Genomic DNA, 72,089 nt, shown 5'->3' on the forward strand with positions numbered 1-72,089 from the left:
GGGCCGCCTGCCCCTGCTCCTTCCCTCCTCGGTCTTTGCTGCGGCGTCAATGCCACCGTTCCCGTGGACAAGGATGTTTCTTCGGATATTTCTCACCGTCTTTTCCGACTTCACCCGCCTCAGGAGGAAACTCCACACAGGGATCATGTTTCCCCTGCAGATCTTCTGCAGGTTTTCCGGCGATGGGAGAGGCGCAAGGTACCGGTAACCCATCTCTTTCTGAAGCCACTCGAGGATTGCCTCCGGCGTCGGCGTGGGTCCAACGGAGCCCTGCATCTTGCCGGATCCGGGTCGAAAATACTCTCAGAGGACTAGATTCCGAGACTATTGATCATTGGATGCAGACAATTCTCGGCACAGACAACCGACGAGAAGCCCTAACCCTAATTGAATGAAGACGGGACCGACTCGCTCTCTCCCTTTCTCTTTGTCTGACAAACGAGATCAGCCAAAGGCGAAGCGTGGAGACGGACAGCAGTGGTTGAAACTGAGGCGCGGGAAATATACAAAGCTGTTACAGTGGAAAGCGTGCTGCTGCAGCTCGGCGGATTGAAGCGTAAGTCCAACGTGCTGACGCCAGCAAATGAGGAGGGGATTCGGGAATGCTCGAGTACGGGTGCAGGCGCGGTAAACGAAGTACCGGCCTTTTTAACCCCTGGCTAGTTTTTAGACATGCCACCTTTATTTTAGCTACAAATCAATATCAAACCCATTTTATTTTAGCAAATCATCATGCGTTCTTTATTTTTGTACATGCATATCAAACCCAGTTATTGTACATGGGCCATAGCCCAAACACAGTCTTAGGGATGTCAAGATTTACTTAATTACATTTGTTTTTTTTTATAGATTTGATTTCGAATAAAGAAAAGTCATATCCAAATTCAAATCCAAAATTCAATTTTACAATCTTAATTTGATTCGAATCTGATTTTTATATTTATATATAAATCTGAATCCGAATTGTATATTTGAAACCAATCATATGTCGTTTATTAAATCTGACTTGATTTCTTAATTGAATATTAATTTTTTTTTCATATCTGATTTTTTCAGATCAGTTCGATCATATATCTAATTCAAATCAAATATGTTGACATCCCTAATTATAATTATGTACCATAAGAGGGTAAGTCTTTATGTATAAGTTAAAGTAAGTGGAGATCTCAATAGCGATGTAGGTGTGGACCTTGGGAGTAAGAGAAATAAGGAGGGGAGAGGCTTGAACTCTCAAACAAGCAATAGTGGGATAACACTCTCACTCACCCGAAATTCAATTACTCGTTTCACTCTCCCTACTCCCTTATCTTCCCTTAAAGCACCCAACATGAAATAGCATTTTCCTTTAAGCAAACGATGTACAAAACATTATTTGGCTAAGTTAGTGAATTTCACACACAATGGTGAGTGTTTATATCACTTATACTTTGTAAAGTAGGCATTTGAAGGGTGCACAGTAAATAATATTTTATTAGAACATAGCATAATCGGACAGATGTTGATTAGCCACAAGTATGTCCAGCGAAAGACAACATTTATAGGTCAATGCATGTATAATCTTTTGTCATATTGTACTAGAGTATGTAAAATGTTGTCATTATTAGCATGTACAAAATATCAAAAGCTGTCATTTTGGTTCAAATGATTTGCATTATGCTATTATCATTGCAACATGTCGCATGATGATGCATCATTGAATCGTCTTTCGTAGTTCTCTACCTACGACTGTGTTGTGGTAGGTGTGAAGGAGCTACGGTGCAAAATAGCAAAGTGCAAAATGTATGCAAATTGCTGATAAAACAACAAGCTTATGGGTTTTTTCACGTTTTGAAGCAAATATTGAGAATATTTGAATCCAAACCAATCTAAGACTCTTCAATTTTGAATCTTGGCCCATATTTGACCATGGATCACACCCCAAACTCTTTTATCCATCCCCTAACTAGTGGAATTTGCAAAGATGCCTCAAAATGGAGTTAGAGTCCTTAAAATGAGAATTTTTTATCATAAATACCAATGCATAGAAGATGGACGAAATTAGAACAAACAAAATATCAAAGGCAGAATAAATGCAAAGAAACTTGGATCATAAAAGTTTCAAATGACATACTATTTAGCAACAACCACATAAAAAAGAAGATGGTAGTTCACAATTAAATGCACTAAATAGCAACCATATACAATCCATTCAAATGCACCGAATAGCAACAAACCCCTCAAACTTGAGATTCATATAAATGTTTGTTGATGTACATGATAAATGTCTAATCATTACAACCACATCAAATTACTTGTGAAAGTTAATAACAACAACAATTTTTTGTCAGCATCCTAAGCATCAATTGACGTACTTTTTAGCAACAACCTCATTACTTACCAATGCATAGAAGATAGATGAAATTAGAACAAACAAAATATCAAAGGCAAGATAAATGCAAACAAACTTTGATCATAAAAGTTTCAAATGACGTACTGTTTAACAACAACCACATCAATTACTTGTGCATAGAAGATCGATGCATCAAGGCCTCAAGTAATGTGCTCACTAGCAACAACCACATTAATTACTTTTGCATAGAAGATGGATGCATTGGAACAAACAAAATATCAAAGACAAAAAAAATGCAGAGAAAGTTAATTTATCAACATCCTTCAACTTTGGATAGTTTCTCTTATCATGACTTGTTCCTCCACAACAATAAAAGAGCATTTGTTTGACCATATCATTATCAATTGAAGTATTTCTGCATAACTATTACATTAGCAAAAATTTCACTAGTTTGCTAAGACAACAATACAAACATAATACATTTTTACCCTTATTTAATTTTTTGAGGACATGTGCGAGAATCATGTCCATGTTTCTTAGAAGTTGCAATATCCTTTGCAGTTTATTGTTGCGGTAACGTTGTGTAGTCCCCTTAGCATGAACTGGTCCACAATTTGTGAAATCGATTGTCATTTATCACACTATTATTGTCAATTTGCATGGTTTGAGAATTTGCAGCACACATTTGTTCATTGATTGGGATCCTCTTTTTCTTTAGTTCTTGAATGTTTTCTAGTAGCTTATCGATGACATTAACTACATTTTCATAACATGTATTGTCTGACAATGTTTTGTTAATGCACTTGTTAGCCTTCAGTTGAAGCAGATTCTTCTTCACCAGCAAAAATGATTTTGCATCTGGCAACAAATGAGAAGGTGATTCCTTTCTTTCAACACATTTCTTAGTATGTCTAGTCCAACTTTGAAGTACATTAGTATAAGGCAAATCCTTTATGTGTTTTGCATTTAGTACCATAAGCATATGATAGCAGACAATACCAATCTTTTCCATTGCTTACATTGACAACTAGACAAGCATTGATTGCTCGAATCCTATGACACTACATAATGTTCACATGTTTCATTTGCGCTTCCATCTTCTACTAATTGCTTCATATGATATTCTCTCACTCCATTTTCATGTTCAGTCACTTTATATGAGCAACCCATGCATTCCAAATGCTTTAGTTTCACATATTTCTTATATATACTAAGAGTAAATGTATCTCAAAAATATGATTCACATATATGGTTCCCACTGATATGTGTATTGATATGTTTTACTTCATTGTTCATCTTGAAATCCAATATCTTTTTATTGTATCATTGAGCATTGATTGTCTCTTCATATTTTACAACAAAGTCACTCAAAGATATGTTTTCATTGACCTAATTTTTAAAATAGTGATTTATGCTTTGATTTCATTGGATCATTAACATACCTGCTATGAATGTGTCATTGAACTATGGTTGAGCCCATGTTGTTCTTTCCTTCCATAAATTTTTAGCTCATTCAATATTTTGCAATTGTCGATACTTCAAATACATTTCTTCCTATCTACTTTCGAAGACTTCAATTGTTTTTGACTTGTAAAACCACGCATCCCGCATATGTTTAAATTTATGATTAATTTTATATTGCCCAATATATGTTGGTACTTTCATATATATAGGCCAATTGCAACACTTGTGGATTATATTCAGAAAATTTTCTTTTATTGTTGCCCTCATTGTTAAGTCTTGATCGTTAAAAAATGGCATTAGAACTTGTCCACCCATACAATATAGCCATTGTTTAAAGAGCCATTTAAAGGACTCATTCTTTTAATGAATCAACAATGCACAATAAAAAATAGTACACTGACCATGATGATTTACATCGGTAAAATGTGCAAGTAGCATGTGATCTTTATTTTTCTTATACACTATATCAAACATCACCATATCTCCAAAATGGTAGTAACATTCACTTGTTGTAGCATCAGCCCAAAAATCATTTCCTATCTATCTACTATCATCGTATTGAACATTGTAAAAAAAAAATATCTTGATTCTCATTGCTATTCTTCTTGAAGTAATCAGCCATTGTCTGAGTATCTTTTCCATTCAAGGAATTTGATAGTTTTTGTACATGCTTATACAATTGATCCTTACTAGATGGCACATTTTCTAATCCACTAACCTCACATGCAAAAACATCCATAACCTTCTATGGTTTCACTCCAGATTATATCATAGTTGTCACTACATTCTTTTGAGGAGCATGCATCTTCTTACATGACTTGTGAAAATTAACTTTTGGTTGAGAGTGCAAGTAATGGTTGTGTGTATATTCAAATATTATGCACACACCCCATTTTCATAGTTGAGTCGAATTTGATTGACATCCATGTCTTCCATCCACTTCTAGTGCTTGCCTACTCCTTTTTCTCATATTATTTTTGTTTCTTGAACCTATTTTTGTTGCAAACAAATTGTTTGTGATATAGAACTCTACTGTTTTTTCTTGAGGCACATGCACGTATCAAAACCACCAAGAGTTGCATATGTATGATAAATGAGTATGCTTTGTCATCACTTTCATACTCCATTCCTTTTCCTGACACATAATTTGGGTGAACATTAGGGATTATTTGAGTAACATTAGTAGAATGCTTAATATTCACCATGCTACTTGTTTCAATAACGCCCATATCTATTGCTTCATGTCCTTCATCCTCATTAAGTTTTCTTGCTCAATCACATCACTATCATCCAAAATAGTCATTGTTCTTTCTCATTCAGCTAAGGCACATTGTAGTTGGTACTTGCATATGTACCCAACTTTCTTAAAATTTTAGAACCCAGATGGCTGCAACTACCTAACATAGTGGGCAACTTTCCTACAAAAACAACGACATGCAATAACATTTCACAAACATTTAACTGAATACAAGGATGTAAAGCATTCTAAATTCAGGTTTACATTAACCCTAACTATTTGTTGGATACATAAGTTCATACAATATTTATTTGAAGCATCATTATGTTCAGCAGATGACTGGAAAAAACTAAGAAAAAACAAGTTGAAAAATATCTATGAGCATGTCAAAGGATTCAAATAATAAGTCTACCAAAATGGGATCATGCAAATCTAATCCGATAGCTAAAAGCATGCCCGACTAATAGTTCGAGTGAGATAGAGTATTATGACCCAACCTTGAAAAAATAATCCAAAATGTCTCTTCCCTCCCTTTCCCTCCTTTTAGGTTCATAGGTTGCATCAGTATCAACAATAACCGATAACATCGGTGTAACATAGCTATCACCTCCTCTTTTTTTTTTTTTTTTCTTTTTTCTTCACAGTGAGTGGTTTTTTCCACAGCCTTGAAGAGAGGCAATTGCTTCCCCCATGCCCCTCACCCTTGAGGTCTATAGAGTATGCTTTGGGTTCTCTTATGGTCCAGAGAAAATAATACACTGGGTTGTGATAATGACCACAAAATTTGTAACTCAGATTTCTTCAAAGTGGATCGCCTTAGTGCTACACAACCCCTTGGGGTTCCTACTTAGATATCATGGCACACGATTAGGTGTTGTTTGATTGTTCATGGATCTCAAATTTGAGGGGATCTAAAATCCATGATAGCTAAAATCTACAATTTTATCCAACCATGAATTACATCTACCCCCAACATGGAACTTAAATCCACACTATAGTATAAAAAATATGGATTTGAGATTAGATGGGGGTGAGGTCGAACCTCAGATCGTGAATCTCAGATCCACAGTGATCATCTGAACGCGACCTTAGAAATATAGGATTAACAGTTGCTTGCAGATCTCGTCGCCGAGTCTTGCAGCTAAGGGCCTGGTTTTATTACGCTTTGGTTCGGTCCCTGCGGGGCCCAGTTTAAGGGCCAGTCATTCAACGTATAAATATCATTCGGTATTAGGGTTTTCGACGGCAGAAGGCACGAGCGGCTTGTGAGGAAGAGTTGCGAACAGCAGCCGCTACAGCCACCATGGTGGAGAAGGGAGGGAAGGGAAGAAGGGAGGAGGTTGTCACCAGAGAGTACACTATTAACCTCCACAAGCGCCTCCATGGATGGTATGCCCCCTTCTCTCTCTCTATCTCTCATTTTTATACGTTATGTCCACCAGCGGTTCATTTGTCTATGACGATTCATTTTCATTTATGTTGATTATTCGATCACGCTTTTAGCATATATTTGCGCCTGCGGTGCGTCGAACTCAATGTTCTTTCTTTAGCTGTGGTTTCGGTTGAGATTCTTGTCAGTTTCCATTTTTTTTGATGACCATGATGTTCTGACTGTTTGGTAATCTGGTACCTGATCTCTTTGGCACGCGTTCTGTTGTTTTCGGCGTACTGGAAGCCATGAAGCATGGATTGGTCTGGCTAGAGAGAAGCTGAGTTGTTTTATTTTTATTTTCGTATTCTTGGAGGGGAGATGTTTGAGTTGGGTTATGTACTTTTTCTGTTTTTAACATAAAGCATCTGATGAACGAAAATGGCAGTAGGGTTCTTAACTTAAACTTTAGAAATCTTGAAGGCGTACTTGTTAGTTCTGATTTGGGTGAACCGACGGATCTTGTAAACGGCACGGTGGCTCAAACATTTTTGTGTGGCCCATCTATCTGCTAAGTACTGCTTTTAGATTAGGGAAACCTGAGAAATTTAAAACCTAACGGAAGGCTCTGGCCTGAAATGTATCCTAGTATTGCAGGTTATTTTTTTGCAGATACATACTGAACATCCATTTCGTATATGTGTTTCTTTTGTTTTGTTTTTTAAAAAGAGTAATCTTGTTTCCTGTGTATTTTCTTATTGTCATAGGTTCACATACGTTTGTAAGCCTTTCAGATATGCATCTCCCCAGTGAAGACTCAGGACGGTGCATTGAATCTGTTGACTGCTTTGAGTTAAATTTGGTTTGCATCTGGTAAAAATTGAATGGTACATTGGAATGAATTTACTTATCCATCATCCTCCTTCAAGCCCTGGCTCAATGCAGTTGCTATGTCAACTGAGGAGCCTTCTAACCATATTTTGATAATGTGTTCGTTAGTTGAACAGATGGAATCTGAACACAGTTTTAGAATAAAACCATCCAAAAAAGGGTCAGCATGCGGGGACATGATTCAGAATTAACATCTAATAATCATATAAGCTAGAGGCCATCTATCTGTCTAATTAAGAATGGATACACAAGGCCAACAATATATATGTACCCTGTCTACTAAGTTGAGGCAAACGATTGGTGACTGGTCAGAACTGTATTCCCAACTGACCCTTTCACTATACTATCCTTACAATTACTACTCAGATTTGTGTTGTCTCAGATTTTGTTCATTTAATCCTTTGTTTTTTTTGGCTTATTCAGTTTCGCTCTGTGTTATTCTTTATAAATTGTTTTTGCTGTGCTTTTACCATACGTCTTATTTCTGTGTGATTTTCCTGTGTATTAACCATGTAAATAAATTTGTGGAAAATAACTGCAAACAAATGTATAGACTTTGCTGGTGTATGGGTTATGAAAAAAATGTTCTATTTTAGTATGTTATCAATATTTATGCGTGAACTTATATATATAGACATATATAAAATAAAAAAATTTATTGTTATGTTCTAATTTGCTTGGCTTTGTGTTTCATTATTTCCACCGAGTTTTTGTCTGCTCACTGTTTTTCTGCTTGTTTCTATTTTCATTTCTTTCTGCATTTACTGTATCTTATACAAAGGAATATGGCCTTTCAAGATTGGTTTAATGACCCCTTGTTTGTTAACAGCACCTTTAAGAAGATGGCTCCAAAAGCTATCAAAGAGATCAGGAAATTTGCACAGAAGGCGATGGGGACAACAGATGTGAGAGTAGACGTGAAACTTAATAAACACATTTGGAGTCGAGGGATCCGAAGTGTGCCTAGACGTGTCCGGGTGCGGATATCACGGAAGAGGAATGATGAGGAAGATGCTAAAGAAGAGCTTTACTCACTGGTCACAGTGGCGGAGATCCCTCCCGAAGGATTGAAGGGCTTGGGGACCAAGGTTGTTGAAGAAAGCGACGATTGAACTGCTCTGTTTCTTATGCAGAACATGTTTTTTGAGACTTTACTGAAAGAAGCGGCACTGAAAAATTCTCAGCGAACTTTATGGTAGATATTTTGAGTTTTTACTCCTATTCTGTTTGATGATTAGACCTCTTCCTGCCACATTTCAGAGTTTATTGCATCCAAGGAATGTCTCTTCTCTCCCATCCTTCTCCCATTGTTTGGATCTTTTATATGCAAGACTTCTGGCCGGTTAATTTGTGAGATGCTTTGCTTTTTTTTTTTGGCTAAAGCCTAAGAACCTTTTGGGCGTTCAGTTGATTAAACCGGAACGGCCCTCGGCATTTTTTTTCACGTTTTCGTCTAAGCGCTGGGTGCTCCATTCTCAAGCCTGCAAGAGGGTGGCCTCCTAACCATGTGGTTGGAATTCGTTCATTGACAAAATCTACCTATGGTCAAAGTCCGTAGTTTTTCACTCAAATCTTGAGGATTTGAGTTTAGAATTCGCGTATTTTCCTTCAAATCAAGAAAGCGGTACATGTATGAAATAATAGCATGCTTTAATACGGTGCAATGTGAATGTTTTTTCCTATGAATCCCGTTTGGATGACATACTAAAAACAATTGGTTCTGAGCAAAACATGGTTTCGTGAAAATCTGGTTTTGAAGCCTGATCTGTCCGCTTGGCTTACAAGAAAAGAATCAGGTTTTTATGACTGTAATAAAATTGTTCCACTAGTCATTACAAACAAATATAACCTCTGAATTACCTAGCACCAGTAGGGCATGAATAGTCACATCTAGAGACCATCTGCAATTAACTTCATGCTACCTATGTTTCCCAATGCATGAAAATAAGATGTTCATATTTGTAAAAAAAAGAAAAAGAAGAGAGAAGACATCTGTCACCCTTTCTATAAAGCCGAAATGTCTCAAACCCAATGCTCAATCATATACATGCATATACTTGTTGGTTGTGATCTAAATGTGCTTGCTGGTTACGATCTTTTTGATTTACTTGTAATGATAATAAACTAGCTTGTTAACAATCTTATATGTCAATGGATCCATGCATGCAAACTTACAAGCTGAATGATCCAAAACCATGAACATGAGGTCGTTAGTGATACAGTTCATTAGGTGAAATTTTTTTCCCTTTTATAGGAAAGCATGGGCCTACTGATATTTTTTGTTTAAAAACAAAAGGAATAACATGTAATCTATAATATGATTTCCCTTATATGGACTTGCCTATACGAACTTCCGAACTTTCCTTCCTTGATTGGCACTTCCTTTATGATGTGCACATTTTTCTACAACGCATAAGCACATGTGACTAAAAAATGAAGAAGTGTATACATGATTAAATTATTATCGCAAAAACTCACCTATAGATAGTAGTTAAAAGTCCATAAAACATTACATTCACTAACAATGTAATATTAAGCCCACATCTAGTCCATACATATGAAATCCACAGCAAGTCCATACGTATTAAGTTTATATGAATTTCATGCATTTGAACTCCACATGAAGTCTACATCAAGTCCAATAGATGAAATCCATCATTGGAGTATTGCATGAGAACTTACAAAAATAGCAATCTATAAATAATCAGCTCGAACTTGGCTCGTGCTCGATCCAAACTTAGTCTGGTTTAAGATACTCAAATTGAGTTGGCTCAGCTCAGCTTGAACTCGACTCGTGAACAAAACACTAGTTCATCTGCCCCAAGGATCGACCATATTCATTGATGATCTAATGCTTGGGGCAGATTGAAAGAAGAGTTTAAGTTAAGACAGCTGAATAATCTATCCAGCCATCGACCGCATGATATTGTTATTTGTCTCATTCACAATCGGTGCGTATCGGCCCCTCACCGGTCCGACGCAGAATGAACGATTTGAATTTTATCCGAGGCAGCAAGAGCCGATACGAGCTATAACGTGGCGCAACCGCCGATGTACATTTGAATAAAAAAATAATTTGTCGATTTTTTTTTTTCAATAAATCGAAAAAAGCCGATACGCACCTGGTTCGATCATCGGCGAGAAGTGGAAAGTTGGAAGTCGTTATTTACAACATTGTTCAGAAAAGGGCAAAAAAGTTTGGAAGATAAAAGGAGGGACAACTCAAGGGGCCAGGTCGAGGGGGCAGCTCCGGGCAGGAGAGGGCCACCGACTTAGCACTCCAAAGCCTCTCCCCCGTTGGGCATCCCCAAAAACGGAGGCTTAAGTGCCACCGTCCTCTCCCCTCCGTTCTCTCCCTCTCTCCCTGTCACGCGAGGGGTAACTAGGGTTAGGGTCTTCCGGCGTCGGAGCGGAGACGCTGCCGATGGGAATGGTCGGCTGAGAGGGAGGCGATCGGCCGATCTTACCCCGATCTTTAGCGGCTTATTGGGAAGCGGATATCTTCTTTTTCTTTCCTTTTCATTATTTCCGTCGATCAGGTAGTTTTTTTCTCTCTCTCTATCTCTTGATGCTTTTGTCGGGGTTGAGGTCATGGCGACTTGTGAGTTAGCGTTGCATAAGTTTCGCTCAAGAAGGGATCTTTTCATTGTGAGGGTTAGAATTAGGGTTGGGGTTTATTTCAAAGAAGTGGCCGTTGTTAGTGTCGGTTTTTAGATGACTAGAAGCTTCTTACATGCCTATCCTCCTAAATTCGGTTATGAGCCTTTCTATATTTTGACATGGATCCTTTTGTGTCAGAGACTGTGTTAGCTGGTGTTGGAATGAAACTTTCAGTTGGCTGTCTATAGTTTTTTGGAGTTTACAATGGTTGGAGATTAATTCCATAAGACTTTTGTCTTTTTTTCCTTTTTACAATTTTGTAGCGGGGGTCGATCAGGTATGAAAATGCAATTGTTCATTTTGTTTCTTGTTTATGTTTATTGTTTACTTGCAATGGTTCAGCCCGTACTTTTGTCTTTATTTCCTCTTTTGAAATTATACTTTTTTCCTTTTGTGTCCGACTTTTTATGTCGTGGAATCGGTGGTTTGTTGGGTCATATTCTCGTTGTCTTGAGTATGCTTAGCGATTTTTCTTTTGGAACGTAGATTTCGTTCAGAGAGTTGTGAACCCTTTGATGGTGAACGTTTTTGGATTCCCTTTTTTGTTTGTCTTCTCATTTCAATTTCTAATGTCCGTTTCTTGGACTTATGACCACGCATTTTAGTCAGAGTGAGAATACTTCTACATACTTTATTTACTCGTTTGTGTGTACATTTAGTAGAAAACTTGTATTCGTTGATTTGGTTTTGAGGGCGAATATCAGTCTCTCCTTGTGCTCCCAGATACGCAGAACAGCTAATTGAAAATTAGATTTGCAAAAAGTGTGTTGGAATTTTTTTTTTTTTTGGTTGGGTGGGGGGTTACTTTTGTATTGGTTTATGTCTTTTCTCATGAGTGTATTACACAGGGCAACTCGAGTATGGAGCATGATGAGACTGGTTGCCAACCTCCCGAAGGCCCTATTCTTTGCATAAACAACTGTGGTTTCTTTGGAAGTGCAGCTACAATGAACATGTGCTCAAAATGCCACAAAGATTTGATATTGAAGCAGCAGCAAGCGAAGTTGGCTGCATCGTCTGTTGAAGGTATTGTCAACGGTAATAGCAGCAATGCTGGAAACGGAAAGGATCCTGAAATTGCTGACGCCTCAACTTTAACCACTGGTTCACTGGATCTAAAGTTTGTCTCATTTCAGCCACTGGAGGTTGGTGCTTCATCTGACGATAGTGTTGACAAGCCAAAGGAGGGTCCAAACCGTTGCAACTCTTGCAAAAAAAGGGTTGGGTTGACTGGTTTTAGATGCAAGTGTGGGGAACTGTTTTGTGCAGTTCATCGCCACTTTGAAAAGCACAACTGCAAATTTGATTACAAAGCTCATGCACGTGATGCTCTCGCCAAAGCCAATCCAGTTATTAAGGCTGAAAAGCTGGATAAAATATGAGGCCATCACTGCCCAGAGGACTTGAAGGACAGAAGGTTAAGGAACTCAGATGTCATGCTTCTTCTCTAGCTCAGTCTTGCTTCTTTTAGAGCAGGGTCTGTCATCTCTTTACTTTTTGTGCTTGATTGTGCTTTATTTATATAAGCGGTTAAGAGTTGCAAAACTTATATGTTTGTATTCATGAACTCTATGTTCCTAGCTGTATGCTGGACTTTCATGGGTATTTCATGCAAGCTTTGCCATCTTTTTTGTTTTGTATCCAGTTGAAGGCAGACGGTGTCTCAGATCATGTGATTGGTGTATAGTTTTTTTTATTGGTGCTTATTTTATATTAATATTTGCTGTCTTTTGCAAGGACATTATGATAGGCAGGTGCTGCCTGCTGTTTTTCTCTGTTTTTAATGGTACATTGGATGTGATAATGGACACATCCTAAATGATTAATACGGTCTTCTGATGTTAACACACTCATGGGAGGTTGAAGACATGCTTATAGTCTGGTTAACTGAAAACATAAGGGATGAATATATTTAGAACTTAATATTGTTTCATGGTTATGTTAAAGCATCATAACATGGGAGGGCTAGTGTCCACATGGAAGGTTTCAAACTTGCACATTGGATTATGCTTGTTGAAATGCAATTAGTTTATACAGGGAAAAGTGATCTGACTGATGGCAGGAGCTCATTTTCAGTTAAGCAGCTAGAAGTGATTCTCATAGGTTAGTTGCATCATCTTCTAGTTTGTATTCTCAAGGCAAACTACTATGCTGTTACTGAAAGGCCTTTCTTGCAGCTTATCTTATGTTTTTCCTTGTGATATTGTGATTAGTCTAGTTTTGCCCAACATACTGCTCATTTACTTGTTTTTCAACTGTTTTTAAAGACTGCCTGATTATGGTGAAATGACTTTGTTGGACCTAGTTCCAGCAATATTATATTATGAAACCTAATCAGTAATGCCTAGATAATAGGGAATGTCAGTAGGAGCTGGTGCAGCTTAAGAGACTGAGATCCACGGTGATCTGATCTCATCCCCTTTTTTTGGGGGTGGGGGTGGGGGGTGGGGGGAGGATTGATGCTGAAATCCACAGTTTGTTTGATTTCGGATCCCCTTGAATCTGAGATCCAAGAGAAATCAAATGCAACCTGACTTATTAAGTCTCGTAGACTCAACAAAAATAGGTGCCACACATGAGTCTCGGCTTGGCTCTGGCTTGCTCAATGTAAATCCTCTGTTGTCAACCTCGCTGAGCTGTTTTCATCTAGAGATTTAGGGGGCACCCAACTCAAGCTCATGAGAAGAGTGTGGTCAAAGGAAAAAAAAATTATTATGACCTTTTTGAAATTATTTTTGAATGGTAACTACCTTTTGGTTTCTTTTTACATTTTTTAATAACTATTTGTTTTTTTTATGAATGTATTTGCAAGAAATCGGTAGGGAACTCAGAATTTGCTATTTTTAATTATTTTTTGAGTTTCTTCTAATTTAGCTTGTTGATTCCTGAAACTTTGTGCGCAACTAATAATGAGTACACATTGAATTATGCCTAAAAAGGAGAACAAGTATAAGACAAAAACAAAATAAAAGGTAACATGTAAAACACTAATTGGCATAAAAAGTTGAAATCACATCTGACCAACAAACATATGCCAAGTAATTATGTGCGCACCAAAATCACATTTCACAAGTATGACTACCATAAGTACCAAACATTGCATAAACCTTGCACTTGTATTGTATCAAAATTATCATTATACAAGGCATAGACAAGTTTCGAACTTCAGAAGTTTCAAGGTTGTTTAATTTAAGAGCACAAACTACAATTTTCTTTCTTAAAGAGAAAAAAGAGAAATGAATCTACTTCCTGTGAAGTAGAATCAGGCTACTCATTCACCCTATTGCACAGGTGTTGCCTTTCTTCTGCTTTCGATCATGATCTTTTTTATCGTCTGAGAATGTCGTTCTCAATCCCAATTCCAGAAGTACCTTCGATGGAGATCTAAGCCTTCACAAGCTTCTCATCCATTACCAATTTATCCGAATAAATGAGTGTTCACTTAAGCAGCTGTAACATATGGATTGTGCCAATTGTAATTCTATTTTTTATCAATTATAATAAAAGAAGATGTATTTTGTCTTTTTATCTTTCTTAGCTATCCTTATGGTTTCTTTGGCATTTTCAGGTGCTTCATGCAAGTTGCATATAATAGCTCCGCTTTATCAATTGTCTTCTCATTTTCCAAAAATCTTCATTTTGAATAAGAATTAGTCAGTTTCTTTGGATCAACCTTCTCAACTTTTTCCACAAGTTCCCATTTATTTGAAGGAAGTATAAACTGATGACACTCCTCTTGCTTCAAAATGGAATTGAAAGTTAAAGCAAACGAAATTGAAGCCATATCTTGTCAAATCAGGACTGCTCAACCAGTTTCCATTAGTGTGAATTTTCTTAATATTTAAATTCTGTTGCTTGTTGTACATGAATATCACATTTTCTTTGTTTTGTTTATTACATATTATATGTCCAAATTATATTCAAGTACTAAATCAAAACAATAAGGAGCATATGAGGTAATATATACATTTTGATGACCTTGTATCCAAATTGTCTTTTGGCCTTCTTTAATTGCTTCCATTGCCTATATTAATTTGGACATAAACTTTTGGGTTCTGTTTCTTCTATTGCAGAAGAAAAACTTCAACTGTGAAATCTGTATTTTGATGCCCTTTTCTATATGTTTTCTTTTGAAAAAAAGTGCCTTTGGAGATCTTACTGATAAGTTGATCCATCTTTGGAACTAGCGTTCATGATTGTGTATCAAAGTGTGAGATCATGTGGATTTTATTTCGTTTACACATTCTCAAACCTTTGTTTTGTGCTTTCCAATAGCTTTGTTTTTGATGTCATTGTTCTGAGGCATATATCTTGGTGTACGATTTGACACAATAATAACAATTCTTTTGTGTTCTTGAAATGGAAGGGAATCAATGGCAAATTTTTTTTGTTGCTACAAGACTAAAAAGGAAGCCATCAATGCGCGTGTTTTTTTCTTGCTTTATAAGTACTTTTGGAAATGTTTTTTCTTGTCCCTTGTATGCTGGAATTGTTTGCTTCAGCAGTTACCTGAACACAAAGATGTAGCACTTAACTCTGACCTGACTGGGGTGCTAAAATAATTCTGAATTTTGCCGTTCTTGGAAGATCGTTAAAGCGAGTAATTGCTCCTTAATAAGGTTTATTTCAATATTTACCAACCAATTTCCTTTTCTTTATTTGCAATTGCATGAGCCGGAATGGATGCTTCTAAATCTAGGGGACTGCTGTTTCAGGAGCAAGATAAAAGGACTTTTTTCTCTTCTTTCTTCCTCTCTCGTCTTTCATCTCTTTCTTTCTTCATTTTTTTTCTTTTTCCTTGTGCTACTATCTCTCTCTTTTAAGCCTGGGCATCAAGCGGGCCCAACATTAAAACTCTGGCTCGGGCCTAGCTTGAATCGAAAAACCCAAGCTCGAGCCCGAGCCCGGTTTGATTACATTTTAAAAAATATTTTATATATAAAATAATACATAAAAATAATTAATAATATTATATATATATAATAAATTAATTAAAAAATCATTATTGGGTTCGATTTGGCATAACAAGTCGGCTTGGGTGTCGTTTTTTCAGGCTCAAGTCGGGCAGGTACTTGTTGGTGTCTTGGCCCTTGGCCCCTCAAGCTTACTTTTTTTTTTTTTGGTTTTTTCTCTTTCCTTCTCTCCCTTTATATTCATCTCCTTCCTTCCGCTTTCCTCCTTTTCTTGTTCGTCCACCCTCTATTCTTTTTCCTTTTTGCGTCTCTCATTGTGCCCTTGCTGCCTCCTCCTTTTTCTGCCTTCGTTCTCTGTTTTCTTCTGCCTAGTGGCTGATGATTTCCCATTTGACTTCTTCCCTTTTCTACCTTGTTCCCTGTTTTCTTCTTACACAAGTTCCTATTTATCAAATTCTAGACAGGTCAAATTTCTATTTTTATGAATATATGAACCAGATTCTTGCGAGAATTAAAGTTGTGACCTTTGAACTTATTTTTGGAGATGTTTTCCAAAATATTGGGAGAATTTCTCTTTTCTGTTTCAACTTTTCTTCTTCTTGGTATTGTTCAGAGAGTCTCGAGACATGTACCAGTCCTTTACATGCCGTAAAACATACACAATAAAAGCATTATCACGAACTGTGCTAAGATTTCTACTATTTGACTTTGTGAATGTGGTTTTTACACCCAAAATATAATGATTCTTTAGTAAAGCAATTTGAAAAAAATGTGTAGTTTAGATTTTGAAATCAACATATGATTTTTGGTTTTGGAAACAGGATGGATCGGTGGCTAGGGTTTTTCCATGAAAAATTTGAAAAAATTAAGAGAGAGAGGATGACAGCAAACCTTGGCCTTGTTGAGTTTTGTGTCACAATGTTGGATGATTTGGATCTAAGTCAGAGCTAGAAATCTGGAACCAAAACGTAATAGCTTTTTGAATTGGAATTGAGATCCTAGATTTTGGGTTGGATTTTTATGATCTGATTTTAGCTTTTAATTTTGAGCAGCTTCAACTAGTTTTCTTTATTCAATTTCAGATCCGGAACACTGTAACATTTGAATCTTCTCTTTTCTTGTATCTCACCCTTAATATTGTATAAAAAAGCCTCCAAATATGCTTGATTTTGTCTTGAAACATGCATGGATGAATTGTGTATAAACGTAAAGCTTTGTGTATATCTATAGCACAAATGCAGGAATGAAACGGTTTACTATACGCCCAATTCGTGATTATCAAATACCTCCATGTTAATATGTTGTTAGCCTTTGAGCAAAGTTGAACATAAATCACAATACAGAAGAAAAAACTAGAAATATGAAAAAACAAATTAATTCACTTTCATAGGAATCTTGGCTAATTTAGCATATGCAAGAACCTATTCAAACCTTGGGTTATCCTAGGTATTCCTAAGGGCCTGTTTGATGGGCAGAATATTTTCTGTAGCACTGGAAATAAATTTCAATTTTTTAAAAAAAAAATTTCTTACCCATCAAACTTGGAATGAAAAAAAGTCATCGTTGGGTTGGTTTGCAGATTTTTTTTTTTTGAAATTTCATCCCGTCTCTTTGGATGGAAAAATTTTTCCAGAACAAAAAATGTAACCGTTGGGTTCTCAAAGCAGTGCTCAATCCAACAATTTTGTTTTTTCACCTTTCATTCTTATCAAACTGAGAAATTTATCTTTTAAAATATAAACCCAAATACCACAAACACAAAGGGGTTTTGAAAATCTGGATTTTGTTTTCATTTCTTCAATCCCTGAAATAAGTTTATGGAAATTTCTTTCCAACTCCATATTTCCAATGCATCAAACGGTTCTTGAAGTTTTGTTAACCATGTCATATAGGTATGGGGTGCAGGTCAGAAGAAAAGAAGAGAAAGAGAGAGGGAGAAAAGAATGAGTGAAAAATAGGAGGCAAACAAAAAGAGAGGGAGAAAAGAATGAGTGAAAAATAGGAGGCAAACAAAAAGAGGAAAAGGAAAAAAGAAAAAAAAAGAAGAAAAAAAAAAGGTGAACTTCACCCCGTGTTGCTTCAATGCGGGTGCTGGGTGCATTTTTTTAAAGCACCATGTGACTGCTTTGTTGGTTTTTTCAAGAATAGTAGCAACAAATAACTTCTCTCATATGGTTTATTCTGTTTCTAAACAAATAAAAAACACAGGAATGAAAAAATTGTTTCTAAGAAAAAATCACAGGAATGAAAAAGTAGGACTCCATGTTGCCATCTGGCTTTATGCATCCATGGGGCATGCTTAGACTCAGTTGGTAGCCTCCACAACATAAATCTTGAAGTTGCTAATGGTCACAATAAAGAAACTGTCATATGAAGTTGCTAATGGTCACAATAAAGAAACTGTCATATGAAAATCTATCACACTGGTACTGTTTAAATAGAGTAGTACTAGTAAAGTACTGTTTAAATGGAGTAGTACTCAGTATGGTATTGGTACGGGTACATGTATGGCCTTGGCTACCCGTGCAATATGATCAAAAGCGGTACCTACCTGGTATGGTCGACATATTCATGACCGTACTCATCCTTTTTTGGACTCGCTCTTCTTTTCTAAATTTAGGGCTTTTATTTTTTATTTACCTTTACTACATATGCCTAGCTTGATCAGTAAAGCTAATATATTTTGGATTTTTAATATGTTTGTTATTTTAATACTTTGTTGGTTAGTTTATTTATAATCTATGAATTTTAGATCATGAATGTGTTGTTTTGTTTGTTTGAATTCTTATTTTTTGTTTATATATATATATTGAACAAATTACATCAAATTCTATGCATATGCTCTTTTGATCATTTGTACCTTAAAAAAGTAAATTTCATTCCTTAACATATTTTTTTGGGGAGACCTATTGGATTCCTTGAGTTGTTTACCTTACCCCGTGCGGTGACATGCCAACCAATCACTCCCAAACCAGGTGTTTCTTTTGGACATGCTTGAATCAGGAAGTCCTATAAATTACGAATAGTCTGAGAACTTTTTTTATGCTATGTGGAATGTGAATACTTCTTAAGTTTTGTATTTCTTAAGGTGACTGGTCACTAGGTTGGTAGATTATATTTTAGTTAGCCTTAATGCACCAGATTGGTAGCATACTTACTCCAATCAAATAAGCAAGTATTGACTGTGTATGACATATAATATGTTTTAGCTACTTAAATGTTCAGTGAATTTTAGTAGGCTGGATCTGGGTCGGCCTGATGTCCAAAACTCAAGCTTGGGCCAGGGGCCCATGCCTGACTCAAGCTTGGGCCAGGGCCCCATGCCCGAAACCCAACAATATTTTTTAAATATAAAATATTTTTTTGAATATAAAATCTATTTTTAATAATATAAAAAATAATATTTAAAATCTATTGTGCTAAACCGGGTACCCGTCGGGCTGTTTCGGGACCAATACCTGGTACCTGAGCTTGGGCTTGACCTGATTAAATTAAAAAAAAAAAATTTAATATAAAATAAAAATTTTAGAATATAAAATATATTTTAATAATGAAATATACATTAATATTAAATAAAAATAATAAGAAATTAAAAAAATTAATCGGGCTGGGTACTGGGTACCCGACGGGTACCCAGGCCCGTTGCCTAGGCTTAGATTTGATGTGCCCTCGTGTGCATTTCCAGCCTTAAGTCTCTCATTTTGGAGAAAGGTTATTGGAAGAAAGAAAGGAGAATTGAGGTATGGAGCTATCTTAAGAGGACAAAGCCTCTCCCTCCTTTCTCCAACTTGGGATCAAGAGTCGCTTTGGGATATGGGTGGAAAGCAGGAAGACCGTCAACTTGAGTATAGCACATCCACCATTTGCAGTAAAGAAAAATAGCACCCACGGCCAAGCTAGGTGGCATCTTTTTTTGTTTGGGTAGAGTAGGCCATGAATATGATTCCTTTTATCGTGTTTCGCTTGTATATGTTGTCTATTGCTGTTAGTAATGTAATGATGTTAAGATGATTTATTTCAGCATGCAGGGGCTGAAGATAAATGGTGAAAATTAGGACTGATCTAACCTCAATGAAGGAATATTGTGGCCAAGGTTTTATTTTAAAGTTTTGCATATTGAGATAATAATTTATGAACACATTCACTGATAATTCTTCTGAATTCCTAGAATGTGTGAAGAATATGAGAATTAGCATACAAGATGCGTCCTGATAAAGCCTTCAATTGGAAATCGATGTCTGAAGTCAGTTTTAATTCATTTCACTTAGCTTCAAGCTTAGGGATGACACTTACATCACAAGTGCATGTGCTTTTCATTAAAATTGCGGTTTAATACATGAGTTGTGCTTCTGCCCAATTTTTTTAAAAGAAAAATAGGTATGAAATAGAAGCTGAAAACGTGGGCCATGTATGTGCTTATGATTATTATTCTTGATTCATGGAAAAGCTCCATATTGTAATTGGCGTGTAGATGAACTAAGATTTGATGTATGAGATTCTTGCTTTAGCAGAGAAAATTGATCTTGCGAACCAAAAGGGTCTGGTTTTGATAAGGGCTTTATGAAATTGACTTGGATTAATTGTAAATATTTTGATAAAAATCATAAAACTATTTAAGTGCATTGACATGTAAATTAAGGTGTTAAATTCTGATTTTTGGAATGGTTGATTACCCGATTTACTATAAATTGGCATGAACCTAAGTGTATTCTTGAACGTTTTATGAAGGAGGGGTGATACCTGAGAAGCCGAAGCCTCCCCCTACCCCTTGCTCCCCGGGGCTCAGGGCCAGCTTCAGAACCTGGATGGCAACATCACTACAGTTTTTGTTTTAAAGAAATAGCACTCACGGGAATCAAACTGATGACTTGCCATTTACACATTGCCAGCTCGACCAACTATGCTACGTTTCTTGGGGCAACGCTTGTCAAATGTAAAACAGAAGTGATTAGTTAAAGTGAATTAATTCCATATGGTATATAATTGCTTTTTGGAAGATAATTTCCCTTATGTGTCTTCTTTATGCTTACCCAAGAACTTGGGCATCCATAGAAGGAAGAAGTCGAAGTTCTTATAAAGTTGAGAGCAACCAGGATGTTTTTGGTGAACAAAAAATGCTTCCACCTCGAAGGATCATATGATTGATCTCATTCTAGGATCCAAGCTAGCTAGAGTAAGGCCTTATAGGTATGCCTTACACATACTCAAATTGTGGTATCCATTTGCATTTCATCAAAGTCTATCTCAATTCTATGAGAAAAACAATGGCAGTAGTGGTGGATAGACTTATCAAGTATGTGCCCTTCATATCACTGTTCAGGTCAGTTGTTGAAGTCTTCCAAGGTAATGTTAGGAACAATCATGGAACACTTAAAAGCATCATTTATGGTAAAGATGTTATATTCAAAGTAGATCACTGTTTACCTAATTCCTACATAAGGATGTCAACGGATCGGATTTAGATATATATTCTTAATCGTATCTGATTTTTCAGATATTCGCATATTCGGATTCAAATTCAAATAAAAAAAAGTCATATCCGAATCTGAATCCAAAATTCAATTTTACATCACTTGATTAAGGCTCGACAAACTCATAAACTCGTTTGAATATATCGACTTGATTAAGGCTCGATAAACTCTATTAAGGCTCGAGCTCGACTCGACAATTACGTGTTAAACTCAAACTCAACTCGATTATTTGAACAAGTTAACTCATGAACTCGAGCTTGACTGGTTAAGGAAATGAATTTGCTCGAACTCGTTCATGAGCCGAGCTTTAATGAGTCGTAGCTCGACTCGTTGTTCACCCTAATCACAAACACATCAAACATAATAGCAAAGAACATCTGTCGAACATCAAGTCGTTCCACTCTAAAGATATGATTTCTTGTTAGCCAAATCACCCTCCAAGTAATAAATAACCATGTAGCTCTTCAACGATCAACGTCCTTGTTTGTCCCTTATCATGAGTTCTTTGTGGCCAAGAATGACAGCCCTGATAAGCAACTATCACCATTCGTAGATGTCACCTGGTGTCAAAAATTCATGACTGGACAGAAGTAGACCTGGGCATCAGGCCGGTCCTGATCAGTTTAAAGGAGACTCGATCCAACTTGATAACTTTTAAATATTATTTATCATTATCAATAATATATATTATTATTAAAAATATATTTTATATTCAAAAAATTATTTTATATTCAAAAAAATTATTTTATATTTTAAAAAATATTTTTTTTTGTTGTTACCGAGCTCGAATTTGGTTTCAGGCATCGGGCCCGGGTCTAGGCTCTGGTTTCAAACATCGAGCCAGTCCAGAGCCAGCTCTTACCAGACCGGCCCGATGCCCAGGTCTAGACACAAGAGAGAGAGAGGCTTTGTTTAAATTCAGAGAGCTTTTGTTTGGTAGCACAAAACCTTGAGGCCAGTAGAGCACACCTCCCACAAGGCCTATGCCTGTTAGACCTATGCAAGAGGTTGATCGTGAACTTCTTTTCCAAATGAAAACTAAAAAACTATGAAAGCGGCAAAGGAACCCACAAGAATTGAACTAGTGACTAGCCTTATATTAGCTGTTGATGCAACCATTTATCATGGCAAACCCCATGAGGCCTATGCAAAAAGTTGTTAAGACCCTCGTTTTGTTAAGCTAAGTCACACAGGCATATGTAATTTGGCCAAGTACCTTGCCGGCAGAAGGTACAATGGCATGGGTATGTAGATACAACTGTATTTTAAAACTTAAAAAATTATATTTTCAAAGTTAATTTTTATTTAATTTTTATTTTTTATTGTTTTGTTTTTATTTCTCTCCCACCAAGATTTTATATTTTCCTCTCATTTTGTGGATTATATCATGTATATATTTACATATACACTCTACAACACGCTAATATCCAAATTTTTTAAAATCCCGGTACCCATACTTGTTTCGTACTACCTTATCAGTACCCAAGTGACTTAGCTTAAAAGCCTATTGCTATTTCTAACAAGGCCGATGGTCCCTATGAAACTACTCATTTGCCTTCTAATATTTTCTCTATTTACTATTAGTCTTGACACGCTATAGCCCATGTGGCCTCTGGGCCTGAAGGGCCAAAGCTAGGACTCCGATCACTTACCAGAAAACTGAACTTAGGGCTAGTGTACACCAAAAAATAACCGATGCATCCATATTAAAAAGGCATAAGTTAAAAAAATATTATAGATATGATCAAATTTTCATTTCATTTTGTCTTTATCTATGGAAGACTCAATGGCATTTCTTGTTTTCTTGTAGGACTAATCATATCATAATATATAAAACACTAAAATCTATAAAATTAGAAAAAACTTGCAATTCAAATATAAGAATTAAATTTTATGAACTTTTTAGAAGTAAAGTTTTTAGCAGACACAAAACAAAGGCAATATACACCCTCATTTTTAAAAAGGCTAAATGGGAAAACTTTTTCATGTAATATATATATGTATATATATTCACAAGCCCCGGAGATCGATTTTTAGGCTTTTCCTGTTTGCGCTTCAAAAAACTCTACCGACGCCCTCCCTCCCGTCCCGTACCATCCCCTCTTCTCTCACGCACACACTCTCTCTCCTCTCTCCCTAAAATTCCTAATTACATTTGAAACCGATTACCAGTAGCGGGGAAGAGAGGGGGGGTGCTGATGCCGCTCGAGCCCACATCAAATTCACCCATTTAAACTCCAAACGACGCCCCCAGTATGGCATTCCATGTCGCTTGCCCTATTACATGGTCTCTCTATCGCTCTCTCCCTCTCCCTCTCTCTGTTTCTGTGTTTCTTGTGGCGTTTGTTGACGGTGGATCTGCTCCCTGCTTGTTCTCTTTCTTCTTTCGTGGTGTCCTTGCAGTCAGCGCATCTGTTTCTGCACGCTTGGCTTCCCGGAGCCCCTTCGCACTGAAGATGGGAGGAGGGATTTCCTGGAAGATGTCTGCAGGCTTGAGGAGCTGCTCCCGGATCCGTGGTTCCTTCGCGCCGGATGTCGGCGGACCGTCCAGGTTGCTGTTCCCAGGGTCAACGTCGGGGCTGGGCGGTCGATCGAACATGGGATTGGCGAGAACGGGTCACTTGTCGCTGCTGGTTCTGCCAACGGGGAGGAGGCGCTGTCGCTGCAGATGAAGCGGGTTGCTATGCAGAAGAAGGCGGTTGAGGCATCGTTGGCTGCTGAAGATTACGCGCGGCGGCTCGAGGCTGGGGAAGTTCCTGTGAGTGGGCGGATTTGGGTTTTCTTGGGATTCTTGTTGCCGTTTTCTATGGGTTCGAATTATTTTGCCATGAGATTGTGTTGTTTTGTTGATCTCCTGCCCGTTGCTGCCCTAATTAGGATAGACTATTTGGGCATTGCTAGCCGATTTTTCTTCGCAATGTTGCTAAGTTTTACTGGAACTCATCTGGGCTGTTATTTCACGCGCTCCAGGAATGATCTTGGTCGACTTCTTTGTGATTAGCGTTAACTCCGGTGGTTCGAGGTTTATCTGGGTTTACGTTTTTCATGTTCAGGATACATACATACATCGAAATTCAAAACCTATATGGATTGGTACAGTTTTGTTGTTGTTAATTAGGTTGGTGCTATTCCTTCCACGGGTTTCTTGCATTCTTACTGGACTACCGGTAACTTCTGTTTCTCTACATTCGTTGCTTAGGACTCAATTCTTGTTGAATGTACACAATAACTCAGTTTCGGTCTTCGATTTCCCATATGCCATAGGGAAAATGAGAACGTCTTTCCTCCGTCTACGGGTAGGGCTATTTATTAAGAGATAGGTGGCCCTCCGGCTCCTCTGTTTTGAATATGCATGTGATTGGATATTGAAGTCACTGCTGAACAATTTTGGGGTTCCAAATACGGGTCATGCTTGTGACCATGATGAGGTAAACAGGTTCGCGTTTGAATGGTAAACAGGTAACACCTATAATTGTTTTGACCTATGTATGTACTTAATGCATTACTAATTTACTACCATGTCAAAAAATTATTACGGACATGTCACCTATGGATGTTTGTCTGCGCTTGCATACCAGGAAATAGCTCTTCCGGAAATCATATAATTGCCAAGTTCCACGGTATTCTTTTTTAGCCATCCAAGCATTCTAAGCAAATCACAAATCCAGATGCCATGCTACTCAACCTGAATTAGAAGTTAAATCCTTTGTCTGACGTTCAGTCTGAATTTCAATATCATTGTAAAAAAAACAGTGGCAGGCCAGGATAAAGGATCTTTAAGAATTGGTCTACTCGTAACATGATTACCCATTAACACAGAGATAGCTGGCTGGTGCGTGAACTAATTTAAGACTCTTTATCTGTCTTTAGTCCAGTTATCCCCTTTCTAAGCTTTGGAGCATGTTGGTAAGCATTTGAATGGAAGATAGATGTGGCAAATATTATTGGATGCAAAACTTTTTCTTGCTTGGTAAATGTTAATATGCAATGCAGGTTTCACAAGTCAAATTAGGGTGTTGACCAATGTTGAGGAGATTAAATGCTGCAATCTTTAAAACAATTTCTTGCATGGATGCAAGCTTGCTGTCCTGCTGGCCTTATTGTTATTATGATTTGGCATTTCAACATGCACTTTACTTCCGTTACATATATGGAGAAAAATTGGAGTAACTTAGTGGCGAAAACCTTCGTTGTATACTTACACCATTTTCATGGGTTAATGCTTCTAACAATGTAGTTGTGGAACTCTGGAATCCATTTTGAGTAGGATATTATCATTTATTAATTTCCAGAATATCTTAGGATTTTACTTTATTGTTAATTTTTCATTTGTAGGCATCTCAGGTATTACAGCTACGTGCCTTTCATACTAGATTCAAGTTATGCAGTGCTAGCTTGGAAATTCTTTCATGCCTTTTTTGCCTAAACATGCAAAAAATGACAATGTATCCCACTTTTATCTAATTTCGTGGATGTTTTTTTGTCTGATATTTTCTTTCAATTTGGACTATTTTTCAAAGAATTTCCAATTGCTTAAAGCCATTCAATTTTTTGAGTTCTCTATGAAAATGAAATCATCATGTTTACAATTTCTGCAATGATGCATAATTTGTTATCTAATCTTCATGATTCTTGATTTTCTCATGTGGTGTGTCTTTGACAATTGTAGGATGCTTCTGGAGAAGCTTCTAAGGAAGTAATGTGTAGATTGTGCTATTCTGGTGAAAACGAAGGAAGTGATAGGGCTGCTAGAATGCTCTCATGCAGAAATTGCAGTAAAAAATACCACAGGACTTGCTTGAAAAGCTGGGCACAACATAGAGGTAATTTCTGTTTGTAAGGTGTTTAATAAAATGAAAGTGTAATTTCGGTTTTACAAGATAATGATTTATGCTCAATTTGTCACAGACTTGTTTGACTGGAGTTCTTGGATTTGTCCATTTTGTCGCAGTTGTGAGGTCAGTTCTATTGTCACATTCTTTTTCTTTATTGTATCTTCACAATTCACATTCATATTTTAGGGAATTCTTTAAGTGATGCTTTTATTGTTAACTACGGTCATTATTGGCGACTATGGCACAGACTTGATATAGTCACCCATTATTTGCCGTGAAACAATAAATATCATATAGTTCTTCAAAATTTCTAGGTCCTCACCATTGCCATCAATGCTTCAAATGCACATTGTTCTTTCAAACTATCTGAATGGTTACACTTCTTGAGTTGAAACCAGTTTAGATCCTACTGTTGAGAACTTCCCGTAGTTGGCTTGAGTCCTCTTTAGAGAGAGGGAATAATAAAAAGAGTAGAAAGCTCACAGGATGTGAGGTTGGTTCAGTTGGATGGTAGATTCCTGACATTGGCTAAATAAGTATGGATTTGGTTCTTGTCTTTCAAAGAAAGGATTTATTTCCTGGTGTTTCTGATGGTTGCTGATCCCGTCATTTGAATTGGAAGGTCGCATATTATTTTCATAAAAAGAACACTGAAAGACACCTTAAATTTGGGCTGTAAAACATAGATGTCTATATATCTAACTCTTTGTTTTTATGTCAATTTGCATATTGATAACCCTGCCCTTTTTCATTCTAACAATGTAGTATTCTTTCGTTGTTATAGTAAGGGAAATGTTCTCCTTTGTTCTTATTCTTTTGAAGTTGTATATTTTCTTTCACATTTTGTGGCTTTGCTGTAAGTGGGACATGCTTTTCTTTGTCTTGGCAACTTCTCTTGACCTGGCAGTTGCATAATAGCTACTAAATGGCATGTATGCATGTCATTGTAGTATATTTCTAAGGTCTGCATTTGTGTTAGGTATTCACTATTATGAAGCTTTCAGCAAGGAATTGACACTCTATGGCTTGGTGTATCTTCAAATTTTTTCATACTTGTTTCCCTGGCACTTAACCCATAAAATAATAATTCTTCTTCTTCCCTGCAGGCATGTAGAAAAATTGGAGATCCTAAGAAGTTTATGTTCTGTAAGAGGTGTGACCGTGCTTACCATTCATACTGTCAGCATCCCCCACATAAAGTGAGCCCATGTTTGAATATCTTTTATCTGAAGCTTTATGAAATATATTGTGCATATTATGAGCATAAGTCTGCTCTCTCTTTGTATTTCTTCTACTACAGAATGTTTCTTCTGGTCCTTATTTGTGTCCAAACCATACGAGATGCCATAGCTGTGGATCTACAGTACCTGGGAATGGTCCCAGTACAAGGTAAAATTCATCTGGCTTCTGCTAAACCTCTTCTCCTTTTTTGTTTCCAATTTGTTATCAGTAGTAAGAACAAAAGAAAATACCAACTTTGCTAAATTTCATTTTCGTTATTACTTTGTTGCGTAGCCACAAAAAACACATTCTTTTTAAGCATGTTAAAAACGAAAAAAATAAGTTAGCCAACGCCAAAACAAAAAAAAAACACATTTTTTTTCCTGTTTTTAAGAACAAAAGAAAATACCAACTTTGCTAAATTTCATTTTCTTTATTACTTTGTTGCATAGCCACAAAAAACACATTCTTTTTAAGCATGTTAAAAACGAGAAAAATAAGTTAACCAATGCCAAAACGAAAACACACACGAAAAAGCACATTTTTTCCTTTTTTTTTCATTTTAGGCATTTTTCACGTTTTGTTAATGAGAAACTGCTTATTTCTATTTTATAATTTTTATTTGTTGCTTATCTACTTATTTTTTGATGTTATCTTATTAGTTTCTCATTTACTTTATTTTCATCTAATTTTTAAGATTTTTTCAAGCTTGCCGTGTTATACCTGTGAAAAACCTCATCATTTAAAACACAAAAACGTGATTTGTGACCATGCTTTATTGCAATGTGCTCCTAACAGTCCATGGTTCTATTTGTCCTGGAATTATGGGCCATTGTAAACAGTCAATAGTGTGTACATGAACAGTAAGTCATTATATAATTTGCCTTAGTTGAGTAGGCACAAGAACCTTTGTTTGGAATCAATACTAACTGCTTATTCTGTCAATGTATCTCTGCTGAACATATGATAATAACAGAATCCTTTTTTTAGGGAACTAGTAACATACTCTTCATGATTCATGAATGATGATTATGATTACTAATGGCTGATGAGAATGTCGTGTGTGTCATATTTCAATCAATCAATCTTGATGTACTTTTAATGAAAAAGCTTCTGAACAAATCCAATTTATTGTAATCAATTAGTTAATGTGTCGGTTAACCGCATTCTGAAACACTAAAAATATCATTGTCTCATAAAATTATCTGTCAAGCAATGTGAAAGATTCAACAGTAGATGGGAAAGTCCAATATCTCCTTTTGTCAAGCAGTATATGGATTATTTTCCAGTATAGCTTTAAAAGCATGTAGGCTATTACTCTAGTCAAATTCCAATTAAACTAAGATCTATGCTAACTAAAGTACAGATCGTTTGTTGATTTTTAATGACTTGTCTGGGATAAAATATGGCTTTCAAATTAGTTCAAAATTAGTTGATGTTGCCAAGAGTGGTGATGCCATAAACAAGGAAATATAGAATGACATGGGCCAATAGAGATTTTGCACATTTCTGTTAGTCCATGAAAAATATCAAACTGTATTTCATAATATTTACATGGGAATTCTCTTTTCTGTTCTTAAGCAAGCTTGACAGGGCCCCAGTGTTCCTTGATTTATGTTTCATCATATACCTTTGTTTTATGTCTGAAAATCATTGTCTCATTCTTTCTTCTCTTTGCCTATTCAGTATAACTTGTCATCTTCTTGTGCTGAAGTGGAATCTTACACTATATGAATTAATTTTATTAGGTTTTGCAGAAGCAACTGAACAGACCTGTCAACATTCTGTTTAGGCATGAGTGAGGAGTCAACTCTAGCTAATACCCTAATATAAAAAACATGAAATAAAAGAAAGAAGAAGTGCATAATGATCTACTGGCAAGACAACAAAAGTGAAGGACTTCATCCTCAAATAAGTAGCGTTTTAACTTATAATATGTTACGATCCTCTAGATCATGGTTAGGAACCCCTAACCTTATGCCAACAACTTAAAACGGAGAAGGTCAAGGTTGATTCAAGCTGCACTGTGGACTGTGAAGGCTTAAGCTTGACTAACCTCAATTTGATTGTCATCATTGATATTTGGATTACAACTCATATAACACTGCTCTCTTACGACAGTAGGATGTTAGTTGTTTGGCTGTTCAGGTTTGATAAGGTCATGCCTCTAGTTGGCTGTCGGGGAGTCCACTGCCAAATGATAAGATTACGACTCTTATACTTCCAGTTCATTAGTGTATCTCGATCTTTCATAGGGACTCATATCTTTCATAGAGACTCACCAAAACAGATGCCATACGTGAAATGTCTAGGGTGCAGGTGGCCAAATTTGAAGGTCAAATGAGTCAGACGGTCAGAGCCAGTGACTAATTTCATCCTTCTTTACGTGCATAAAGAGTTCAATTCAATGGAAAGACCAATGCAGTGAACATGCCTCTGTTTCTCACTGGTGTATGTTTCTTCAGTTTCTGGACTCTGTGAAATTTGGCAGAGTCTCTTTCCATCCAACTTCCAAATTTTTTTAATCAAGAAAATTAAACCCAAAATGCAGTGGACCTCTCTCTCCTTCTGGAATGTAGACATGGAACAACCTGGTCTGCATTCCTTCCTGTTTTCTTTGTCTGCTCTCTTCTCTCTCTCTCTCTCCACAAGTGGAATACTTAGCCTAAGATAGGCTTGTTTTTTCTCATTTTATATTTATATTTAATTACTATCTGGATATTTATTAGTTATATTAATAAAAAACCAAAAAGTGTATGTATATATGTGTGTGTGTGTGTGTGTGCGTGTGCATGTATGTATAATATTCAATAGTACTAGATGGGCCTAGGCAGGGGCCCTCCTAGAGGGCCTTGGTGGCATCCAAGCGAACCAGAAACAATACAGGGAAGATGAGAAGAAGAAGAAGAAGAACAAAAGAAAAAGAAAAAAATTGAGAAAAGGTAAAATTAGATAAAAAAAATTAAAACATTTTTTTTTTCTTGCGGTAGGTGCCTAGAGTGGCCCATCCTAGCTGAAATCTGGGTGTTTAAGACACATTTTTGACCACTAAGATATATCAACGTGTTGTTTTGAAAACTGCAGCACAACCAACCTGACCTGCTTCACACACCCATGTGCATCTATGTTAGGATCTCTAGATCTTGGTCTGCCAACGACATAGACCTGAGAGAATATGAAGGTTTGTTCAAACTGCTTTGTGGACTTGGAGGCTTAAGAAGATCAACTGCATTGTGGACTTGGAGGCTTAAGAAGATCAACTGCACTGTAGACTTGGAGGCTTAAGCTTGATTTCTAGTGTGAACCTCAAATTGATTGTCAGCATTGGTATTGGGATTGTGACTTGGACCACATTGCTCATTTTACAATGCTAAGGGTGGAATTGTTTGGGTATTCATAAGGTGATTGCAAGTTGGCTCTCAAGAAGTGGTGCCAAATGATAGTGATTGGCAAGTTTTATACCTCCATTTTTTTAGTGTCTAAAAATGTGTCTGCTAAATAGATTGAGGCATTGAGCAAAAGAAAGCATTTACATACAATGGAAAATCACTTAGTGCACTTATGTTTAAACATCAAAATCAATGATGAATTGTGGATGAAAGCATTGCACATGGTGACGATCTTATTTTCCTCATTTTTCATGCTTAAGCACTAGCACTGTGAAGAATAATGTTCAGCTTTCTATTGGTGGGGTTTCTTTTTTGAGATATGATAAATTGTCTTTTTTGGAAAATTTTGGAAATTCAAACAAAAAAGGAATATATAAAAGCAATAGAAAACCTATGAAGTTATGAGTTTTTTAAAATTATCCCGTACAAAAATATTGAAAAGTGTTCTTAATAGGTTTTCAAATTTCAACATTCATATTAGAGAGAGAGTATATGCATAGCAGACCCATCTATGTTTGTTCTCTCTATGTCTCTCAAATCGACAAATACTTATTGCTTATTGGGGAGAGAGATAGAAATAAATATGCATGTGTGAGGGTAAGACCCATGCACTTTTGCTTTTTGGCCTCTCTCTTAACAAATACACATGGGTTGGGAGAGAGAGAGATATCCACATTCAAAGATGTTTCAAAGGGATAAAAATATCGGGATATTGTCAGGATAATTTTGCTATTTTCCCAACATTAGCACAATATTTTGAAAATGTCAACATATCTGCGGCAATGGTTCAAACTAAATACTACATGAATGTCATGGGTCTTCATTTTAATTTTTCACTAGAGAAATTCAAGCAGGGTTACAGGTACTTTAATGCAATGAAACAAAAGATGAACATTTCAGGCACTTATGAGCAAGACTGATGAAAATAAACTTGTTAATTATTTCTTCAAGCCTCCAGCTAAAGGAGTTCAAGAATAATAATAAATGCATTGCACAAGAAAAGAAAACTTCTTTGGCATTATTTCAGTCACCTTAACTTTTATGTCAGGGAGGCGATCCTCACCTGATTTAGCGATGCTAGGCCTAGTTGTTAAGGCGTGGACTGGTCCATGCCTAGGCATGAGTCCCCACCCGTTGCCTAAGTCCATCACTTAGGCGACAAGTGCTAGACCGGCCCCTAGGTGTGCCTAGGCTGGACTAGGCGCTAGCACGCCTAGTCCATGGGAAGGTGAAAAGTCACCTTCCCTTCAAAGTAAGTCCTGTAATTTTATTTTACACTACAATACGGTATACTTATATTATATGCAGTTATATTCTATGTCACATGGGTGCAGGGTGCGGAAAAAAAAATTAGGTGCGGGTGCGGCGAGAGCTTATATTCATAATATATATATATATATATATATATATATATATATATATATATATATATGTGTGTGTATATACATGTATTATATACATATATATGTTATTTGTTATATAAGAAATTTTATTTGTCTATATTGTTATATTTTTTTTTTATCAAGGTTACCTTGAATCGATATATTAATGAAAACTCAGCCAAAACATTTTTCAGAACAGCCAAAACTCATTTGACGCCGTGTCGGGTCGCACCAGCACCGATGCGGGTGCGGGTGCACCACCATAGTTGGCGCACCCGTGTGACTTAAGGTTATATTATATAATTTATGTTCTTTAAGTACAGTTTGTTCATTGTTGTACGTTAATTACATATTCTATATCAACTCTTCACATGGATGTTCCAGCCATACATTAAGTACATATTTTATAAAACCATGAATTTCTGTATATATCTTACGTGCTCTAAAACATATTTTGCGGAACCTATGCCAGCCTTCTTACCCATGTAAAAACCTAGATTTGTGGTAAAAAGACCACCAGTTTCTTTTGTTTAGTGCATGTCTAGTAATCAGAGAAATATGGAAATATTTGCAGACCTCAGTTCAACATAGTCTTATGTTAAAGCTGCAAATAAACAATATGAACTATGTAGATGATAGTCCACACATGAAGCATAAAACATTTCCTAAATTACTATGTCGTAAAAATCCTCTTTGATGCATATACTTATCAATTCATGGTCATCAAATATTCAGTACACAAGTAACAGAGAAAAAGATTGTTAAATATTGGTAAATTTCTTCATCTTCATTTACAGACTAAATGCAATTCTTGATTATGGCAACTAATTCTAGCTAGATATGACTTGATTACAGAAGAGCTCTCAAAGAACTGAAGTGTTAGTAACAGAATAAAAGTCTAGTAGATATTGGATGCCTTTTTAGGCCAGCCGCCTAGACGCGTTGACGACTATGCTATGCTATGCGACATATTAGATTCATAAAGGAAACTACAATTAAACACCCTAAATTACAGCCGTTAATCTCTTGGGTTTTGCCTCCTGAACAATATGGCTGCAGTTCCTTCTGCTTTTCCTAGTATGGATGAACATCTAATTTCTGATAGCCGGAGTTCACCAACACATATGGTCATTCACTAGAGGGGTTTTCTACTTTGAGTGCTTCAATTAACCAACAGTGTGCTGTGATAGCACCTACTGTCTGAATTGGCAGGCATTTCACAAGTTGAGGTTGTTAAATTCAGATATTCTAACCCGTCATTAACATTATTCAATTTAGTTATATTCATCTCGATGATACACTATGTTAGTGAATATATTTCTTTTTATAGCGAGACCAGTTTACTGACTTTGATCATAATATCCACAGATGGTTCTTGAGCTATACTTGCTGTGATGCATGTGGGAGGCTGTTTGTGAAGGGAAATTATTGCCCAGTCTGCTTGAAGGTATTCTTCAATTCTGAAACCTACAGGATACATAGAATTTGAATCTGTTGCACTCAATATGACATTCTTTCAATTTTTTGAACACAGCTAAGTAGTTAATCTTAAATCTCTACTGGGTGCAATCAATTCTAAATTAACAGCATCTCATACACATGCATGCATGTCTCCTTTTTTGCTTCTTTTTCTCCTTCCTGCAGTTGCATTTTCCTGGCAATCTAATTAGTTCTTTCTGATTATCTTTTCAGGTTTACAGGGATTCTGAACCAACACCCATGGTATGCTGTGATGTTTGCCAGCGCTGGGTGCATTGTCAGTGTGACGGTATCAGGTTTGTGAATACTTATACTACTAGATATTACCTAATCAGAATGCTAGTTTGCATAATCTTGGTTCAATGCATTGTCAAACTATTATATATAGATGAAATATGTGGACTCAATATGAGCACAATGTAGGTGTCCCATGTAAAACAACCTTTTTAAAGAGGTTACTGACAAATATCGATGTCACATAGATGTGAGGTGCAGGTGCCACTGCAGGTTCAATAAATTTTTGGAAAAGCTTGGGTCTGGGTGTGACTATATATATATATATATATATATATATATATATATATATATATATATATATATATATATATATATATATATATATATATATATATATATATATATATATATATATATATATATATATATTTGTGTGTGTGTGTGTGTGTGGCCATGCATGCGAAAAGGTTACCAGTAAAGAGAACTTTTTTATCATAAGCCTCTCATCCTAATAAAAGAAAATTTTAAACGTAAGACGTAAACAAATTAAACAAATGGTTTTCTTTGCGGAAATGTTAGTCAAAGGGAGGTTTAAAATAGAAAAAAATTTATAAAAACCCTAGTCCGGTGTGGGGCTGTGTACATTCTCATGTAAGGCTGGTTGCATGCTCTCACCAGCAAGTATGTCCTCCCTCCCTCTCTTACCCCCTTCTTCTTCTTTCTTAGTCCTCCTTTCTGTTCCTCCCTCTTCTCGTCTCTCCTTTTCCTCCTCCTCTGTCTTCTATTTTCTTTCCTTTTTTCTCATGAGTAGTGCACCCAAGCAGCATGCCTGCCCACATTCTGCACTTGCCTCACATCAACGAGGGTGCGGCACCCAGAATGCCACATCCATGTATGATAAATTTATAGGTGACAATTTATAGTTTTTTACTTTAAAAAGGTACCTTTACGTGTGGTATTATATGACCCATCAATCAAATTTGTTGACTATGTCATAAACCAGTCTATTTGGGTCTCATATTTACTTATCACATACCCATTTTACATATAGTATTCCTAGGCTTGACTGGTTGTCTAGGCTGGCCATTTCTAAGCATCATGCAATTTGAGAACGCTTCAATAGATAGATTTTTTCTTCTTCTTTTTTCAACTGCTAGATTTTTTCCTTCCACCTTGCTTTTTTTCTTTTCTCTATTTCTTGTGCTATCTAAGGCAGATTTTTTTCCGTCTGTGGTGTATAGTGTTTCCTTATGTTTTTACATAGATTATCCTTTCTCATTCTTTTTGATGTTGCATGTGATTCACATTAGAGGTACATATTTGTATATGTATGTGTACATATTCATTTTCTTATAATTATAGTGACATTTTATGACTTATGTTTTGTATGACTTTGAATTTTCATATGTTGCTGTAGGTTCTTAACTTCTTTGCATATATGTAATGATATTTTTAATGTTTTTTCTTATTTATTATAATTATGATAGAGGACCGTTTTATGACAAGCAAGTCTAACATGGACATTGCGATTATCTTTTGGATTTCTGTTCTGTGCTTTCTAAAAATTAAATTAATAACTTTAGGCCTTTAGATTCAGAAGTTAGACATAGAGGTTTAATAGTTCACTTTTAGAAATTAGATTTTACATGCACTAAAACATTGTGGCAGTGCAGTAAAATTATTAACTTGCTCTTATAATATTGTCATGCATTTTGTTTTGTTGTTATAATTTCATAGCTGTAAAAAATTTTGATTGAGAAATGCATGAGCTTATTGTTAATTTTGAACATTAACATGGCATTTTATTATTGCTGTTTTTTATAAAATGGTGGGGAGGGTTTGGGCCATCCCTGAATGTGCCTAGTCCCACCTGGGCTTTTGGATCATCTAATTGCCTGGGCTGTGCATACCGGTTTTTAACGTTTTAAGTTTTTAACAACATAGGATATAACTGAAATATGCATATGAGAGTTTTGTTTCACAAACATTATGGTGAAGCAAGTTATAGCTGAGCAGTGATGTGGCAGGAATGTGTGCCTTCTAGTAAATTCTATGTCACATGGGTGTAGGGTGTGGCAAGTTTCAAAAAAATTGGGTGCGGGTGCGACGAGAGCATATATATATATATATATATATATATATATATATATATATATGTATATATGTTATTTGTTATATAAGTAATTTTATTTGTCTATATTTTTAAACTTTTTTTTATCAAGGTTACCTTGAGTCGATATATCAATGAAAACTCGGCCAAAACATTTTTCAGAACGGCGAAAACTCATTTGATGCCGTGTCAGACCGCACCAGCACCAGCACCAGCACCCTCATCGATGCGGGTACAGGTGGGCCACCATAGTTGGCGCACCTGTGTGACTTAGCTAGTAATGCATCAGTACAATTGCCAAACAAATGCAGGGAATTTTCCAGTTTAGCAGGATCCAGCTTGATGATATATAGCACTCTTGTACTTACTTGGCTTCTTGATCAAATCTTTCATTTGTTTCTACTGTTGAGAATCCTGAATGGATAGAACTAATTTCTAATATAGGTTGTTTTGTGTCTCCTCAAAAAGTGTCATTGGCAGACTCCAGCTTGGTTTTGATCTCATCCTTTAACCTTGTTAGGATTCATGCAACAATATTAGCTCTTCTGGTTGGTAAATCTCAATGTTGTAAAATGCATAATGTGACCCGTATCAGTTGGGTTCAAAGTTAGATACAAAATGCAATGGAGCATAAAAATTGTGAATTTTATTTTTCTGAATATTAGAAAACCACAAAAAAAATTCTAAAATCAATAAAAGTACAAAATATAGAAAAATGATGACATAGAGAAAAATTGTCTTTGTTAAAAAACATGAATTTCATAAACACAACAAAGTGGCATGCATTTGCTACACACCACATGCATGTGTTCATTAAAAACAATCAAAATTGACTACTTAAATTACTTTCATACTTAATAGTATCCGAATAAGTTTTTATTGTCTATGACTTGCTCCTTGGAGTCCTGGCGCAACTTAATGATCATAAAACTTGATTTTTTTTTTAAATCTTAGAAGATAGGCATATAAGCTTTCATGCAGAAAAGAATGAAGGGTCTAATTTCGTTGCATGAAATCGGCCTTAGATTTTTTAGTTCAATATGTAAGAATGCCTTTCATAAGGAATCAATATTCAGCCTTAAGAAATTTATAAACTGTATGCTAAAAAAAACTTTTTTGTCATTTTTTAATGTTTCAAATGTGTAAACATGCATGCACCACATTGTACCATAATGTACATATGGGGGCATATCACAAGTTAAACCTTATAAGGTATGGTTACACTGCTGAGACTAGTTTCAGATGTGCATGTAACTCTTTTCTGTCATGAAATGGAATAAAGCGGCTCGATGAGCAACTATACCCAAAGCTAACATATTGTATCCCAATTGAGACATTGTGAAATATGCTGAACTTCTCTTAATATCTCTTTGAACAAAAGCTATGGTGGCACCTAATAGTAGCGTTATTCTACCTATCAAGATATGATATTCATTATGTGAGGTATGGCTATGAAAAGAGGAAGAAGCAGAGCTATAATATATATATACAAAACATCGGGCTATGTGTATGAGAGTTTGATTCCTCTGGATGGCCTGTGGAATCCACGTTCTCTGTATGTGTGTGTGTGTGTATTATATGATACACGACTTCCATACAACGTTGATAAATCGAACTCTGGTGGTGAATAGCCAGCTGATAAAATGCCAATAGGTCCCAACTGAACTAATTTGCACTTCTGTAGAATGAAACTCCTGCTTTGGACAGAGGTCACAGCATTTGTCTGCAATGCCTGGTGAACTGAGAGACTTTAATATATTTTAAGTGGTCACAGTGAGGTGCTCTCATTGACTATGATTATTGAATGCACAAGATTTTTGCAGTCCTCGGTTGGGACCTTCTGTGTTTTTGTGAAATGGCATCTGGACCAGTGTCTACTCTATTCATTTTTTAATTTGGTACAGAGGTGTTTGAGTTGCAAAACTTATCTGAAATAAGCATTCACTGTTGGTTTTCTGAAATTTGATTGTCAATCTTTTTCCGATGCTTCTGACACAAAGTTTTGCAGTGATGAGAAGTATCGGCAGTTCCAAGCAGATACTAACCTGTATTACAAATGTGCAGCATGCCGTGGAGATTGCTACCAAGTATATTGAGCCTAGCCTTTTCCATTTTTTATTTTTGGTTTTGCTCCAATTTTATGTGTTGATAGGAGCTTTCTATGATCATCAGGTGAAAGACATTGATGATGCTATTCAAGAGCTTTGGAAGAGGAGAGATCTGGCTGATCGTGCTCAAATTGCTAGCCTGAGGGCAGCAGCTGGACTGACTCAGGACGCTGTATCAATTTCACCTTATTCTGATGATGAAGAATGCCATGTAACATTGTCCAGGAATGAAGGGAAACCTTTGAAATTTTCTTTTAAGGGGTTATCTAATTCAAAAGAGCAAGGAAAGAGCTGCTCGAAGAACGTAAAGCAATATAAGAAAATTACAAAGAAGAAGGATATGCAGGTGCAGCCCCATGGAACGGTGAATTTGCATCAAAACTATGGCCTGTTACTGGAAGAAAAATCACTTCAGGATGATATGATCTATGAAAAGGCTGACAATACAAATTCTGAGAGGACAGAAGGGGGAGACTTTTTTGTGCCTGTTAGTCCTGCTATTGGTGCAGGAAACTGCACAACCAATCAAGTTGTTGAAGAAAATATGGTAAATTCAGATGACAGGGCACCCAAGTCTACCCAAATCAGGCATACACGCTTAAATAGCTTGGGTTATGAAGTTAACCAAAAGCTCTCTGGTCAATCGGAAACTGGGAAAGGAAAAAAATTGGTAATTCATCTTGGTTCGAGAAACCGGATTGCAGCTGATACTCCGAAATTGGAAAACTCAAGTGGTCACAGAGAACAAGATTCTTCAACTGTACTTGGTATATGTGCTATTTGTTTTTATTTCATTAGTTATTTCATCTGGTTGAACCTCTCTTTTCATAACCCTTATTTTGTTTGAAGTTTTCTCTACCTAGATTAACTCTTGGCTTCCCTTTTCCAAGCTGTAGGTAGGGCTACATTATAGTAGTCTCACTAGGGAAAGGTGCTGCATATAGTCATCAGTGTCAAGAATTTTTCCTCGTTGTTCTTCTTTAATAATACTAAATCTGTGCAACTATTTTGTTTGTCAACCATGCACATGAACTATAAAGAGAAAGGATGGCACTTCAGCGTATCTTATTTGCATGAGAAAATGAATATATTGGTATACTATAATACTCAACCTGGACAAAGTGAACTTGGGCTACTAGTAGTCTGTTTCTGGCTCTCTGTCTGCGATTGTACCATGGGCAACTCAGTGTACTCATGAAAAGATCATTATCCAATAGGGCGGAACTGTTTGTTTGGTGAAGAATTTTTCCTCTTTTTTCTTCTTTAGTAATGCATCACTGCAGCTAGTTTACTTGTTAACTATGCACATCAACAGTCGAGAAAGGATGGTGCTTTTGTGTATCTCATTTGCATCGTGAGATGAATATATTAATATGCAAATAATACTTTACTAGGAAAAGTGACTTTTAGGCTAGTACTCTATTTCTAGTTCCCTGTTTCCCATTATACTGTTGGGGTACCCGGCCTACTTATGAGAAGGTTATTATCCAAGAGTGAGGAACTGTTTGTTTGACCGTACTAGTTGCAATTTACATCTGCTTAGTTTATTGCACTAAAAAGCACCCCAAATATGAATTTCAACTCAGTTAGGTAACTTCCTCTTCTCCTCCCCACCCCCCCACCTGTCTCTCTCTCTCTCTCTCACACACACACACACACACACACACGTGTGCAGGACACACATACACACACTTGTGTCCAAGCATGCACAGTAGATAGTATCTTTGTCGGCATTTCATTTTTTTTCCAAACTATCTGCATTTGATGTTTGTCAGTAGTTTGCAGGTAGTTGATATTTTTGTAGTTCATAGTTCATACTAGTTGGCAAATATTGATGAATTTGGAAGAGATTGTTTTAAAGTGTACTAGGCTGCTATGCACACCTCATTTTCTAATAATATTCTATGAGCTTCTTAGCTGAATGCGAACCTTGTCCATGGACAGGAAGCAAGGAAACCAGCCAACAAAAACTGAGGCTTACTTATCCATCTGAACTACATGATCGGGCAGTTAGGCTTGATGATAAGCAGGGTACTTGTCCAGATGGTTGCATGAGGCATTTTGCATAAATTTTGGTTCTTAACTTGCAGAATGAGTTTTATTAAAAAGGCTTGTTAATGATGCATGTTTCAAATTTTCAGTTTCTTTGGGTGTGTTTAGTTCATATCAAGGAGATTTGATATGTATTCAATGCTTTTGTTTGGCAGGTGCTAACTTTGATACCACATCTCCGTCGAAGAGGTTAATACGGAGAAGCAAAGAAAGCAGTTTGTTCAAGTGTAAGGTTGAATCTGATTCTGACCTGTCAAACCATAAAGTGGATGGAGAAAGGGCTATACAAGCATCGGAATCTCAGCCAGTGGGTAAAATCCATGAGAAAAAGGCTAAAATAGAAACCTTTGCAGTAGTAGAGTCTGAGTCTGCTTCAAATAATGAGACCGTTTTATGGAGGAAAAACAGCAACACAAATGCTGGTGGAAACAATCAGAATATGCCATCTCCTTCTCCAATGACTTCAAAGCCTTTCCTGAAGGTGAAATTCAAAACATTGTCTCTCGAGAACCGTAATTCTTGGGTTTCCCAAAGTGAAGAGGAGACAAAGAACCTCATTAAAGGACAGAGATCAAAGAGGAAGAGGCCATCACTTATGCTGGAAAAAGGCAGTGTAACAGATGACCGGAGCTCTAATGCATTCTTGTGTCGAGATAATCCAGTGGATCAAGAAATGGATGCTAGGATACTTAAGAAATTAGGCAAGGATGCAGTTGGAAAAGAAGTCGAAGTTTATGAAGCATTGGATAATTCTTGGTAAAGTCTACAAGCTAATCTTTTGTTTCATTAACATCTGTTATTAATAATGCCTTGCGCTTTCAGTTTTTGGGAGATGACCAACCTTGAGTGCAATTCTTTAGTTCTCCATACAGGTTGTGTAACTGTTAAATGTTGGTGTTCACTATCATATCTATCTCTCATTCCTTTCAGTTTTATGGTCCGTCTCAGGGAGTTGATGCAGCAAGATCTCCCATCCTTTATTTGTTGTTTAAACTTCTAATTATAATCTTTAATAACTGCTTGCAACTACAGATCCACCTTGTTGTACCTTCCATCTTATTAATAATTCCTGCTTCCTGTATGTTCTTCCTATATGTCTTGTCTTCCCTCTGTTAGAGTAGTAATGCTATCAGCTTTCTCTATTTTATTGCCGTAACAGTATTTAGCTGTGGCGTAATTATTTTTCTTTTTTTTTTCCTCTGAATTTTGACGGATTATGTATGTTTTGTTCATTATTTTCTCATTGAATCATGCATCTTGTTTCTTGCTAGGTTGTCATGATAGTGCTAAATGCATTATGCCTGAGATTATCTAACCCGGCATTGGCTACTTCTGGCCAAGTTCGTTCTTGAGAGATCTTGTTTGTTGGTGTTATTTGCACATGGCTAATATGCTCCACCTTCTGGTATGGTTTGTTTGCGAGCAGGCACAGAGGTGTGGTCATTGGTACTGTTCAAGGAACATCAGCACTTTCGGTATCTCTGGATGATGGCAGAGATGTGACCTTAGAATTCGGCAAGCATCAGGTACGGTTCATTTCTCAAAAACCAAAGCTCTCAAAGAGGTGATTGAATCTGTGAGGAGAAGGGGACATCTCAAGTTACATTTTGAAGAGGCACCACCAATTTTATAACTCGATCATCAGAATGCTGCTTCTTGGGGTGAGTTGCTGCTCAATGTCTTTTTGATGGTGGCCGAATCATACCTGTCCTTATGTTTGTACACTATTCGGGGTCATAAGAAGATGACCCATATCCAGGCTTCTGATGTTCCAGTTGCTTCAATATATTTTTCACCATTCTTCAACGGCGGTTTGGTTCTTGCTTTAAGTATATGTTATGATGACTGACCGAAAGTTAATGAAATTTTTTTAGTCTAAGCTGGAGTTAATCAGAAGAGGGCAAAAACAGGTTTATCATCCCCACTGCGAGCTTCATTTGTGCATTCCCTTTTCTACAGGAGGTTGGCTATGTAAGTGTCATGTTTGTTTGCAAAGTAACCGTGCACACGTGCAGTTCAAAAACTCTCCGAGCAAATGTGGGATAAGAACTAATAATGATGAAATCAAGGACCTAATAAGAAGTAAAAGTTCTCAATGGGTTTGGTGAAAAGGTTAAGTGGGGCTTGGTAGGCCGCGGTTACAAATGTGTTAAAGCATAGTTGGGGGAGACACTTTGAGGCACCGAAAACAGACATTATGGGGTTAAGAGACATTGTATTTTACGGGGTTAAGGGGTTGGGTGGAAGGTTTGATTCTCTTTTTGAGCAATCACATGAAATATTTAACCTATTCCCCCAAAATGATGAAATAAAACAATGAATGTTCACCAAATTTTGTGTGCAATTTGGTGGGAGTGTTTCCCATACCGTGCACATGATTCTTGTATTTTCTTAACATTAAAAATGAATGGTTTATGACAGTACTTTCTTCCTTATCTTATTCACAGAAACGTACATATTCTTTAAAAAAATTGCACTTACATTGCCATGATTTCACATACAGCTGATGGTCTACTCATGATTGAGGATTTTAATTTCAACGAGCCCTCAAATCTTACTTTTTAAACAACCATTCCCTCCATTGGAAAGTTGGATGCACGTCCAAAGGAAGAAGTATAAGAATATGATGATGAGGTTAATCAATCAACCAAATGATACAGAATGACCTGATTGATGAAAGGGAGTGGGGTGAAGTCTCTTCTTTTCTCTTGTTCCTAGGATCATGGGCTGCTTTGGAACCTAGTTCAGGGTAGTATACTCATCAATTAGAGTGTTGTATCTACCGTTTGCTGTATAGTGGAAAACAAATTGATGTTTAAACTTTCAATGACCCACTAGCCTGATTAGCTATACCATGTCTTAACAATGAAAATGATTAGAAATGTCATTACCTTAGTTAGGATGGGCTTCAAGGCCATCTTTCGTGTGATCATTTGCAATTAGGTGCACCTCTTTTGGTGAGAATAGTCATGATCCTTACATCACAGCAAAATCATTTTCCAAGTCGCCCATCCTGCCTCACCAACCATGCACACACACACACACACACACACACACATATGGCAAAGGTTTTCTTATGACAAAGTTGAAAATATTATATAAATCTCGGCAAGTTTTAAAAAGTTCAAAAACTAAAAATAAAATGTGAAAAAGATATAATAATAAAAAAATGAATAAAACATGAACAAACGTGAACAAATGAAGAAAAAACGCGAAATAATGCATGTTTTTCATTCCAGAGTTTATTTTTTTTTCCCTTATTTTTGACAAACTTGTTTTTATTTTTTTTGTTAATAAGACGTGTTTTCTGTGACAAATGTTCCATTCCCTTGCCACAAAAAGTGAAGTCCCCAATTGAAGACAATACCTGTTCGTTATAAAAAAATAATTACCAGTCGAAGGTTTGAGAAGGTTGAACATCCCTTTTAGGTTTCTACTTGTTAGTCAATTCTACAATCTTGTGTAAGGTTGGTTACATGCCCTCGATCTTCAGAAACTAAATTTGAGTTGGTCTACCTTGTGTGTTTTTAATCATGTACAGTTTTTATTTGGATTCTGATTAGTTTTAAGTTCTTTCAAGCATATAATCGATCGGCGGTGGTTGAAAGCACTACTTCCTGCAACGCCCAAAGGAATAGGTGAAGGAAAGCGGTCATAAAATTCTACCTCAGAATTTCTCCCCATTCATTCAAACACAACTAAATTTGTTAAGTTTCTATTAGCAAAGTTTGCATGGTGTCCTCCTATAGAGACCTTTACACGTGAGCATAACAACTAAATCAAAGTATTCCATGACAGGCACCTAAAGAGGATACTTGTACTCCTCAATACCTAGAAACACAAAAATTTGAAAGGAAATGGTAAACTAGACTTGTCAATAGAAATCCTATTTATTGTTTTCCATTGATGCAATGAACAACTGGTATTTTAAGGGGCACTTTGTTAGCAACAACACTTTGTAAGTGTCTCATGTATCTGTCTCAAAGAATTTGGTAGATTTATGGAATACTAAAACTAATATTCCAAAAATCTGCCCCAATATTCATGGTAAAAATGTGGAACACTTACATAGTATTTTTGCTGCCAAACAGGCTTGAGGGGTTGTTTGACAACTACAATAGTGACATATTGTTCCATAAATCTGAGAATAAAAAGCAACAGATTCATCGATCAAAGAACACACTTAATTCCTTGAATTTACCCATTTTTATAATCAAATTCATCAAAAAGTATGTAACTGTTTCATCTGCTAGACACTCCCTAAAAGTTAGTGACAAAATTTTCCTTAAAAAAAAAAAAAACAAAGGGACTTGTGTATTTTTTTCAGAAGTTTCGAAAGACTCTCAACCAAATGCCCTAGCATAAAATTTTGAGATACAATTTGGGTGTCAAGTGCAAATTGCATTATGGTTGGAGTTTCAAGCAACTGATGTTTCTATTATGACCTCAACATATCATTTTTTTTTTTAAAAAATATGACACAAGTTGACATTTGCTTACCAAGTATCGAGATTTAAAATGCTGCTCACTGGTTGCAAGTCAATGCAATGCAAGGATTAAAAAATCATTGAATAACCATTTTCTCAAACCTATAACCCAGGTTGGTGAAATCATATCAATTTGTTATAGAAAATCTACTTAATTTACCATTCTCTATCTAGAACTGAGTGTAACTAGTTGGACACTAACAATTCTATCAAAACCTATCTTCCCCTAACCATTTACTATGTTAGGTAATGCATCTCTATAGTGGAGCACTCTAAAAAAAGTATTTTCATTAAGAATCAGTAGGAATCACACACTACTTGTAATTTTCCACTCCCACTGTAATGAGAAGTTTGGTCCATCTACAAGAAATGGGAATAAGGTCTACAGAATTCAAATAAAGCAACTTGGACATTATTAAAATCTCAAATACAAGAGATCACACAAAAGAAGTTCCAACACTGCACAATTTACACCAAGACAATCCTAAAACCAATATAACATGTGTTTGAGGCTTTGATGTGCATGCGCCAAGATTAACTATGGTCCACCATGCACTGTGTAATGCCAAGTCACAAAAAAAACTTAAACAATAAAAACATAGTTAAACAAATAAGCAAATCAAAATAAATAGTTAAAACACTGTGCAAGAATATCAACTACTTAACACATAGGCAAAACCATGAGTTGCTACTTTACCTACTCTAGGAACCCCTAATACTATCAAAACCTGTTAAACACCTAAAACTTGGGCTTAGCAGCTGGAAAAATAAACCACTAATCTATTGGACAACAACTAGTGTCACACCCCAACCCTTTTGACCCTCAAATAATTTTTCTTTTTTTTTTTCTTTTCAAACATAAAACGTTGAGGTGCGACGACAAAACAATTCAAAAAAGGAGGAGCTATGCAATTCAAAACAATAGGGAAAACTTTCATTTTATATAACAATATCAGTTCATACAAAAATCACATCAATATGTATGACAAAATGCCCCAAACCACAACTTTGATGTCTAACAAAAACATGACATCAAAGAGACTTAAGCATGATGCGCCGGCACTACAAAAGACCCAAAACCTCTCCAATAAGATGTGAGTAGAGCTATCTGACCAACATGCTGCCCCGGTTCTGCCAAAACCTGAAAAAGAGAAACAATTGAAGGCTTAGTCTTCGTAGTATGACAACAAGCTAGGTAAATCCCTAACCCTCTTAGGTAGGGCTCAAATACGAGAGATAGCGATTATGAAAACAAATTACTATCATGTCGTGGTAGGACACTTAGTCATATGACTTGTGAAGAAGACCCCTTACATAAATCACGACACATTCACAATTCACATGCAACTCATGTATAAACATATCATTCTCATTCATTTCATTCACATTCTTTCATTCACATTCTTTCATAAACATATCATTCTCATTCATTTCATTCACATTCTTTCATTTACATTAACTTTAGTGAATTGACAGTTCCTGTGGGTGCAAACACAGGCATGAGCACACCACGAGCGGCCGACAGCCAGGAGACAACCCCGTGGTGGCCCGAAACAATATTGATCCATTCCCGTTGCAGCTAGGGCTGAACACGAGCCGAGTCGAGCCCGAGCTCGATCAGCTCGAACTCGGCTCGACTAAATAAGACACGAGCTCGACTCGACTCGAACTCGATTATAGCTTGACTATCTTGGCTCGAACTCGACTCGATAGTCAATGGTCAAGCTCGAGCTTGGCTCGATTAAGCTCGTTTACTTGCATCCATTACTTGTTGAGCTCGAGCTCGAGCTCGACTAGGCTCGAATACGTGAAGCTCGATAAGGCTCAAACTCGTGAGCTCGATTAATATTACTCATTTCTGTAGTTTACACTTGGCAACTAATTTTGGAAAGAATCAAAGTAGAATAAGAGTTTACTACTGGTATCTGATTGCTGTGATTTATCACCTTAGGGCACAAGATCAAACATTTCAGATGGTCTTAATTTGCTACACTTGTTTCATGAAAGGAAGCCTTATTGATTGATTGATATCAAACACAATCTGGGACAAATACAATAGTGCAATCCTGTTTAGAACTGAGCAATACATTCTTTTACTAACCCAATTTAAATGAATCTGGGTCAAATACAACAGCATAATTCTGTTTAGAACTGAGAAATACATAGTTTATACTTTACACTAACCCAACTTAAACAAAATGGAGACAAGAAGCATCTGCAAACTGATAAAGACTTGATTATAGAGAAGCAAAGCAAAGGACTAGTCACTCATACTCAGAGATGCAACTGGAGACAATATCATAGTTTTGGAGCTAGATAAGGCTCGAACTCGTGAGCTAGAACCCAAAAAAAAAGGATGGAATTTCTGAACTTTCAAGACCATTTGTGAAAGTAAATGACCTTTAAAGTTTAAACCTGCAATTATTAATCATGGGCACAGCCTATAACAAAAATTACAAGATTGAACAATCACATCAGGTGACTCCACATCCTGTAATTGCTTAACTTGTAACCAAAACAAATTACTCTCCTAAGATTAAAAAGCTTATTATTGATATTGACAATCCTTTATTGAAAAGGTAATCAGATTAGAAGGTCATAATACATGAAATTAGCAATTATGCCAACTTACCAAATCATGCAATGAGATTCAAAAAAAGCACAAGGAGAATGAGACAAAAATGGAACAATAACATGAAACGCCTAAAACATCCAAGTGCTGTTACCAGTTACTACATAGCTGAAACATTCATTTCATGGAGCATCGTGATAAATGCTAGTTGGGGTACATTACAAACCCTGTAAATCAGGCCCAACAGATCATAAAATCAACAGGCCGACTGCCTTAACAAGTGCAAAACAGTAATTTTGGACAACCAATCTAAAACTAGAATTCTCACACTTCAAGGAAACAGAATTACATTGAAGAAGGGCACCAAACAAAGGCACCCATGCCATAGAACTTACAAACATTAAGTAAGATGAAAGCAGCTCGTTGTCGGAACTAGCCAATGGCTAGTCGGCTGATACAAAGGCAGCACAAAATAGGGAACAAACATACAAGAAAAGAATAGAAAAATACAGAGGAAAAAAATAAAAATACACATGCAAAAGATCTACACATGTACATGCTTATGTATTCAAAACAATACTATGTGATGGAATACATATAATCATATATATATATATATATATATATATATATATATATATATATATATATATATATATATATATATATATTCTAACAAAACCAATGTTTACACTTCTAAGATTCCATGACATAACATAATCTTCCATGACATAATCTTCCTGCTATTAACATGTTTGTTCAGCCCTTAAGAAACGAGAGAAACTCCGTACCTGCAGGAGAAAAAGAAAAATTGCTTACTGATTATTTTGGCTGATGAATTTTGCATTAGAAGCCAATCCAAGAGGAACTTACAAGTTACAACACTAAATCCGACCAACATGTTGACAAGTTGTCATCTTTCTAAGCTTTAAACAAGAAAGAATGCAACAATAATAACTCACCCCACTGCGAACTTTCTTTAATAGCTTAACTCCACCATCAAGAAGTTTTCCATCGGAAGAGTAAAAACTATCCCATTGTTGACGTGAAAGAGCACGTTTTCTCCTTCTACAAGACCAAGGAGATTTAAGCCTACCTCTGCAAATTAGTTTAACCATGTGGTCATAAATATTAGAAAAATAAGCAAATGAATAAAACCAGTACAAGATTTCAGACAAACTGGTCTGAAAAGGAGCAAAAAGCATGCTAGGGAAGTGGAAAATAACCTTAGGCGCAGGAATATAAAACAAAAGTAAACTATATTAGAGCAGAATGGAAAATAACACTAAACATACTAGGGAAGTGGAAAATTACCTTAGGCATCCTGCTAACAAAACAAGAAGGAAAAGAGAAAAAAAAAAGTCAAGGAAAATGCTAACAAAACAGTTACGTGTATGCATCATATATCGTAAGTTTATGCAGAAAATAGGATGCATGAAATGAAACAACAAGTTTACCCCTACTAAAGTGTCTTATGTGAGGCGCAAAAGTGGAATTTTTTACCAAATACAAGATTTTCAGGATTTGTACTTATGAATATAGGATCAAGTTTAATACAAACACACATCCATCGAAAATTCAATTTGGAACTCAACATTCAAAATCAGTTCAAAATGAAGTGAATTTAAAGTCCTGATCAAAGTAGTTCAATTTACCAATGAACTGAAATAAACTAAACTTGAAGTGAATGAACTGCGATCCAACTAAAGGAGAGTAGAGTAGAGTTGAATCATGGCTGGTCTATCTCTAGTGAGAACTGGTTCACTCCAGTTCAATGGAGTTTATTTTCAGTTTGAGCTCGAGATATGCACTAGAAGTTAGTTAGAACTAAATTGAACTGAATCTAAACTTGAAGAGAAGTAGATCTAACAGTAATGCACTTGATCCTACAGGGTATTATGCACAAGTAGGATTATACACTGAATCCCACATTACCATCTGCAATTTGACATAACCAACCAATAGAAAACATATGTAATAACATGGCCATAAGTATTTGCAAGCAAAATAAAGCAACGGCTAGACGTGTAGTCCTTGGCACATGAACCAACATCTGAGAGCTCACAGGAAAATGAAGCAAAAGCTCACTAAGACTACTCACGAAGGCACTTCCAATAGTAAAGGAAAACCTGCATCCACATGCAGAATATTTCCCTTGGAGAGAAAGGACAAAAACAAAAAATTAAATTGAAAAAGGAAAAGGAATGATACATGAAACCACTACTGGAACTCGAACTGGGAAACGAGAGCAGCTCTAACTCAATGCACGTAAATACGGTGCGTAAAAATAGTATAATGATAGATAATCAAATAGCTTCAATAAGCCAAATATTGTTTCCAAAAATTATTGCTTCACACTTAACAGTATATGAGATCATAAAAAATGGAGAAGTCATTGTTAAAAGGAAATGAAAAAATTGGGAGTTAGCAACGAAGAAATTAACTGTGGTTGTTTGGGACCAGCCACTTAGCATGGATGAAACATAAAAAAAACCAGCACGGATGAACTATGCAAACAAGCCCCCTCCCCATAAGCCTAATATTGGCAGCACATGACAGAAACCTCAAACTAAACATCATATATGACACCTATAACCTAATAAATTCACAGACCATAATGTTAGGAAAGAAAACGAAGACAAGCAAAAAAAAAAAAAAAACAAAGAAAGAAAGAAAAAAGCACCGAAACAGTCGATAGTTTCTCATTCTTACAACGGAAAAAATGGAAAGCAGAACATTAGTGACGAAATAGAAAACCCAAAAACAAGAGCAGAGGACTAGCATATTGAAGTAGCAGTGTTTAATAAACTTCTCAAAGACTGTGAAAACCAACGGTTTAGACTCTCGAGATTTTTAGAACTAGAGAGGATGTTAGAATAGATGTACTAGCATGGGACTTCAATCGTGGAGATTCAATAGCATCACTCTTTTTCTTTGGAACTTGCAATGAAGCAAACGGCAGAAGATTTAGATTCACCGATTTACCGGCAGAGAAAACTGGGGGGGAGGGGGAGAGAGAGAGAGCCCTACCAATTCACGGAATCAACCGGAGGAGCAAAGACCCACTCGCCGCCGGACTGTCGGTTCCGTCGAAGAGAACCGGAGAGGAAGATCGAGGGACGCCCTCTAAACTTGAATCTGCACTAGAGACGATGTGTTAACATTCAAATCAGTTGTTATACACTAGATCACAACTATGTTAGGAATCCAACAAGAAATGGGGTAAAAAACAGATGAAATCCCTAGAAAATCAACTACAACAATAGCCGATCCTGTTCACGGTTTTGGGTGAAAGAACTAGAGTGACAGAACTGGAGATTGAGAAGTGGAAGAGCTCACCTTGAGCTGAAGGGCGAAGGCGGAGCAGCCGGCTGACCTCGAAGGCTGAAGTGGCCCATGGACGCGGCCCGCGGACGACTGGTTCCTCCTGCAGACGTCAGAGACTCCTGAACGGGAGAACTAGAGAAGAGAAGGAAAAGTCGGAGAGATAGAGAGGCGAGAGAGGGAGAGTCGGAGAGAGCGAAAACTTCAAAAGAGAGGGAGAAGTGAGAACGAAAACGAAAAAAGGAAATGAGGAAACCCTAAACTTCTTCCCGCTTTGGCGCTTTCTCATCTGAACCGGTTTTAAAAAACCGGTTCACTAAATAATCGATCTGATTTGAGCTTTAACGAGTTCACTTAAATGAACTCGAACTCGACTCGATTAATTAAACGAGTCGGCTCGTCAACTCGAGCTCGACTCGTTTAACTAAATAAGCAGCTCGTTTAAACATACGAGTCGAGTTAAACGAGTCGAGCTCGAGTAGCTCGACTCGTTGAACAGCCCTAGTTTCAGCGGAAGAGCACTCGCCCATGGATGTGTGAATTCCAAGGAGAGATACTCAGCCTTCCCTAGGACACCCAGTTTAGGAAGACAGAAACCCAACGCTCCCTGCACATCACACAACTATACCCTGGGGCCTTGCTCCGCCTGTACTCCGAATAGGCGAGGCCAGTGGCGAAGGCGGGACAACTCCCAAACACATTGTCACAACCCACTGGCCTCTCATCTCTTATTCTTTCTTTCTTATCATTATAATTACACATTCACAAAATGACTGGCAAGCTCTTGAGGTTGGTTCACTTTACGAGTGCACTCACACCTCCAATTGCCTCCACACAAGGGCTATACATATCATTAACATTCTTAGTTAGCCATCATAACAATACGGGTACAACTACCCTCCAATTTCATTCAATTGCATTATTGCTCATGGCAATGCATATGCAACAATTCACAATATTCACATTTGTCAAAATCCACATTTATCAAATACATCAATGACATCTTTCAAAACTTATCCAAATCCCGGAGAGTAGTTTCGATCCATGATTGACTCATAGCTGTCCTATACAATTATCATTTTATGATGCTCTCTAATGCATAATCGGGGTCAGGGAGATAACTCGACTCGATACCCCGCCTCATCAGTCCTAAACAGTTATCACTTCTAGCATGCACATGCAATGACGTAGTAATTTTGAAAACAAGCTTCTGATAACTTTCAAACACAAAACTTATCACATAACAAATCATTCACATGCATACGTACATTTACTCACAACACAATCATTCAATCACATCACAATCGTAGGATCCCATGATCCTGAAAAAACACATTCATAAGTTGGCCATAGACAAAGATTTGTCTGAAATGTCACCATACTTGTCTCGCATCCACAAAACATTTCAAAATGCCTCGAGCTTCACGTCTTCTTGCTCAAGGTCTATTGGATGTGCCCGGTGTATCTGCAAACATAAGCGAGTGATAAGATTTATACTTGTTTCACTTTACAATCTATACAAGTGTAAAATATAATCATTGAGGCATGTCATGGCCTCAAGACGGTGTCGACGGGTAGAGTCGACCCACAAAGCCCTCCAATAGACCACTTCTCAACTCCTTGATGTTGTCACCAAATGATTTAAGCTCCACGCTTTCAATTTGAACCAATCAATACACTTTTCACTTGCTTCCATAGTTGAGGCGTCAACCCAATAGTTACACCTAACCTACATATTCTTCTCCAACTAACACTAAAACACGCCATTGACAATCGCATGCATCACTTGTTCACTAAAATGGTTCTAAATCTTCTTAACCCCATCAAATCTCTAATGTTTCCAAATAGCTTCGAGAATCACTTATCATGCTAAAAAGGTCATCATAAACATTGATCATCGCCTCTCCAAAATAATCCTAGACTTTCCCCAAAAAGTAAATCACTAACTTATATCCTAAATCATCAATTCTTAATTCTAGCATGCTCAATCAATATGTGCACCAACAGAAAATATTCAACAATCTAAGCTCAATTAGGCCTTGCTCACCCCAATTTTTGAGTCTTAGTTGCTGCAGTCCTCCCAGCAGCCACTCAAGCAGCTAAAATCCTTCAATGCTGCCACCACCAACGCATTCTAGTCGCTGTTATGAGGGAAAAAAAATGTGTCCCCACACTGCAATCCAATCCACAACAATAAGTAGGGCAAGGTTTGGCAAAAGAGAGGTCAAAATGACAGTCTGCCGCTAGAAAAAGGCAGTCAGCCGTGAGGATGAGATTCAGCTGAGGGAGAGGGGGGAAAACAGTGAGAGTGTGAGATTGGTGGTAGGGGGAGGAAACAGACAGAGAAATGAGAGAAGGTTGCGCAAGAATGAGGCAACGCAGGAGAAAGAGTGGAGGAGATAGGAGGGTCGGGGAGAGAACTCGAGCAGAGAGAGAGAGCATTGACAGAGAGGAGAGAGTGCGGGCAGGGGGAGAGACAAATAGGAAACACGAGAGAGGGAGAGGGAGACGAGAGGGACCGTGCGGGTGAGAGCTGGCGGGAAAGGGAAGGAGAGTGGCGGGGGAGAGCTACGGTAGTGACAGAGATTCGACAGAGAGCAGTCAGGACAAAAGGGGGAAACAACAAAGAGCAGCGAAAGGGGGAAGAAGAAGAAGGAAGAGAGGAGAAGAAGAGGCAGAGAGAGGTCAAGGGGGCTTACCAGAGCAGCGCCGCCACCAGCCTTCCTCCGCTGGCGCGAGCGTCGCCGCTGTAACCCTCGACCGCCTACTTCTTCTCTGTGTGGAGTTCCAAAGAGGCAACAAAGGGGGAGAGCAAGAGGAAGACGAGGGAGAACAGCCCTCGTCAGGCTCTCACATAGGTGAGTTGTGGGTACGGGTCTGGACCCGCTCCAGCCTGACCTGCAATAACATAAAGTGTTACAGCTAGACTCTCTACTAAAGAAGAGATAAAAACAATAGAATTAACCTATTCTATTCCAAAACCCCAAAAATACATCCAATACTTGCTAAATTATGCCTTCAAGATTGGTTTTCAAAATCAAAATGTTTAAAAGGGCCAATCATGCCTAGGTTTTACATAAATTGGCATTGATTCTATTTTTTACATGATAAAGAAGCAAAATTTTTTTATGTTGTAAAAAATCAATTGATATATAGAAATGTAAAATTGCAAAGTCAACAAAATTATAGAACATAGTCCTATGGTATTACCAAGACAGTGCTTTGAAAATATTTAAATATACAACAAAATCAACTTGGAATGAAGTGAAAATTAGTCATTACTAAGCAGACACATGAATGAAGAGAATGTTAATTTCTTTGGAAAATTGGAGAGAAAAATCCACATAAATGACAAGGAAGAATCACTAAGTTTTCCCATGCTTTTCAATATTAAGCAATCTTTTAAATGGAAAGCATTGACAATGGACACTTTGAAATGATCCCAATAATGTTCTAGACATTTTTAAAACATACTAAAATAAAAGAAGATATATCACAATAAAAAAATTAAGAAAGAAAGCTCCTTTGTTACTGAATATACTATTAATACATTAAAACCTTAATCTAATACATCTTAATGTTTATAACACATAGAACTAGTCAATAATATACTAGAACACATAATTAGCATCAAATCTCAGTGACGTGGTGAAACAATTAAAACAATAAATCAATTACAATAACAAATAAAAGCCTAAGTTAGACCTGATAGAATACAAGTATTAACAAAACCTTGAATTGAATAAATACTAGAAAGAACCCCCCTAATTCTCAATTAAGGATCACAATGTCCTAAGTGAATTAATTTATGATACATGGAAGCATGATCAAACAAAAAAATAAGCTAACTAATATGCAATGCAATATGCTCGTGCCATGCTTGAACATGAAATGAGAATGTTGTATCCTTTGACTCCTAGATAGCTGGTGTATGGGTCACGCAAGGAGGGGCACGACTATTCTAATCCTTACTTCTTGCATGTTAAGTGATTGAATAGGTACCTAATATAAGTTAGAGTCTACCTAAACTTCAATTAAACTTTAAAATAAAGAATAACTTACCTTAACTCATCACCATTCTTGAAGATAAGAAGATAAGAAATCGGTAGAGGTTGGAGAAGGAAGGAGAATGAAAGTATGAGGAAGAGAATAAGAAGGTAAGGAAAAATGAGGGTGGATGAAAAGAGAAACAAGAAACGACCTTGACATGGTTCATTTTGCAAGTGCTTACATCCATGGGGGAAAGGCAGGAGAAAACATTTATTGTTGATAATCAAAAGTACAAGACCAAAAACATGCTTATAATCCATCTATGCTAGAATTTATGGATGATTTACATATCAAAGGTTTTGATCATTGTCCTTTGTTATTTTTTTAACAGTTTTAACAAAATCTTGGTGTTTGTTCTCCAGAAGATTGCAGAGACTTGTAAAACAACTTCCGAAGATATGAGACAAGCTTTCTAAGATTTTCATATGTTCTTAAAGGCTATACATTGAGTATATATTGACATTATACAAGAGATCGTGAGAATCTTGTATAGCTCACTAAAAGATGTTACAAAGGATAACAATGTTTCAATATAGAAACTAGATACACTACTAAAAAGTATGGACTATTATCTAACACAATCTCCATGATTGTAGTCATTAAATCATCCTCTATCCATACGACTATTACTATTGACACCCATACTTATTTCCTTATCTTTATCATAATTATAGTCTGGCTTAACATCTTCCTTCATCCTAAACATGACCCTCTCAATGTTAAAGTTGCTTCTACAATTTTCAAATTTTGTAGAATGTAGAGGTTTGGTGAGACTATCTGCTAATTGTTCATCTAAACAAAAAAATTTAATATCCAGATGCCCTTAATTGACATGATCTCATACAAAGTGAAAATCATTTTCAATGTGCTTAGTCCTAGTATGAAAGACTGGATTAGCCGCAAAATACAAAGCCCGAAGATTGTCGTACCAGAGATCAGGTGGTATGTCCAAAAAGACTCCCAATTCTTCAAGTAAAGCTTTTAACCATTAGAGCTTCCTTGCAGCATCGGCCAGTGATTTGTACTTAGCCTCAGTACTAGACCTGTACTAGACCTGTCCACCGTCCTTTGTTTTTTTTGAATACCATGACACTACATTTTTGCCAAGGAAGACAACCGATCCTCCAGTAGACTTACGGTCTTCTTGACAGCTTTCAGCCCAATCGGCCTTTGCGTACCCACTCAAATAAAGAGAATTTGAAGACTGAAACTATAAACCATAATCCATCATGACCTTTAAGTATCTCAAAAAGCACTTAACCATTTGCGAATGACACAATGTTGGGCTACGCATAAATTGACTAGCTCTATTTACAGAAAAAGCTACATCTAACTTGGTCAAGGTCATGTATTGAAGAGCTATGTAATGTCGTTGGAAAAGGATTGCATTCTTCCATTCCTTTTTAATTTCAATACCCAAAAAATATGAAAGCTCACCTAACTACTTTGATTTTCTGGACACTTGAGCCAGTCATGATATGATTGTCTACGAAAAACTAGCAAGTAGACTTTTTCATCACCCTCATTGAGTATAAAAAGTGATGAATGAGATTGTGACATTTTGAATCCATATTGAAAAGGGAATTCACTTAACCATTGGTACCAAGCTCATTGGGCTTGTTTTTGAAAATGTGACTGCAACTGTCACTAAATGAATGTACAGTATAAATAGGCACTAAGGCCAAGTAAAAATATAATCTTTATTCAAAATGAATAGAGAATTGTTGAACATCAGAGTTTCAATGTAAAATGAATAGTTTACATATTTATACAAGAGAAGAGAGGGAAGAATGGACTGAGCTAGCCATTGGGCTATTTCCAACGGCTCATAAAAGAGCCATTGGGACTAGCCAACAACTAGAACAAAAATATAAAAGAAATAAAGGCAAAAAAAAAAAAACGTAAAACCTAACTAAGGTATCATATTTTTTAACATCCCCCCTTAAACTTATGGTGCTATCACTGAATGTTTATTTAAAAGAAAGTTGAATATGGAAGAACATAGAGTCCTTGTGAAGAAATCAGACAAATGGAATTCTAAGGAGACATATGAAAGCTTGATAGTTTTCTTCAAAAATTCTTCACAGACATAGTGACAATCAATGTCTATATGCTTGGTTCGTTCATGGAATGTTTGGTTCTTGGCAATGTAGATAGAACTCTTGTTGTCGCAGCACAAATCAATAGATTCTTTTATTCTTGTTCCCATATCAAGGAGCGTTTGAGGTCCATGGTTGTGGAGGCCATGACTTGATATATTCAGTTTCAATAGAAGAAATAGAGACTTTTTGTTACTTTTTGCACTTCCACGAGATGAGTGATTTCCCTAAAAAAATGCAAAACCCAGTAGTTGAGTGTCTATCATTTGGATCTCCTTTCCAATCAGCATCAGCATAAGCAATCAATTTTAGAGAGGAAAAAGAAGTCATAAATACTCCCTTTTTTATTGTCCCTTTGATGTATATAATGATACAAAGAACAACTCCCATATGAACGGTTGACAAAGCATGCTGAAATTGACTTAATGTATGAACTACATGAGCAATATCAGGGCGAATGATACTAAGATACATTAAAGATCCCACAAGCTGTCAGTAGGGAGTATGATTGGTAAGAGAAACTCCATTATCAATTTTCATTTTGCTTCCTACTACTTCAGAATTTTTCATGATCTTATCATATGTTATATTTGACTTAGCAATAATCTCTATAACAAACTTAGTTTGTGATAAAAGATAGCTGCTAGTAGAGTATGCAACCTCAATTCCCAAGAAGTACGTTAGAAAACCTAAATCTTTCATTTCAAAACTTTTTTGCAGTAAGTTCTTACATTTTTTAATTCTTTCTTTGTCACTATCTATAACGATCATGTTATTAACATACAATAAAAGGATTATGATACCTGCAGTAGTATTCATAACAAACAAAGCAGTGTCACTTAAACATGAATGAAATTCCAATTAGAGATAACAGAGTTAAAATGATCAAACCAAGCTTTAGGTGTTTGTTTGAGGTCGTATAGGGCCTTCTTAAGTGTAAGAATTTTTTCTTCTGAAAGTGAAAAACCCTATGGTACTTTCATATAAACCTCTTCCATAAGATCTCCATTTACAAAAAATATTCTCAACATCCATTTGATAGATATTCTAGTTTTTAATGAATGTTAAAGCAATAAGAGTCCTAATAGTAGTCATTCTAGCTACATGAGCAAATGTTTCCTTATAGTCAATTCCATGTTTTTGAGTACAACCTTTAGCAACAAATCTGGCTTTATATCTTTCTAGAGATCCATCACTTTTCGTTTTCAACTTGTAAACTCATTTGCATCCAATAGTCTTTTTCTTTATAGGTAAAACTTGTATTTCTCATGTTCGAGTTTTTTTCAAGACACTCAATTCTTCTAACATAGCATTCTTCCATAATCATTCTTGTTTTGTGATTCTCCATAATTTTTGAATCAATTTTCTTTTTCATTAAACTTTATATTCCTTGAAATTATGGTCTTGTCTTTAACTGGATCATAAAATTTGTAGTTTCTTGGTGTCTCAATAACCAATGAAGGCACATTCAATATCTTTGAATTTAGTTTGTGAGTCTTGTCATTTAAAACAAAACATTTGCATCTAAAAATTTGAAGTCTATTGAGATCGGGTTATTTGAACAATTTTTTAAAAGAAATTGTATTATTTAAAACTTTTGAAGGCATTCTATTTATGAGATAAACAGAAGCAAGGGTTGTTTAAGCCCAAAAGTTTTTTGGTATAGTTTTTACAACAAGAAGAGTTCTTGTTGTTTTTACTATGTGCCAATATTTTCTTTCAAAAAGTCCATTTTGTTAAGGTATTTTTGGACATGATTTTTGACAAACTATTCCATAGTTTTTTAATAATCTTTTGAATTCATTTTAAAATATATTTACCTTCAGAATCAATCCTTAGGATTTTTAGTTTATGTTCAAACTGTGTTTTTACCAAATTTTGAAAGTTTTTGAATACCTCAAAAACTTCAGATTTGAATCTTAGGAAATATATCCAACAATATCTAGTGAAATCATCAATAAATATTGCATAATAAAATAGCTCTCCTTTTGATATAATAGGAGATAACTCTTATACATCGGAATGAACAAGTCAAACACCATAGAAAAAAAAAAGTTTCTTTGCCTAAAAGATGAAAATTTCATCTTTTCGTGTATGCAATCATTACATTTAAAGTTCTCGATACAAATCATAGATAATTTTTTAATATTTGGATAACCTAATCTTGGATGACAAACATTGATGTTCACATTTTTGATATAGTAACAAAACTTTTTCTTTAGAGATATATAAATTGTTCATGTAGTAAAGGTCTCCCTTTCTAAAACTTTCTCCAATTAATCTCCTGTTTTGGTGTTCCTGCACCAAACATTTATTTGATGCGAAAATTATATCAAAACCAAGATATGAAATTTGAGATACATAAGTAAGTTAAGATTAAGTCTACGGACATAACAAACTTTTGGTACAATTGCTTTTCTCCAAATTCTTTTTCAAAATTTTCACCTCCTTTAACACTCAAAGACATTCCATCAACGATAACTACATTTGACTCTTTTCTTGCTTGTTCAAACTTGATAAAAAATGATATATTAGGTGTCATATAAAATAATGCACCAAAATCTAGAAGCCATTGAATCATACTGGGAGTGTTGGAGGTGGATACCATTGTTGCTAGTGCTCCAAAATTTGACTCCTTTATTATGGGTTGAAAAGCCGTCATGATTTGGTTCTATGTTGTGGAGATTGATGCAAGATCATATCCTTTGTTTTGAACATTTGCAACCTTCCTTTGATCAAATTGTTTAGGGTTGTGTTGCCTACCTTGAGAATATGAAGCTTCTCCTTTGAGAAAATTCCCTCCATAATTTTCTGATTGTCCTTTATTGTTGTTTTTCTTCAACTTTGACAACTAGGTCTTATGTGACCCGATTCATGACAAAAGTGGCTAACAACTTTATATTCTCCTTTATTTTGATTTTTAAAATGAGGGGATATAAAAGATCTAATGTTGTTTCCAGGTCTAACGGCAGCAAAAACTTTTTCTTCTTCTTGTTTAGAAATGAGGACACTCCGTGTCTTTGGATAACATTATAGTTTCTTCTCTACTTAGTTTCGTAAGAAGTTCATGAATAAGTGGAGGAGAAGCTAAGGATAAAAGAGCTAACCTTATTTGTTGAAATTTGAGTCTTGGCCCTTGAAGAAATTGATAATATCTAAATTCATAAACTTCATATCTTCTAATCTCGTGGCATTCACAATCCATTCCTAGTTTAGGACTAATTTTATCTAATTCATTTCATACACTATATATAGATTTTCATAAAATAATCTCTTACATTTTTCTTTTATTGTTTGTTATTTTGGGCTTTTTTAATCAATAGATACTTACGGGCCACATATTTTTGAGTAAACATTCCTTTGAGGTATTCTTATATCCCACTTGCTTTCTCATAGTATATGAGGTTTTGAGCAATTCTAGGTTCGACACTTCCATAAATCAATTCAATTCTTGAGTTTTTGGCTTTCCAATCATCTAGTTTCTTATAATATTCATTCATAGTATTTTATCTTTCTTTCCCATCTAATTCATTCACAATCTCATTTTCTGCTTTAGTTAACTTGAGAGAAGGAGAAATGGACATACCTCTTATGAAGCCCCATAAATATTTTCCTTTGATGTGCATCTCTAAACATTTAGCCTATAGCGTATAGTTAGTTCTATCAAGCTTGTATGGAGCAAGATAGCTTCTACCCTCGATCGAAATTTTGGAGTCGTTGAAATCTACTTTAGAGTACTAAGTGATATTTTTTGACGTTTTACCAAACAGTTGGTGGATGATAATCAGTTTGGGGTGCAGCAGTGAACCAAGATTAAAACAGCAAAATATTGAGATGTTGTTTTATGATAAGTACCCTTCTTCAGAAGGACAACATAAAGAAATGGAGGATCACTTAGCTTTGGACAGTCTTTAAGACAATTCCACAAACAGGTAGTGCCACTTGAGAAATGATATCAACGAACGGGTAGACTTCAAATGATTCAGTCTTCAAAGATAAAACAGAAACCCAACTTTAGAATTCCAATAAAAAACTAGCCCAAAATTGGCTCTGGTACCATGAAAATGTGACTGCACCAGTCATTAAATGAACATGCGGCAGAAATAGACACTAAGGCCAAGTAAAAATTATAATATTTATTCAAAATGAATAGAGAATTGTTATACATCATAGCTCCAATGTACAATGAATAGTTCACATATTTATACAAGAGAAGAGAGGGAAGAATGGACTGAACTAGCCGTTGGGCTAGTGATGGCTCATAAAAGAGCCGTTGGGACTAGCCAATAGCTAGAACAAAAAAAAAGAAATAAAATAAAAAAGAAAATAAATTGTACAACCTACGGTAAAACCTAACTAAGGTATCCTAATTCTTCACAGTTTTAAACCATAAATGACTTGACGAGTTTGCACAAATGATAAGGAAAATGGGGACCTTTATATTCTTCTCGTTGTTGCATATATACATCCTCAGACAGGTGCCCATTTAAGAATGTATTGTTGAAGTCCCAACTGATGTAATGGCCAACCATATTGAGTGATGAGGGCAAAAACAACCAAAACTATTGCTGGTATGACAACTGGGATGAATGTTTCATTATAGTCTACAATGGATTTCTAAAGATATCCCTTTGCCACAAGAAGAGGTTTGATTGTCCCTTAGGCATTTTTCTTGTGTTTGAACACCCATTTTGAGCCAATGACATTGAAATGATGTATAGGTGGGACCAATCGCCATGTCTTATTATCTTGAAGAACCTTAAATTCTTGATCCATGGTTTGTCTCTATTGTGAAACTTGAGCAGCTTGCTTGTAGGTAATGAGTTCTTTATCAGCTAGACATGTAGATGTCATGGTGATGACGGTTTGGTCTTAAGTGGTCCAATCATGGATCGGGTTGTCATGGAATGGACATGGCACTTAAGTCGAGAGAGGGGTGTAGGATTAGGACTAGGCTCCCTAGGTTGTGGACTTGGTAATATTGGTATAGGTGTCAAGTTTTGGTTATGATATTCTGCCATGTCTAAGTGAGAAGGAAGGTCATCATTAATAGGGAGAGCATGGCCCTCATCAATAGGAAGAGCATGGTTTGTATTTTCTAAATTAATTTTTTTTGGCTGACTCAAGGGGACTAAATCATACTTGTTGGTTAAAGTGGAGGTTGGATTATGTATTGTTTTGGGAGGACTTTACATTTGTTCAAGAGAAGAATACCAGTCTTTGATGTTCAGCTCTTCAAATGTATTTGATTCACTCCTTTATACTAAAAACCCTAATCAAATACGATAGGGTGAGAGACAAAATATGAGTAATCAGGTGCTTGGCCAAATAGACATTCTTATGGAGACATACACTTGTGTAGCTTTGAGGAAGGTAGTTGATTTATAACAAATGTTTTAGTTTGAAATGCCTTGACCCAAAATCTACTTCCAAGATTAGCATCGTGTAACATAGTTTCAACAATATGTCGATGTTTTTGTTGAGCAAGACCACCTTGTTTCAGTATATGAGGACATGAATACCAGAGAACAATTCCACATAATTTAAAATACTACACATATTTATTATTACAAAACTCACCTCCATTATAGACTAAAACATTTTAATGAATTTTCCAAACTTATTTTCCACTAGAGTCTTGAAATTGAAGAAACAATCATAAACATCAAATATATTTGTCGTAGGAAATAACCAACTAAAACAAGAAAATTTATCAACGATCAACAAATAAAAGTGATTTCCTCTGGAGCCAAACATCACTATTTAGTAACGCAAGAGGTTGAGATGCATGAAAACTAGGCAATTTGTAAGATTTGCCAACCTGGCAATGTTCACATACTAAGCCTGCTAATGGCTTCTCCTTTATTGAAATAAATATCCAAGAACTAAATTTAAAAATCTTCCCTAAGTAGGCATGCCTTAAGCGTTGGTGCCAACGTGTGTATGTCTCCTTACTATTTTTTAAGCAAACAAAGGCATATGGTTTTGGATGCATCCTATACAGTCTTGTGTGATTCTTTACTCCATGAAGCTTGACCTTGTTTATTTCCTAATCCTTTATCAAAGAACAAGTTGGGAAGAACTAAATTATGCAGTTATTATCAGAAGTAAACTTCACTACGGGTAAAAGTTATTTGATATTCCATGGACATGAAGAGTATTTTTTAATAAAAAGAAGGAATTGCAAACATATGAGTGTTTCTCACCAACAGCATATAAGTGTTGCCAATAGTTATTGAACTCTTATCGTGGTATTCTGATTTATTCTCCATTTGAGAGTGAGACTTGGAAATGTTGTTGGTTGTGCCTATGCCTGGATACTAGCAGTGGTCCTCTTCTCCAACATTCATGGTTGTCAATGCCTTAGAGATATCTCAACACAGCAGACTGTATGTTCTTTGCGTTTGTAGTGTTGACACATGACTGGTGGTCGTCGACTCTTATTTTGGTTACTCTGATTGTGCCTAAGAATTGATTCTTGACCAGGTCCACGACCCCTTCCATGGATTTGTCCACGACCTCGGTAAGTATTGAAAGCAACCTGATGATTGTCATTGCTCTTGACAAATTTGGGTTTGAGTAGAGGTAGGTGTCGTTCTTGATTAACAAGTAAATCACATAAATCGGGAAATGAAGGAATCTTAACAGACCACTCCTATTGTGAGTGTGGCAATAAAACTCTCATGGTCAGAAGATAATTCATTTAATACTATTTACACTAAGTTTTCTTCTAGAACAATGTACCAACAACTTTCAGGGTGTACCAACAACTTTCAGGGTGTCCAAAAGATATTTAATCTTGTTGAGATACTCATTCACACTCATGTCTTCCTTTCTTGTGAAGTGTAAGTGCTTTGTAGCATCATAATACGAAGAGGTGATTGTGAGCCGAATGCTTCTCCAAATAAGTCCAGGCCTCTTGCGCAGTCTCTATATGAATTATTGGACTCAAAACATTGTCGGTAACTGAGGCCATGATCTACCTACGGGCAAGCTGGTCAGACTTTCACCACTTTAGTTAGGCAGGATTCACCAACTTCTCACCCTTATCATTGATGAGATATTGAGGAGGAACTTCCTCAGTTTCATCTACAAACGACAATAAGTCTTGAGACACCATAATTGCCTTCAATTGACTCCTCCAGAATAGACAATTTCTCTGCCCAATTTCACAAAAACAAGACTTGCAATGACATTCTATTGCGTTATAGGTGCAGACGTCACAACATCCATAACAGCAATCGAAAGGATGCTTACACAAGTTATGGCTCTAATACCATAAAATTACTTTTGAAGATATGAGAAAAGCTCTTTAAGATTTTCATATGTTCTCAAAGGCTATACATTGCATATATATGGACACTTTACAAGCTTACTTCTGCCCCCATTCTGACGCTTCCATCAGGTCATTCCAGTTTTGTGGTGTACACTGATGTTTTGGGGATCGGATATGGTTGTGTGTTGATGCAGCATGGCCGTGTAGTGGCTTATGCATCAAGACAGTTGAAGGCCCATGAGCAACACTATCCCACTCATGATTTGGAGTTGGGAGCAGTTGTGTTCGCATTGAAGATGTGGAGACACTATCTTTATGGTGCAACATTCGAGGTGTTTACAGATCACAAGTCCTTGAAGTATATATCCTCGCAAAGGATCTCAACTTGAGGCAAAGAAGATGGATCGAATATTTAAAGGATTATGATTTCACCATATCGTATCATCCAGGCAAGGCGAATGTGGTGGCAGATGCGTTGAGCAGGCATGCCAAGGCGACAATGTGCAGTATGTTGACTCGTTCTTGGACATTATTGCAAGATGTGATAGCTTGGCAGCCTTACATTTGTGATGAGAACAAGGCAACGATGACAGCCTTGATACAACATCCTTTGATGGAAGAACTTGTAATGAAGCAAAAGGAAGATCCAGAGTTTGCTAAGAACATGGAAGCAAGCCAGAAGACCGATTCTCTTTGGCATCAAGATGAAGATGGTTCATTGCGGTTTCAGCAGAGATTATGGGTTCCTAGAGATGAAGGGGTGAAGCGTCTGTTGCTTGATGAAGCTCACAAATCTAAATTTTTTATTCACTCTGGCAGTACAAAGATGTTTCAGGAGATGAAGAGACATTTTTGGTGGCCTGGAATGAAGCGTGAAATTGCAGAATATGTGGCAAAGTGCTTAGTTTGCCAACAGGTAAAAGCAGAACATCAGCGGCCAGGAGGCTTGTTGCAAAGAATCAATATTCCAGTGTGGAAATGGGAAGACATTACGATGGATTTTGTGGTTGGGTTGCCTTATACCAAAAGACAACAGAATGCCATATGGGTGATTGTTGATCAACTTACGAAGTCCGCTCACTTTCTGCCAATCAGAATTAGTCAGTCTTTGGAAAGTCTCGCAGAGTTATATATTGGCGAGATAGTAAGATTGTATGGAGTGCCAAAGTCTATCATTTTGGATCGAGATCCACATTTTACTTCTAGGTTTTGGGGGCAATTACAGAAAGCATTGGGTACCAAGCTTAAGTTGAGCACAGCGTTTCACCCCCAAACTGATGGGCAGTTTGAGAGGACCATTCAGACTTTAGAGGACACGTTGCGTGCATGTGTCTTAGAATGGAAAGGAGAATGGGACAAACATGTGAAATTGGCAGAATTTGCATATAATAACAGTTACCACTCTAGTATTGGGATGACGCCTTTTGAGGCTTTGTATGGAAGGCCTTGCAGATCGCCAACTTGTTGGACCGAATTGGGTGATGGTAAGATCGAAAACCCTTTAGTATTGCAACACTACACCGACCAAGTGCTATTGATAAGGAAAAAGTTGTTGACTGCTCAGAGCAGACAGAAAAGTAGAGCAGACAGAAAAGTTGTGCTCACATTCGTCGTAGAGAATTGGCTTTTGAGGAGGGTGATCATGTGTTTTTAAAGATTTCTCTTGCTAAAGGTGTTTTTCGCTTTGGTGCGAAGGGAAAATTGAGCCCGAGGTTCGTAGGACCTTTTGAGATATTAGAGAAGATTGAAGAGGTGGCATACAGATTGGCGTTACCACTAGATTTGAGTCACGTTCATGACGTCTTCCATGTTTTCATGCTTCGAAAATACGTACCAGATCCGACACATGTGATTGATTTTCAAGGTATTCTAGTACAAGATGATTTGACAATGGAAGAACAACCCATTAGAATTGTGGATCATCGAGAGCAAGTGCTTCGCACTAAGAGAATTCCGTTGGTGAAAGTGGAATGGCAGTACCATGGGTTGAAGGAGAGTACATGGGAACCTAAGGAGGACATGCAGAAGAGATATCCACACTTGTTCTTGCATTGATGTATGATCTAAATTTCGAGGACGAATTTTTTTTTTATGGAGGGTAGGATGTAACGCTCGTTGTTTTTGGGCAGGTCGGGTCGGATCGGAACCCAGACACGAACCCTTGGCGTGAAAGAGCCCGATGCGAGGGCTCTTCTCCATCGCCTTTCCCTCTTTTCTCTCGTCTATCTCCTGGGTACTCACGGCCAGTGCAGAGAAGAAGAAGACGGAGGTGGTGCAGGCGGTGGCTCGACCGGCAGTGGCGGAGGTGGCGACGGCAGCAGCGTGGGTAAGCTCTCCTCTACTGCCCTATCTTCTGCCTCTCTCATTATTTCTACTGCCTTTCTAGTTTTCTCTTTTTCCCCTTTCGTCTGCTCTCCCTCGCATCTCTCTCTGCCCACGCTCACTCTTTCTCTCGTCTACTTACCCTTTCTTATTCACGCTCACCTCACTGCTGGCCTTTTTCCCCTTTGACCAAACCATCTCCCCTATCAGTCCCCCTCTATTTTTCTCTCTCTCTCTCCCTCTACTCGACCTCCCTCTCTGTCCACGCTTCACGCTCTCTCCCCATTTTCTGCTTGTTTTTCTATTTTCTCCAATCGAGCACTCACTCTCACTGATTTTCACTATTCTATCACTGTTCGATCTGATTTCAGCTTGGGGATTTGTCCTTCCCCTCATAACAGCGTTTAGAGAAGGCCTTGGTGGTGGCGGCATTGAAGGATTTTAGCCGTTTGGGGACCACTTAGACTCGTGAGGTGGCTACCGGGTGGATTACAACAGTTTAGACTTTCAAATTGGGGTGAGCAAGGCGAAATTGAACCTATTTTATGATATATTTTTCTTTAGAACGCGTATAATTATTGTTTGAGCATGCTAGAAGGTAGAATTGATAGTTAGGAAAGCATGCAAGCGATTTTGCTTTTGGGGAAAATGTGGGGTTATGATGGAGAAGCGATGATTCATGTGTTTGTTGATCTTTTAAGCATGATGAGTTGATTTTCGAAGTAATAGGGAAGCATGGTAGCGTTTGTATGGCTGTGAGGAAGATTTAGGACGGTTTTGGTGAGCGTGTAGCACACGTTCTGGTGAACGGGTGCGTCTTGGAATTAAACAGGGAAAGCGAACGTAAGTTGTTTGTGCCTTTGGGGTTGACGCCTTGATTAAGAAAAACAAAGTTTGGAGAAAGGCGTTTGTGATAGACGGATTAATGGCTTTGAGTTTTGACTTTTGTTGGCACAGCTAGAAGTTGGGAAGTGGCCTATTAGAGGGCTTGTATGTCGACACTACCCGTCGATACCCTCTTGAGGCGATGACACGTGCCTCAAGGATTTTGTTTTGTATTTGTTTGAATTGTTTAGGTATCTAGTAGGAATCTTATCATTTGTTTATGTTTGCAGGTACCCCGGGCACGTCCCGTCGACCTTGAGTTCGAAGCTCCAGGAGTTTTGAAGAGTTTTGTGAGCGCGCCACAAGTATGGCGACATTCCAGGCAAATCCCTGCCTGGGGCAAATGTGTGATTGTGTGCTCCTAGGCAAGGGATCCTAGGATTGTGATGTTAATTGATTGACTGCTTTGTGAATGAGTATATGTATGTTGCTTATATGATATGAATGGGTTAGAAAGGCTATTAGTCATTTGTTTTAAAAATATTACGCATTGGCATGTGCATGGTAGAATTGATATCTGTTTAGGACAGATGAGGCGGGGTATCGAGTCGAGTGTCTCCTCGACCCCAATTGTGCATTAGAAAGCATCATAGAATGATAACTGCATAGGACAGCTACGAGCCAACCGCAGATCGAGACTACTCTATGTGGATTGACTAAGTTTTTCAAAGAGGTGATTGACGTGATTGATGTGAGGATTGATGTGATGATTGATATGAATGTGTACGTTGTTGCATATGCATTGCCATGGGCAACGATGCAAATGGATGAAATAGAGGGTAGTTGTACCCGTACTGTATGACGGCTAGCAATGACTGTTACTGTATGTATAGACCTCGTGTGGAGGCATTGGGAGGTGTAAGTGCACTCGTAGGGTGTATTAACCTCATGTGCTAGCGAGTCATCTTGTGAATGAGTAATGATAATGATAAAAAAAGAAAATGAAAGGATAAGAGATGAGAGGCCGGTGGGATGTGGTTGTGTGTTTGGGAGACGTCCCGTTCTCGCCACTGGTCTCGCCTGTCAGAGCGCAGGCGGTGCAAGGCCCCAGGGTTCTGTTGTGTGTTGTGCTTGGAGCGTTGGGCTTCCGCCTTCCCAACCTGGGTGTCCTAGGGAAGGCTGAGTATCTCACCTTGGACTTCACACATCCAGGGATGAGTGCTCTACTGCTGCAGTGGGTGAAATGGATCCATACTGTTATGGGCCACCATGGGGGTTGTCTCTCAGCTGTAGGCCGCCCACGGTGTGCACGTGCCTGTGTTGCACCCACAGGAACTGTTAATGAAAATGTAATGTGTTTGATAGAATGCATGTGACTGACGTATATGTGATTGATATGAATGCAAGTGTTATGTTTAAGCATGTTTCGCATGTGACTGATGTTGTATTAGTGTGGCCATCAAGTGGCTTTTACGTGTCGTACTCTGACACGACATGACGGTATATGGGTTGATATTTGTTCTTTTATTTGAGCCTTACTTGAGAGGGTTTGGCATTTTCTTGGCTTGTTGCCATACTGCGAAGGCTGAACCTTCAGTTGTTTTCTTTTCAGGTTTTGGCAGACCCGAGGCAACAGGTTGAGCAGATGGCTTCACTCACGTCCTACTGGGGAGGTTTTGGGATTGTCGTTTGTAGTGCCGGCGCTTCATGTTTTAGTTTTATTGATGTCTTCTTTTTGTTAGGCATCAATGTTATGATTTTGGGGCATTTTGGTCATGCACATAGATGTGAATTTGTATGAAACAAAATGGTTATATAAATGAAAGTTCGTCCCATTGTTTAGAATTGCTTGGCTCATCGTCTTTTTGAATTGTTGGGTAGTCACACCTCGATGCTTTATGTTTAGAAAAAAAAAAGGTTTGACAGTTAAAAGGTCGGGGTGTGACAGTTTTGGTATCAGAGCCATCACAAACCTCATTATGGATGTGAGTTAAAGCTTATCTGTGAAGCCGTGTTGCCCAGGTACGCATTTGTTTGATTAGTTGGTTATTGTAGTTTTGATTTTTCAAGTATAAGTATGTAATGTGATCTATGTTTTGAACTTCGTGCTAATGCACGTTGTGATTTGACTTGTGAATTTGGTATTAGTCGTGATTTGAGAATTAAGGATCTTGTTTGTACAGATGGAATATCATCGTAGGGGTAAGAAGCGAACTGGGCCGTCTTCAAAGGCACATAGAGAGCCCAGCCCAACCCATTCTGATGCGCATACTCCGCGGGGTGACAGTGCGTCAGAGCTCCAGTATGCCCAGCTAGGTGGGGGTGCCCAAACCCCACCGAGACAGACTCCGCCAGTGGATCAGTAGACTATATTGCTGACCACGTTGCAGACGCTGACCACGTTAATGCAGTCAATGGTCGGTAATCAGAGGAGTAATGCATCTCTTTCGGGGGACACCAGTGCTTCAGTTCGGGAGAAGGCAACGGCAGTGTCTTATCAGCAGTTTATGGCGATGCAGCCGCCTATCTTTTCAGGAGGGGGCAGTCATGACAAGGCAAAGGACTTGATTGAAGAGGTTGAACGTATTTTTGGGCTTCTGAAGGTGCCTAAAGAAGATAGAGTGAACTATGGCTCCTATTTGTTGAAGGGTGATGCCAAGAATTGGTGGCAATCTACTAGTGAGATTCGGTTCGCTGGCCAATGGTCAATCTCATGGAAGCAGTTTAGAGATTCCTTCTTTAGCACATACTTTCCAGTGTATGCCAGAGACAAGAAAATGCAAGAATTTCTAGATTTGCATCAGAATCGGTCGAGCTTAGAAGAGTACATTACGAGATATTGGCACTTAGAGGTGTATTGCCCACACCTTTACACTACAGATGAGGCCAGAGCGGGCAAGTTGTGCGTGGGCTGCGAGATGGACTACGAAGTAAAGTGTTGACAAGTAGACCTCGTGACTTGGATGAGGCGGTTACAATGGCACGATGCATAGAAGAAGATTGGGTAAGGACACAGAAGGATCATCAGAAGAAAGCAGGCCAGCATTCACAAGGTGAACGGACACAGGTAAAGCGCCAACACTTTGCGGGCAGGACACGGCCTTATGAGAGGCGGGATGACCGAACTTTCAGACGGAACCAGCCTACCCGTAGTGAGGCCACACAGGGGTCAGTGGCCACTCCGACTTCTCAGAAGTGCCCCACTTGTTCTCGTGTGCACCCCGGGAAGCCGTGCTATCGGGTGACTGGGGCTTGTTTACACTGCGGAGGTATGTGACACTTTATCAAGGATTGCCCGTTGAAGAAAGAAAGAGAATTGAAGAAGCCTGAAGCCGGTTCTTCTAGTGCACGACAGACGTCTGGACGTGTCTACGCTACTAATGTGGAGGAGCTCCAGGTACACGACCTCGTTGAATGTACTTTACTTGTCAGTTCTCATATTGCTAGAGTGTTATTTGATGCAGGAACGACACATTCTTTTATATCTAGTCGATTTGCTACCTCACTAGAAGTGTCGGCTAGAAAAATGCCGTATGTTTTAAAAGTTGTTAGCCCGATGCATGCTCAAGAGTTGTGTCGTGAGTATCTTCCTGATGTGGACGTGGAAATCCATCAACTTCAACTACCCGCACAGTTGGTGATCCTAGGTCTCAGTGAGTTTGATGTGATTTTGGGTATGGATTGGTTGTATGCGCATTATGCCATTATAAATTGCAGGAAGAAGCAAATATAGATGTTGACTAATGAGATGCAGTCTGTGGAATTTCATGCTCGTAGGGCCAGTCGAACTGATAAGATATTGGTGTCTGCATTGAAGGCTAAGCGATGGATAGAAAGTGGAAGCGTTGCCTTCTTGGTCAATGTGTTGATCAATGAGGCTGAACGGATGATATTGTAGGATGTTGCCATGGTGAGTGAGTATCCTGATGTGTTTCCTGAGGAATTGTCGAGTTTGCCTCCAACTCGAGAAGTGGAGTTCAAGATAGAGTTGTTACCAGGGACAACTCCTATTTCTAAGGCACCCTACCGTATGGCACCAGCAGAGTTAGAAGAGTTGAAGAAGCAACTGCAGGAGCTCTTAGATAAGAGCTTCATCCGACCTAGTGTGTCTCCTTGGGGAGCACTTGTATTGTTTGTGAAAAAGAAAGATGGGACTATGCGCTTGTGCATAGATTATCGTATGTTGAATCAAGTCACCATCAAGAATAAGTATCCGCTTCCAAGAATTGAAGACTTGTTTGATCAGCTTAAGAATGCAAAGGTTTACTCTAAGATCGATCTGAGGATAGGCTACCATCAATTCTTGATACGGGAGGAAGATGTTTCTAAGACTGCTTTTCGAACCAGGTATGTGCATTATGAATTCAGGGTCATGCCTTTTGGGTTGACTAATGCTCTCGCAGCGTTCATGGACCTCATGAATCGGGTTTTCCAAGAGTTCTTGGATCGTTTGTTATTGTGTTTGTTGATGATATTTTAGTGTACTCAGAGAGTGAGGCAAAGCACAAAGACCACTTGAGAAGTGTGTTGGGTCTTTTGCGCAAGCATAAGCTTTACGCCAAATACTCAAAATGTGAATTTTGGCTAGAGAATGTAAACTTTCTGGGTCATGTGATCTCGAAGGATGGAGTATCCGTCGATCCGGCTAAGGTGTCAGCTATTCATGACTGGAGGACACCTTGCAGTGTAACTGAGGTTAATAGCTTTTTGGGATTGACAGGATACTATCGCAGGTTCATACAAGACTTTTCGAAAATAGCTACACCAATGACTAAGCTGCTGAGAAAATGAGTGAAGTTTGTTTGGAATGAAGAGTGTGAGAAGAGTTTTCAAACTCTGAAGGACAAGCTTACTTCTGCCCCATTCTGATGCTTCCATCAGGTCATTCCAGTTTTGTGGTGTACACTGATGCTTCGGGGATCGGATATGGTTGTGTGTTGATGCAGCATGGCCGTGTAGTGGCTTATGCATCAAGGCAGTTGAAGGC

General features: G+C 37.3%; 4 protein-coding genes and 1 long non-coding RNA gene across 7 annotated transcripts in view; 3 read left to right on the forward strand and 2 right to left on the reverse strand.

Annotated features, from left to right (window-relative positions):
* LOC116257347 (AUGMIN subunit 5) overlaps positions 1–519 on the reverse strand; it is a 17,551-nt gene extending 17,032 nt beyond the window's left edge. Inside the window, exon 1 of the mRNA XM_031633987.2 lies at positions 1–519. This exon is cut by the window's left edge and continues 197 nt beyond it. Within this exon, the coding sequence (XP_031489847.1) occupies positions 1–276 (276 nt within the window). The 5' untranslated portion in view covers positions 277–519.
* Positions 520–6,259: 5,740 nt separating this feature from the next.
* Positions 6,260–8,584, forward strand: LOC116248596 (60S ribosomal protein L31-like). The gene is made up of 2 exons (XM_031621482.2): positions 6,260–6,419; positions 8,120–8,584. The coding sequence occupies exons 1-2, from the start codon at positions 6,334–6,336 to the stop codon at positions 8,400–8,402; spliced, it is 369 nt and encodes a 122-aa protein (XP_031477342.1). The 5' UTR covers positions 6,260–6,333; the 3' UTR covers positions 8,403–8,584.
* A 1,908-nt stretch (positions 8,585–10,492) lies between these two features.
* On the forward strand, positions 10,493–12,667 carry LOC116246212 (zinc finger A20 and AN1 domain-containing stress-associated protein 8). Its single transcript, XM_031617960.2, has 2 exons — positions 10,493–10,829; positions 11,799–12,667. Exon 2 carries the CDS (start codon positions 11,811–11,813, stop codon positions 12,330–12,332), a length of 522 nt encoding a protein of 173 aa, XP_031473820.1. The 5' UTR covers positions 10,493–10,829; positions 11,799–11,810; the 3' UTR covers positions 12,333–12,667.
* A 10,709-nt stretch (positions 12,668–23,376) lies between these two features.
* Positions 23,377–42,026, forward strand: LOC116261925 (uncharacterized). 3 transcript variants are annotated; one of them, XM_031640878.2, is made up of 13 exons: positions 23,377–23,621; positions 23,738–24,092; positions 26,004–26,157; positions 26,243–26,292; positions 27,276–27,368; positions 27,470–27,558; positions 33,530–33,608; positions 33,854–33,936; positions 37,996–38,074; positions 38,160–38,862; positions 40,040–40,126; positions 40,303–40,903; positions 41,574–42,026. In XM_031640878.2, the coding sequence occupies exons 1-13, from the start codon at positions 23,590–23,592 to the stop codon at positions 41,713–41,715; spliced, it is 2,547 nt and encodes an 848-aa protein (XP_031496738.1). In that variant the 5' UTR covers positions 23,377–23,589; the 3' UTR covers positions 41,716–42,026. The 3 variants fall into 3 exon arrangements, with proteins under 3 accessions (XP_031496738.1, XP_031496754.1, XP_031496746.1); XM_031640894.2 differs by lacking the exon at positions 41,574–42,026 and adding an exon at positions 41,419–41,564; XM_031640886.2 differs by lacking the exon at positions 40,040–40,126.
* Positions 42,027–47,900: 5,874 nt separating this feature from the next.
* LOC116245629 (uncharacterized) lies at positions 47,901–50,730 on the reverse strand. Its single transcript, XR_004170558.1, has 4 exons — positions 50,546–50,730; positions 50,237–50,344; positions 48,169–48,304; positions 47,901–47,997 (listed from the first exon to the last, which is right to left on the reverse strand). It is a non-coding gene; the product is annotated as an uncharacterized LOC116245629 (long non-coding RNA).
* Positions 50,731–72,089: the final 21,359 nt, after the last annotated feature.

The sequence above is a fragment of the Nymphaea colorata genome, chromosome 1 (genome assembly GCF_008831285.2).
Source record: "Nymphaea colorata isolate Beijing-Zhang1983 chromosome 1, ASM883128v2, whole genome shotgun sequence".
Lineage (NCBI taxonomy): Eukaryota > Viridiplantae > Streptophyta > Magnoliopsida > Nymphaeales > Nymphaeaceae > Nymphaea > Nymphaea colorata.

Bases quoted from the DNA above. Each gene is read 5' to 3' on its own strand.
- LOC116261925 (XM_031640878.2), top strand. From the start codon at position 23,590: ATGGCATTCCATGTCGCTTGCCCTATTACATG. The intron at 27,369-27,469 runs GTGAGCCCATGT...CTTCTACTACAG, and splicing joins GTCAGCATCCCCCACATAAA to AATGTTTCTTCTGGTCCTTA. The intron at 38,075-38,159 runs GTATATTGAGCC...TATGATCATCAG, and splicing joins GCCGTGGAGATTGCTACCAA to GTGAAAGACATTGATGATGC.
- LOC116248596 (XM_031621482.2), top strand. From the start codon at position 6,334: ATGGTGGAGAAGGGAGGGAAGGGAAGAAGGGAGGAGGTTGTCACCAGA. The intron at 6,420-8,119 runs GTATGCCCCCTT...GTTTGTTAACAG, and splicing joins CACAAGCGCCTCCATGGATG to CACCTTTAAGAAGATGGCTC.
- LOC116246212 (XM_031617960.2), top strand. From the start codon at position 11,811: ATGGAGCATGATGAGACTGGTTGCCAACCTCCCGAAGGCCCTATTCTT.